At 35.8% G+C, this 72,089-nt stretch overlaps 2 protein-coding genes across 2 annotated transcripts; one reads left to right on the top strand and one right to left on the bottom strand.

Moving 5' to 3' along the window:
• Positions 1–25,639: 25,639 nt before the first annotated feature.
• LOC120328357 (uncharacterized) lies at positions 25,640–27,545 on the bottom strand. The gene has a single exon (XM_039394820.2). The coding sequence runs from the start codon at positions 27,453–27,455 to the stop codon at positions 25,836–25,838; it is 1,620 nt and encodes a 539-aa protein (XP_039250754.2). The 5' UTR covers positions 27,456–27,545; the 3' UTR covers positions 25,640–25,835.
• A 10,069-nt stretch (positions 27,546–37,614) lies between these two features.
• On the top strand, positions 37,615–55,186 carry LOC120327550 (serine/threonine-protein kinase pim-3-like). Its single transcript, XM_039393868.2, has 7 exons — positions 37,615–37,951; positions 38,047–38,147; positions 38,234–38,281; positions 38,594–38,800; positions 38,894–39,050; positions 50,785–50,961; positions 52,966–55,186. Exons 1-7 carry the CDS (start codon positions 37,858–37,860, stop codon positions 53,160–53,162), a joined length of 981 nt encoding a protein of 326 aa, XP_039249802.2. The 5' UTR covers positions 37,615–37,857; the 3' UTR covers positions 53,163–55,186.
• The last annotated feature ends 16,903 nt before the right edge of the window (positions 55,187–72,089 follow it).

Raw genomic sequence — 72,089 nt, 5'->3', positions numbered from 1 at the left:
AGAATGCCTGCAACACGGAGTTGAACCAACAATTGTTCCAATTATTAGCCATGTTGGTGTATTTATGTTGTTTCGAAATATCACAGGATGGAAGTATTATGTTGAATTTCTCACAGTCAACAGAATCAAGCAATCGGTATGTTAGCCAATGTCTATAGTGATAAATTACTGCCGGATCGAAAGTGGGCGGAATTTGAAAAGAGCACAATATATCAGCAGCGATACAAACACATACTCCACAGCTACTGCTATCTTTTTGAAGAATTAGGCATTTTTTGTTGCATTCGAGTTTTGCCTTGTTACAAATATTTTGTTCTAAAAATGGTAAAAAGCGATTATGTATAATTGTTTCTAAGCCTTTGTTTATGACACCCAAAGAATCAATGATAGTGAGGTGATTCAGTTTTAATTCTAAACTCATGAGAACAAAATGATTACCCCAGCGCATAGGAAAGAGTATAATTTCAATTGAATCAATATTTTCGATAAAATTCATTGCTTTTCTAGGGTCTTTAAATTGTTGACCATTTATGATCTGCCTTACGAAAATAGTGTCTGTGCATCCAATCATAGTAATTCCAAACAAATTGTTGTGGTAAGACACAGTGCTAGAAATATATGCACTGACAACATTTTCAGTTAATTGCCCTGGCTCATAATTTAAATGCCTTGCCTTGTTTTTCAAATTTGATATTATAATTTCATTATCAGGTGGGCAAGTCGAACATACATCGGTCCAAGAGAGTGGTCCAAATTTTGTGCCAAAAGCTAGCTCGGACATATCATCCAAGTTCATTATATTTTTCCACACATTTTCAGAGAATGATATAATGTTTTGCATATTCGAAATACTCAAATTCCAAACATAATCATCAGATTCAAACCTATGAATAGTTTTGTGACCTTGGTTTGAAATAGTCATACCTCCAACATCACAGGACACTACTTTAGTAAAGTTGATTAAATTATAGGGTCGACTTGAAAATTTGTCAATTTTGATTTCTCTATCAGATTGTGGCTTATGTTTCAATTTACTTGATGTGAATTTGTCTGAGGAACTATAGCGTTTGCAAATTTTTGCCAGAAGATTGTCATTATAGGCTCCCTTTCCACGACATTTCCCTCGCTTTTTATATTTCGATTCAACCATAGGACTTGTAGTTTTTGAAATGTTTTTTCGTTTTCTTTGATTAAAACCCTTATGTTTCACTAAATCATCAAATTGTTTTTCGATAATTTTTAACTGGTCAACGTATCTATCAACAAAATCATCAAGACCAGAAGCTCTAGTGTTATTGAAAAAGGTTTTTTTCATATAACCGAAATGTTGCTCAATAGGGCCCTGTGTCCGATTGTCCAGAGTAATGTTTTGTACAGGGCACTCATGCAGCTCTGTGTAAAATTTAGCAAATTTACTGAAAGAGGCATTTTGATTACCATCGGAAGATTTTTTTAAATGACGTGAAAGGTCGCCAATCATTAGAGCAGAAGTGGCTGAAATTCGACTCAGCACATATTTAATGACAACTTGGCAAAAATTTTCATTATAAAGGGGATTCATTTTATGAATATCATCACAGTTTTTATGACTCAGGTATGTTGATGAAGAGTAAAAATCATTAAACATATCAAAATATCTGACATAAAATGGTGATCGTTCCTCTTGTTTTACATCAACATCTTTTGTTGCAATAAAAAATTCATCACAAGAGTCAGTAGCCACATTGTCTAAGACTTCATTAATTTCAATATTGTATTCTCCCCCAACAAGAAAGTTTGAAAGAGCATTTTTCACGCACTCAGTATTTTCATAGCAATTGGTTATGACAAAAAAGTTTTCAACTAATTTATCGAGCTCACCCAGTGTTTGACAATTGAAAAATTTTGACATCCAAGCCATGGCAATTGTGGGGTGAACAGGAAAGTGTTTTGAGCACATAATTTGAGCAGCATGCATTGCATGGCTATAACAATTCTGAATAACAGGAAGGTCAAAATCTTGTTTATTTGGGTTGCCAGACACGATGCGGAAGCATCTATTGTAATAATCTACCCTTGTTTCCCCGCAATATGACCTTAAAACTGCATTCCACATTGCCATAGACCCATCTATCATTATTTGGCGGGGCTTTTTACATTGACCGAATTCAGAGGCTTGGAGAGCTTGTACTTGATCTAGAAAAGAACTAATATCTATAGCTCGATGCCGCGATGTCACATACGAAGCCACGGGCAAGGAAATGTTGCCACGGTACGGATTTCTAACAAGTAAAGTGTATATTTGAAAATCTCTGCTTTGAGTATCGCGCTTTATGATGCTGCCGGTAGCATCAAAATAAACAATGTCCTCTTGTGACCTCATTGAATAGTATTTTAATTGAGTTCTGCTTACAATTGTTACACTGGGTGGCTCAGTCCCAATAAATCTGATATACTTGTCTTTTCCCTCCCTTTCCATCATTTTTTTCAAATTTATGGATGTGTATTTAGTTTCCCTAAAATCCCTTTTCTCACTTTTTATTTTTCTCAAAACGTCAGCTGAAGGGGCATTCGTGTGGGAACCATAATCTCTTTCTGCTTGGGAAAGTTTGTTGTAAGATTCATTAAATTGCACAGATGGGGGGATGAAACGCATTTTATCTCTTAAAGTTTTTCTGGCTTCTCCACGGATATAAAGACTTCGCTTGCACCCAAGAAGGTGTTTTCGTTGACCAATTAGTTCAATATGAGCCTCAAAACATTGCAAAGTTTTATAGAAATTTACTAAGAAATTAACACCACAACCACAGCAGGTGCAATGAGCGCACTGAAATTTTATATACCCCAAATGTGATGAAACAACCTCTGTAGATTCAGAACTGAATTCAGTTTTGTATAAATAATGATAACGAGCGGAAGGTATGCAACTCTTATAAATTTTCTGTAAACCATCAAGAATATAATCTCTTATTTGGCGACAACCCCTGGGACTAAAACGATGTTCTGTCCGATCAGCCACAACTTGATTCCAAATTCTGGAAGGTATTTCAAATACACTGTGCAAATTGACCTCTATACATGTGCTAAAAGGTCCTATTTGATTTTCGCCACTGGAGGCATATTTATTATGTTTTTCCTGACTTTTCAATGACATGTCTAGAGCTTCAGTCAAGTTATTAATATGTTCACATTCATTCAAATTAAAGTTTTGGGGCAAACAATCTGTTGCTTCATTATTGCCTGTTTCAAATAAAATTTCGAATGGCGGAGCCCTATTCAATGTTTTAGCACTAATGGATGTTTCACAACATATTGTCTGGGTGTGCTTAGTTTCAACTATTTGGTCATTTTTCCTACAATTTGGAAATTTATGTTCAGGTTTAGTGTGCCCGTCCTTTCTTTCGGTAATATAACCCTTGGATCCCTTATGATGAAAAGCCACCTTCGTTTCACCACAAACAAGTAAAATATTTTTCCAATCTTTCTCACTAATGTATTTTAAATGGTCTTTTTGAATTACGCATTTGGGGTGATACCAATTTTTACATTTTTCACATTCAACCATCATGTCATACCCAGTCCATTCACTCTTACATTCACAGAATTTTTGACCCTCATAGTCCGAAACATTAAATGACTCTGTCTTATCATGAATGAGACTATTACAAAGTTTCGCAGGCGTAGACTGTTTCTTATCTTTTGATTCAAAATTAATACCTCCGCTGGGAGACAGTACATTTTTTACCATTCGAGCAATATTATATTCAGTTAGAGATCTATGCGAAGATTTGAGTTTTTGTATCGCTATTTCACGTTTCACATTGTAGGCCAAATCGGTTATCTCAGAATCATTTCCAGAAAGACGTAGTATCGCAGCATGAATAAGAGAGTAATTTTGTTTCAAAAAATTTGACAATTTCAATTTTCTATCACTCAACTTGCTTTTACCCCAAAATGAACTTGAGATTAAAAAATCAGTCTGATGTTTTATACTGTCCAAATTATAAATGCCATGATTGACAAGATATTGTGCAAACGCATTGGATATTTTTGATAAAAATTTTGCATTGCCTGAATCCGGTTTGATCTTTCGGTTTACACTACTACAATTTGAAGAATTTGAAAAATACTTAGCTTTATTTTTTGAATTTTTAGTTGTCTTGTTACTTTTGCCTCCTGATGCTTTTTCTGTTTGAGTAAAAATAATGTACCACAAATCGGATAAACAGACATTCTTACCATGTGTAAATATAAAACAACAAAATAGTGAGATGAAATTTCACTTTTACTTTGCTTATACTGTCATGATTAATGAACAATAAGACATTGACGATTTAGAATCCCGACAACTGTCAAATCACTGTAAAACTGAACAAGATACTCTACAAATGCCTATTGTGTGGTATATACAACACTTACATAATTCAGATTCAGCAACGATACATAATTCAGATTAAAATCTTACCCGCGGCCATCAGTTTCTTTGTTCCTCCACAAACATTTTGTTTCCATGATAAAATATCTGTTAACAAAAATATATCTATCATTCACAACCAGAAATTACCGTATAGTATAGGACAGGGATGGCGAACCTTTTTCAATGAATGGGTCAAAATTTTATTTTCATCGCGGAACTGAAGTGAGTGGGTCACAGATATTTAATCAATGTTTGTATCTATGAAAAAATTCTGAAATTTTATAAGCTTCTGTAAATGGTGGTGTAGTTTTGTGCTTTACTTATGTAGGACTTCTATCAGAGACTTTTTATGGCACTGGATTTTATAAAATTAGAGTACGAAAACACGCATATGAATAAACAAAAACGTTTAGGATGATGCGGCAAATTATTTTACGGTTACAAAGAGTTTCGAGGTAATTCAACTCTGATAGTTTTATATTTTTTAATCAGCTTTCAAGCACATTAAGGCACTTTTACACTGCCCGATTGTTATTTCAGATTTCTAGGTTTTTATATCAAGTTTGGAAGATTTTGCTTTCTCAACGCCATTGTAGGCGAGAAACTAATAAAATGCAAAGTAACATCTAGTTCTCTTATAACCCCTAAAACAGTCTGCAGATGTACTTCCGAAAGAGACAACACGTTGCGAGAAATGAACAGATCAATTGCATTGTTGTGTCATAAACGATGTCAGAGCCAATAGCTGAATAACGATACACAGCGATGCAAACATGCGTCCAACATTAGGCGTTTTGAAAACTACCATAACGGCACCGAAATTAACAATTTAAATGAGCGATCGCAGCCCTGACTGCCCAACTGACGTTACATTATAATAGTTTAGGTATTGTTAGATTACTTTAAGGCCGGTTTTATCAATTTTTATCACTGATATATTAGCAGTTTATTTTTAAATTTTATTCGTGCCTTGGCGGGTCACGAATAAAACGACATGGGTCACTTTGTGACCCGCGGGTCAATGGTTCGCCATCCCTGGTATAGGACATGGCGCGGCGGTGTGGCTCATCATGTTAAGTTTTAAAAAATACGCTCGCCACTCCGCCTCTGATTACTAAACGTGTGTTATCCCATGCGGGGTTGGGTAAGTGCGAGATGAGGACTCCTCGCCGCCGTAGGGGGATTCACGACGGTTTCCTGCACCAGCAATTCCATGCTTCCGAAAACAAGTAACTAACCAATCCCATGCCCGGCATGGAATGGTAACCGAACCAAAGGTCATGTTTAGCCATATGGATAAACTGTCATATCAGCGTTCCTCTCCTCAAAGGTAAGTACGTATGTAAATCATACCCTATCCTAATATGAAGGGGAATGGTATTCAAATTTCATTTTTCAGAAATGGAATTGTAATACTCATTATAAATAAAAAAGAAAAACTTTGATCAATTTTGATATATATATATTTTCATTGCTGTTTCATTATTCTTATTTGATAAGTCAGAAAGATTTATTTCTGATGTATCGCTACTACATTAATGAGGAAATGATTGGAAATCATACTACACATGGGATTGGTTTAAACACAATATAGATTTAATATTATAAAAAGACTCATAAACTAGATGTAAATTATAAATCATTTATAATTAATTACTCATTTATGAGAACTATCCTTGGATCAACAAATTAAGGTCTCCCCTTACTTTCTAGACAACTACTATACAACATAAGTATTACTTATTAAAACAATAATGTGAACATTTTCTACAACAAACCATTTTAGCACTCTTCAGGTGTAGCGGGACCTTTTTTACTGTTTGTTTGGATATATATTGGAAGCTCCGATCAGGAATAACAACGTTATAGAGGCATAATGCCAATGAATTAAAATTAAATGCAATAAAACCTAGATCTTTAACGAGAAGTCAAATATATTTCCAATATTCCAAAAAATATGGCAAATTTTTGGAAACCACATTAATATTTAGAGCAATTAGTAAATGAATCAATCCTCCTATTTCAAACTCCAATTATAGCATGCCTCGATAAGTAACAGATAAGATACATACCACTTTTTCGTCTTGGTCCATGTTTTCCGCAGTTTGTACCTTGTTGCTTGTCAAGTGGAGACGTGATCACCGAGGAAAAAGTTTTACGGAAGCTTGAAATCGGTTCCACATGCAGTGACGGTAGACGTTTTTGCAGTGTTGGGAAGTCTATGTGAAATTATTAATTAAATAGGTAACTATAAGGCTTTATTACACTTAAATTATAATCAAAATGCAAAATAAAGACAAGTAATAATTTACTAAAGATAAAACCAACCCTTAGTATCATTGATCTTCAGAATATTTGGAGAATAGTTAGTATGTTTCATATCGCCCTGGTGTTTCGTAAGTGACGCGGTGATAGATGCAAACGTGGTATGCAGGTTTTTGGGATAGGTGGCAATTTCTGAAAAGAAATCTTAGTGTTTTATGGATAAATTAAAATACATTATACAAGCTTGGCAAAAACATGTTACCATATTGTACTTGTCGCAGTGTAAAAATGGTAGCATTGTTTTGGGCCACACTGTATATAAGATAGACACTAACGGGCAACGGTGAATAAAATTACAAATGGTTGTCAAAAGTAACTACTATCTAACTATCGATATTCAAATCGAAAGCAATATAATATACTCAAATATGGCAAACAAACCTTTGTTCTCATTGGATCCATTTTTGTCGTTCGAGTCTGAAACAGGGTTTATTCTGTGATCAGCAACAGGAGTAAATGACAATTCCGCCGGTTTATTGTTTTCTAGAAAACAGGTTGCAACTATAGATATATATATTCAATATATGATACAATTTACTTTTCATCATGAATCATTAATGACATGCAACCTGTTGATATCTGTTTATCGACAAGACAAGCAAATGCACATACCAACCTTTATATTTAAAATAACAGGACAAGGTATAGAGAGATGAAGTCCATAAATCTTCAACAAAAATTCAATACAATACCACCCAGTTTATTAAAGAGAAGTCGAAAATATTTCCAACATTGCGAAAAAGATAGCTAATTTTTGGAAACCACAATAACATTTAGAGCAATTAGTAAATAAATCAACACTCCTATTTTACACTCTAATTATTGCATGCCTCGATTAGAAACAGATAAGATACATACCACTTTTTCGTCTTGGTCCATGTTTGCCGCAGTGTGCACCTTGATTCTTGTCAAGTGGAGACGTGATCTCCGAGGAAAATGTTTTACGGAAGCTTGAAATCGGTTTCACATGCAGTGACGGTAGACGTTTTTGCAGTGTTGGGAAGTCTATGTGAAATTATTTTTTAAATAGGTAATTATAATGCTTTAAACTACACTAAATCATAATCAAAATGCAGAATGAATACAACTAATAATTTACTAAAGATAAAACCTACCCTTAGTATCATTAATCGTCAGAATATTTGAGGCATTGTTAGTATGTTCCACTTCGTTCTGGTTTTTAGTAAGTGACGCGGTGACCGATGCGAACGTGTTATGTAGCATTTCGGCATAGGTGGCAATTTCTGAAAAGAAATCTTAGTGTTCTATGGATAAATTAAAATACATTATACAAGCTTGGCAAAATTACCATATTTTACTTGTCGCAGTGTAAAAAATGGTAGCATTGTTTTGGGCCACACTGTATATCAGATAGACACTAACGGGCAACGGTGAATAAAATTACAAATGATTGTCAAAAGTAACTACTAACTAACTATTGATAAATATACTCGAAGGTGACGAACAAACCTTTGTTCTCATTGGATCCATTTTTGTCGTTCGAGTCTGAAACAGGGTTTATTCTGTGATCAGCAACAGGAGTAAATGACAATTCCGCCGGTTTATTATTTTCTAAATAAAAACAGGTTGCTACTGTTTATGTATCTTGAACCGAATAGGAAAATATAGATAGATATACAATTTACTTTTCATCGTGAATCATTAATGACATGCAACCTGTTGGGACCTGTTTATCGACAAGTCATGCAAACGCACATACCAACCTTTATATTTAAAAAAACGTGACAAGGTATAGGGAGATGAAGTCCATAAAACTTCAACTAACATTCAACACAATACCACCCAGTTTATCAACGAGAAGTCAAAAATAATTCCAATATTTCCAAAAATATAGCTAATTTTTGGAAACCACATCAACATTTAGACTTTAGAGCAGGAGTGGTCATGTTTTTTGAATTAGGGCCAATATTTTTGCCGTCCAGGATGGCGGTCAATGTAAGTATGATGTAAAGAGTTACATTTTATGAACAATGTTTACAGTGTTACAAAAGCAACAGTGGAAAACAATAAACCTCGTGCCAAAATAAAATTTTATCGCAATTTCAACAAATTCTTTGAGCTATATTTTAGTAAAACATCAAAATTTGGTTTCAGTTTGGTTGTGGCAGCATCAGGCGGGCCAGATTGGGCCCGCGGGTAGTTTTTTGGCCATGTCTGCTTTAGAGCAAATAGTAAATGAATCAATCCTCCTATTTCAAACTCCAATTATAGCATGCCTCGATAAGTAACAGATAAGATACATACCACTTTTTCGTCTTGGTCCACGTTTTCCGCAGTGTGTACCTTGTTGCTTGTTAAGTGGATACGAGATCACTGAGGAAAATGTTTTACGGAAGCTTGAAAACTGTTTCACAGGCAGTGACGGTAGACGTCTTCGCAGTGTTGGGAAGTCTATGTGAAATTAGTATTTGAATAGGTAACTATAATGCTTTAATACACTTAAATTATAATCAAAATGCAAAATACAGACAACTAATAATTTACTAAAGATAAAACCAACCCTTAGTATCATTAATCTTCAGCATATTTGGAGAATAGTTAGTATGTTCCATATCGCCCTGGTGTTTCGTAAGTGACGCGGTGACGGATGCAAATGTGGTATGCAGCTTTTTGGGATAGGTGGCAATTTCTGAAAAGAAATCTTAGTGTCCTGATGATAAATTAAAATACCTTATAATAGCATTGTTTTGGGCCACTCTGTATATCCGATAGACGCTAAAGGTCAAAGGTGAATAAAATTACAAAGGGTTGTCAAAAGTAACTACTATCTAACTATCGATATTCAAATCGAAAGCAATATAATATACTCAAATATGGCAAACAAACCTTTGTTCTCATTGGATCCATTTTTGTCGTTCGAGTCTGAAACAGGGTTTATTCTGTGATCAGCAACAGGAGTAAATGACAATTCCGCCGGTTTATTGTTTTCTAGAAAACAGGTTGCAACTATAGATATATATATTCAATATATGATACAATTTACTTTTCATCATGAATCATTAATGACATGCAACCTGTTGATATCTGTTTATCGACAAGTCAAGCAAATGCACATACCAACCTTTATATTTAAAATAACAGGACAAGGTATAGAGAGATGAAGTCCATAAATCTTCAACAAAAATTCAATACAATACCACCCAGTTTATTAAAGAGAAGTCGAAAATATTTCCAACATTGCGAAAAAGATAGCTAATTTTTGGAAACCACAATAACATTTAGAGCAATTAGTAAATAAATCAACACTCCTATTTTACACTCTAATTATTGCATGCCTCGATTAGAAACAGATAAGATACATACCACTTTTTCGTCTTGGTCCATGTTTGCCGCAGTGTGCACCTTGATTCTTGTCAAGTGGAGACGTGATCACCGAGGAAAATGTTTTACGGAAGCTTGAAATCGGTTTCACATGCAGTGACGGTAGACGTTTTTGCAGTGTTGGGAAGTCTATGTGAAATTATTAATTAAATAGGTAACTATAATGTTTTAAACTACACTAAATCATGTTCAAAATGCAAAATAAAGACAACTACTAATTTACTGAAGATAAAACCAACCCTTAGTATCATTGATCTTCAGCATATTTGGAGAATAGTTAGTATGTTTCATATCGCCCTGGTGTTTCGTAAGTGACGCGGTGACAGATGCAAATGTGGTATGCAGCTTTTTGGGATAGGTGGCAATTTCTGAAAAGAAATCTTAGTGTTCTGATGATAAATTAAAATACATTATACTAGCATTGTTTTGGGCCACTCTGTATATCCGATAGACGCTAAAGGGCATAGGTGAATAAATTACAAATGATTGTCAAAAGTAACTACTAACTAACTATCGATATTCAAATCGAAAGCAATATGATATACAAACCTCTGTTCTCATTGGATCCATTTTTGTCCATTGAGTTTGAAACAGGATTTGTTCTGTGCTCAGTAACAGGAGTAAATGAGAGTTCCACCGGTTTATTATTTTCTAAAAAACAGGTTGTTACTATAGATATATATAAATAACTAATATAAGATACAATATACTGTAATATAGTATATATTATAAATACATCATGAATTGACATTGACAAGCCAACTGTTGAGATCGTTTTGACATCATTTATCAATTATGTAAGTTGAACTAAACAGTTGTATAACATCATTTAAATACCAAAAGAACAACAGGGTATACGAAATTTAAGTCCATAGTAGTTTTACACCATAGTTGACAATAGAATAGTATGACTATGAACTATAAAAAATTATTCGTACCCAATTAGTAAAAATTTCTCTCTTTAGCACCAGATTCTAATTAATTCGATGAAAAGGAAAGTATACACATATTTATTACTACAGTATCAATTATCCGTGAATAAAAAGTTGTCTATCACGAACCTCTATTCAAAATGGCCTCCACCTGGCATCCCAACATCGTCAAATATTTTGTTAGGCCCAGGTCAGACAGATGGACATCGTCATTAGTCCAATTGTCCCAATTGGCATCTAATAGTTTAAAACAGACTGTGTCCAGCTTGTTGGATTTTGCAATTCGACCGATTGTTTTGTTGACACGTGCAACGCAGCCAGAATGTGTGCCTGTTTGCGGCAGTATCATGGATAAAACAACCTGTGAAGAATTTTCTTTTAAATTGACATCGTAAACTCGCAACTCAGGCTGGCTAAGATGATCTCTGTCGCAAGCGACGTTCGAATTCTATCGAATTTTAACATTTTTATTTCTTAAACAAACATTACATCAATTAAACTACCAAATATAGTTGGCATTGGCGAATAGGATTTATTGGACACGAAATGGACCTATGGATTGTTTTGTAATTATGTTTCTGTTAGCATTGTTGTTGTTATTCTTGTCGTGAAAAAAACTGCGGACCGATTTCTTTGAAATATTTAGTGGCAAAAGATTGTTTTGGCGATAGAAAGACTTTATTTTTGTTCATTTCCGTAATTTATGTAGTTTCAACGACATTCGTTTTTAGTAAGAAGTTTTGTGCAAATACGTCATCGAAATTAAAAATTCTGCACTTTGTGCGGTTTCGCGTTCTGGTGTTCAGTCGAAGCTGGGAAGACTACGGTACCGGTACTGTAATATATTGCATACTCGTACTACTTCGTTATGGCCTTGGTGTCCATATATTTAAAAATTGCTCCTTTGTTTTTTCGTAATGTGATATTCTGAATGCAAGTTACTATTAACCAGAATATCAAATTGTTTCGCACAGGCCACTATTTATATGCACACTGTGCATTGAACTAAAGTAACCTTGTTCTCTTCACAGTGTTGATCAAGTTTTTCGATAACTTTTAATATTTTTCGACGTCGAAGAGTCGGGACTTGAGTTAGGATTCACAATAAAGAATGAAAGGAGCTTGCAACTATTACATATTTCGACATCGTTGACATCGACACCGCAAATTTTGCTACAAATGTTAATAACAAAAAAATTATCACCTTCGCTTTGGTGTATACTTGGCCCACGACATTTATAAGTGAAAGGAGGTCATCTTCTATAATTCTTTCATGTGAGACGCACGATCCCCTCAGATCGTTGGTACCCAGGGCCAAAATAATTAGATTGACATTTTTAAACTTTGTACCACTTGAAATTTCAGATATTCCGTGAGAAATTTTTCCTCCCGGGATTGTACATGCCGAAAAATTGAATTCAGATTTATTTGAAATACTAACTTTCTGAAAAAAAAAATAATAATTAAGGATAATAATGTGGAACAGCAATATAACTGAGATGCAAATATTCACCTTCAATGGTATTATCACATATGACATTTTACCCAATTATTATATTTGTAGTTTTCAGTATTTGGTAAATACAGGGTGATCAGACCATGTGGTCTGAAACCACATAAGTGTCAATGCCTCGTGCAGTCAATAGAAAATAGCAACGAATTCTTTTTTATTTTATATATATAATGTTATTTTCTACAAAATATTTTTTTTCTTATTTAGATTTATATTGTGGATATTTTAATAAACTTTCGTTCACACATGGGTCTGATCATCCTGTATATATATACAAAAATATTGAAAGAGATCATTGCTTTTTGTGACTGACAAAGTGACTAATTAATAGATTAGAATGCCAGTGCTAGTTTATATTCATAGGCCTACCGGGGACAACGTTTCGAACCGCAATGACCATCAACGATCACATCCGGCTAAATAATATATTTTTCTGATTTCACAATTGAGGAAATTGCATTGATAAGTGAATATTCACATCTTCCAAGCCAATATAATACCAACGAATCTGAGTTTTCGGAAGGAATCAGAAAATGAATATTTCGGGATAAATCTGAAATCTATTACTTGCTGGTTAAATTTTCCGAAATTCTTGACAGTTTTCTGACAAAATTATGTTTCAGGGAGGGGGTATTTCCGTCGCTTTATGATATGCACAATCCAGTTATATTATAATATGGTATCGATAGAAACGATTCTTTCCAGTTAGTGGTCGGTAGTGAAAAATTTTCTCATTGCATAATAATGAGATATATAACATCATAAACTGCTGTGCCTACTATTATTAAAACAAATAAACAACCAATGATTTCTTACCTTGGGTTTCACCAAATTACGACCATTGCTATCGGTTAGAAGTAACACATGCGGAAGTTGGTTAGAACACGGAGCACGGAGATATGCTGTTGGCTTCCCGCTAATGCCATTGGGATAGAAGACAGGCCTGGTTCGGTACCCCGGTCGCATATTCTGTAATATGTGTTGTAATGCGTGATGTGAAATTCAAAATAAAACTCCAAACGCATAAATTGCTTACCTTCAAACTCTTTTCGTTCAAATTTCTCAACTTTGTAAATACTCGCAAAATCCGACAATGATTAAGCAAACAGCTTTAATTATTAGATATTCGAGCAGATAAAAAGCGTTTGGGTTTTGAATGAATGCTAGTCGCTAAACGGATAAGAACGTAATCTCTAGAAGATTCTAAACTTAAATGATCATGCCGTTAATATTTCTTCTCGCCGTGTCAATTTCAAATTTGAATTTGTTTTTTCGATTGTTACGTCAGACGCCAACATTAATTATTGGCCATGAGTCATACGCGTGATTAAAAATTCTTCCAACGACTGCATGTCATCTGGCAATAAATGTGCAGATGACATCAAATTAAATACATATTATTGAATATCAATGACTGCTTTAGCTGACCAGTCTGAACTTGGGAATAAAGTCGTAATTCGAGTATTCTCGAAATAGTTATGAACTACTTACGCGACGACATACAACTTCAATTGACATCTTCATACATATCTTCAGGGTTCTAAATGGACCCCAAAAGATGGATCTTGCGCCATCGCAACGGTAATTCTCGCTTACTTCCGCAAGTGAAAACGGGGAAGAATTACCCGAAACAGAAAATTTTCAAAAGCCGCCGTACCGGCATGATTCACGTAAGTCCAGCATCCCACTTCTCCAGCATCCCAGTTCCTGTAAGTTTGGATTACCTGGTCAGCTATTATAATATATAACCTATATTAGGAATCGGATATGAGGCTGTAATTTGCCGTAGGAGAAAGCTTCCATATCGGCTTTCCGGTGACCGTACATTTGAACCCACGTACATTTGAACCCATGCGTATATCCACGGGTTCAATCTATATGCGGGTGCTAAAACCCATGGGTTAGGGTTAGTATGAGTTCAACTATTCGAAATACAAAAAAATTCCATAGGTGCAATAGCATACAGGTGCAATTGTCATGGGTTCAAATGTACGTGGGTTCAAATGTAATGGAACCCGGCTTTCCTTGCCCGTGGAATATATATATCATATATATACTCATACTGTCACATTTATATTTAACTGACGTTTGTATAGCATATTACAGTATAAATAGCTTATCTACCAACACACGATGTGTATTACTCGATAAAATTAAGACTCTCTGTGACATTCTACGAAGACAACCCGTGTCATTGAATATGATATACTAATGTATCGGTAATGAATATAGAAATGAATGTTACACAATATAATTCCTGCATTTGCAAATACCTAAATCTAACACATCTTTTACCACGTTTTGGATCAGATGAATCAAATACCAAATACCGGGCTACATTTAGCCGATATTGATACGAATGCCGCCGATATTGCCGGTGCCGACATATCGATAAATCTAAATAAAGTTCAAAATTACCTTTTTCTGCTATACGTATTTTTCCAATTAGGGCCATTTTCGCTATGAGAATACCCCAGATTCTAAAATAAAAAAGGCTTAGGTTCTAGTTGTAGGAAAAACTTCAGGTAAACCTCTTTAACATGAAATAATCAAATCGAATGCCTCTTGTGCGGAAAGGTGTGCTGCTAGGCTTTCAAAATTGACTAAATTACCTTTTTTCGCTATGCGTAATTTTTCCAAATAAGGCCATTTTCGCTATGAGAATACCCCAGATTCTAAAATAAAAAAGGCTTAGGTTTTATTTTTGTGGCAAACTTCAGGTAAACCACTTTAACATGAAATAATCAAATCGAATGCCTCTTGTGCGGAAGGGTGTGCTGCTAGGCTTTCAAAATTGACTAAATGAGCTTATTTCGCTATACGTAATTTTTCAAAATAAGGCCATTTTCGCCATAAGAATAACATAGATTCTAAAATAAAAAAGGCTTAGGTTCTAGTTGTAGGAAAAACTTCAGGTAAACTTCTTTAACGTGAAATAATCAAATCGAATGCCTCTTGTGCGGAAGGGTGTGCTGCTAGGCTTTGAAAATTGACTAAATAAGCTTATTTCGCTATATGTAATTTTTCCAACTAAGGCCATTTTCGCTATGAGAATACCCCAGATTTTAAAATAAAAAAGGCTTAGCTTCTAGTTGTGTGGCAAACATCAGGTAAACCTCTTTAACATGAAATAATCAAATCGAATGCCTCTTGTGCGGAAGGGTGTGCTGCTAGGCTTTCAAAATTGACTAAATTACCTTTTTTCGCTATGCGTAATTTTTCTAATTAGGGCCATTTTCGCCATGAGAAAAACGTAGATTCTAAAATGAAAAAGGCTTAGGTTCTAGTTGTGTGGAAAACTTCAGGTAAACCTCTTTAACATGAAATAATCAAATCGAATGCCTCTTGTGCGGAAGGGTGTGCTGCTAGGCTTTGAAAATTGACTAAATAAGCTTATTTCGCTATGTGTTATTTTTCCAAATAAGGCCATTTTCGCTATGAGAATACCCCAGATTCTAAAATAAAAAAGGCTTAGCTTCTAGTTGTGTGGCAAACTTCAGGTAAACCTCTTTAACATGAAATAATCAAATCGAATGCCTCTTGTGCGGAAGGGTGTGCTGCGAGGCTTTGAAAATTGACTAAATTAGCTTTTTTCGCTATACGTAATTTTTCAAAATAAGGCCATTTTCGCCATAAGAATAACGTAGATTCTAAAATAAAAAAGGCTTAGGTTTTATTTGTGTGGCAAACTTCAGGTAAACCTTTTAAACATGAAATAATCAAATCGAATGCCTCTTGTGCGGAAGGGTGTGCTGCTAGGCTTTGAAAATTGACTAAATAAGCTTATTTCGCTATATGTTATTTTTCCAAATAAGGCCATTTTCGCTATGAGAATACCACAGATTCTAAAATAAAAAAGGCTTAGTTTCTAATTGTGTGGCAAACTTCAGGTAAACCTCTTTAACATGAAATAATCAAATCGAATGCCTCTTGTGCGGAAGGGTGTGCTGCTAGGCTTTCAAAATTGACTAAATTACCTTTTTTCGCTATGCGTAATTTTTCTAATTAGGGCCATTTTCGCCATGAGAAAAACGTAGATTCTAAAATGAAAAAGGCTTAGCTTCTAGTTGTGTGGAAAACTTCAGGTAAACCTCTTTAACATGAAATAATCAAATCGAATGCCTCTTGTGCGGAAGGGTGTGCTGCTAGGCTTTGAAAATTGACTAAATGAGCTTATTTCGCTATATGTTATTTTTCCAAATAAGGCCATTTTCGCTATGAGAATACCCCAGATTCTAAAATAAAAAAGGCTTAGCTTCTAGTTGTGTGGCAAACTTCAGGTAAACCTTTTTAACATCAAATAATCAAATCGAATGCCTCTTGTGCGGAAGGGTGTGCTGCTAGGCTTTGAAAATTGACTAAATTAGCTTTTTTCGCTATACGTAATTTTTCAAAATAAGGCCATTTTCGCCATAAGAATAACGTAGATTCTAAAATAAAAAAGGCTTAGGTTCTAGTTGTGTGGCAAACTTCAGGTAAACCTCTTTAACATGAATTAATCAAATCGAATGCCTCTTGTGCGGAAGGGTGTGCTGCTAGGCTTTCAAAATTGACTAAATTACCTTTTTTCGCTATGCGTAATTTTTCTAATTAGGGCCATTTTCGCCATGAGAAAAACGTAGATTCTAAAATGAAAAAAGCTTAGGTTCTAGTTGTGTGGAAAACTTCAGGTAAACCTCTTTAACATGAAATAATCAAATCGAATGCCTCTTGTGCGGAAGGGTGTGCTGCTAGGCTTTGAAAATTGACTAAATAAGCTTATTTCGCTATATGTTATTTTTCCAAATAAGGCCATTTTCGCTATGAGAATACCCCAGATTCTAAAATAAAAAAAGGCTTAGCTTCTAGTTGTGTGGCAAACTTCAGGTAAACCTCTTTAACATGAAATAATCAAATCGTATGCCTCTTGTGCGGAAGGGTGTGCTGCTAGGCTTTCAAAATTGACTAAATTACCTTTTTTCGCTATGTGTAATTTTTCTAATTAGGGCCATTTTCGCCATGAGAAAAACGTAGATTCTAAAATAAAAAAGGCTTAGGTTCTAGTTGTGTGGAAAACTTCAGGTGAACCTCTTTAACATGAAATAATCAAATCGAATGCCTCTTGTGCGGAAGGGTGTGCTGCTAGGCTTTGAAAATTGACTAAATAAGCTTATTTCGCTATATGTTATTTTTCCAATTAGTGCCATTTTTGCCATGAGAAAAACGTAGATTCTAAAATAAAAAAGGCTTAGCTTCTAGTTGTGTGGCAAACCTCAGGTAAACCTCTTTAACATGAAATAATCAAATCGAATGCCTCTTGTGCGGAAGGGTGTGCTGCTAGGCTTTGAAAATTGACTAAATTAGCTTTTTTCGCTATACGTAATTTTTCAAAATAAGGCCATTTTCGCCATAAGAATAACGTAGATTCTAAAATAAAAAAGGCTTAGGTTTTATTTGTGTGGCAAACTTCAGGTAAACTTTTTTAACATGAAATAATCAAATCGAACGCCTCTTGTGCGGAAGGGTGTGCTGCTAGGCTTTGAAAATTGACTAAATAAGCTTATTTCGCTATAGGTTATTTTTCCAAATAAGGCCATTTTCGCTATGAGAATACCCCAGATTCTAAAATAAAAAAGGCTTAGGTTCTAGTTGTGTGGCAAACTTCAGGTAAACCTCTTTAACATGAAATAATCAAATCGAATGCCTCTCGTGCGGAAGGGTGTGCTGCTAGGCTTTGAAAATTGACTAAATTAGCTTTTTTTGCTATACGTAATTTTTCAAAATACGGCCATTTTCGCCATAAGAATAACGTAGATTCTAAAATAAAAAAGGCTTAGGTTCTAGTTGTGTGAAAAACTTCAGATAAACCTCTTTAACGTGAAATAATCGAATCGAATGCCTCTTGTGCGGAAGAGTGTGCTGCTAGGCTTTGAAAATGGACTACATTAGCTTTTTTCGCTATACCTAATTTTTCCAAATAAGGCCATTTTCGCTATGAGAATACCCCAGATTCTAAAATAAAAAAGGCTTAGGTTCTAGTTGTGTGAAAAACTTCTGGTAATCTTCTTTAATGGGAAATAATCAAACCGAATGCCTCTTGTGGGGAAGGGTGTGCAGCTGGGCTTTGAAAATTGACTAAATTATCTTTTGTCGATATACGTATTTTTTTCAAACAAGGCCATATTCGCTATGAGAATACCCTTGATTTTAAAATGAAAAAGGCTTAGGTTCTAGTTGAGTGAAAAACTTCAGGTAAACCTCTTTAATAACAAATATTGAAATCGAATGTCTTTTGTGCAGAAGGGTGTGTTGCTGGAATTTAACTTTTTTCGTTATACGTAATTTTCCCAAATAAGGTCATTTTCGCTATGAGAAAAACGTAGATTCTAAAATAAAAAAAAAGACTTAGGTTCTAGTTGTGGGAAAAAATTAACATAAACCTCTTTATTAATAAATAATGAAATCGAATGCCTCTCCCGCGGAAGGGATTTTTGCTTGGATTTGAAATTATCTGGCTTATCTGCTTTTTCGAAGGAAGTTAAATAAAATTCGTTTCCCCTTTTTTTGTTTTTTCATTCCTTTTCAAGCTTTTATTATTTATTTTTTTGCTATATAATTGTTATTTTTCCTAAATTATAAACATATTTCCCATAATAGTATGCTAATTTCGTTTATCTTTATTTTTTCGGGTGTAGATTCTGACACGCCTCCATTTCTGCCATAAATATTAACCTTTCCGCTTCGCCGCACACAAAGGTCAAATTGCTACTAGCTTCACAGTGGTTGTGATTTCAGAATCGGATCTAATAATTTTTTCGAATCGAATCTCGAATACTTGAAAATATATAATTGTAAGCGACTTTATTATAGTAATTGGTCCTCTCAACAAATGAATTACTGAAGACATAGAATAAATCACTCAGATAGATTACTGAGCGTTCACACAGAATAACAAACACGTTTTATAAATAACTCACTGCAGAAAATAGTCACAAGTTAGAATTTCATTGAAAAACTATGACTTCAATGAAAAATAAATTGGGGAATTCACCTCGACCATTAGCGGAAAGATAAAAACAAGATGGCGGCGATTCGAAATTTAGCTCTGAACCGATTCGAATTATTTACTATTCGATTCGAAATGCCCAGCCCTAGTAATAACTGCGCCTCTAATTTGGGGCTGGTATGAAAAAAAAGGCTAACATATTTCAGTACTTTTATATTGTTCCAGATTATCTGGAGTGCTTTCCTTGCGGTCTTCTCTTGTTCAGTTGTCTGTCACTGTCGGTCTGTAACGCTCTTAATACTTCTACCATATCGTTTCCAAATTTTACACAAATATCCATCTATTTTAGGTAAAACGCAAGCTCACGTTCAAAAGATACGCCCTTTGACCCCGAGAAAACTATTTATTGGTGTAAAATATCTAGCAGAGAAAAAGAGAGGGTTTATTTATATGCATACATCCAGTGGCGTGCCTAGAGGAGGCGAAGGGGGCAGTCACCCCGGACAGCACGGTATAGGGGGCAGCAGAACCTTGCCTAGTTTTTCACAGCTATTTTCAGTCCAATTTTTGATTAGCAGCAATTACACTATAAGTAGACAGAACAATCATTGAATTATTGGATCCGCACTGAAATTTCCGAACATAACCAAAAACTGACAAATATCACCCAAAAAGGTGAAAAGGTAATGTTTACAATCATGCGAGAAAATCTGTCTGTGTGGTTGGTAAAATGTCTACTGATGCGTCGCTTTTTTGACATGGAAACAGATATTTTCCAAAAAATGTTGCTTCGTTTATTGGGCTCGACTGGAATGTTTTTCATACATTGTGCTTTGCATATTCTTTATTACTCATAATTGGCTATTCAATTGCTAGTTGCGAACGATCTTTCTCAAAGTTGAAACAGATAAAAAAAAATTTAATGTCTTCGATGTCAAATCAGGGTCTGTTAGGTTTATCTTTGATCAGCATCGACATTTGTAGCGAACTAGCGATTAGACATGTTTTTGCTAATAAATGTGTTCGATCTTGTAAATATGAGTTTGTTGCTTAGGTTGATGATTTATTTAATAAAACAAACGTTTTCATTTATTTTCATGCATAACAACATCTATAATTTGTTCATTCCACGAAATATTTTTGAAGTTATCCGAAACTCGCCCCGGGCAGCATGAGAGTTCGGCACGCCCCCGACCATGGCCAAAGCGTTGAAATCAAATGACAACCTTGCTGCCCCGCAGTACGTCTTCTGACAATCTGACAAGCGAGTACGAAATTTATTGTGAGTGTAATAGACCTACATTTAAAGCTGCTCAAAGCAATATGAGACGTGCACATTACACGCTTTGCACTGTCGCACAGAGCAGTGAGCCACCTGGGGTCTCGGAGTCAAATTTCGTATTTGCAGTGACACGTTCTGTAATGACGTTTAACATTAGCATGACTTGGCATATCAAGCAAACCGGTTTTGAAATGCGCAAGAAAGAAAAATTATTCCGTCCAAGCACTTCGGAATATTCGACCTTCTACGCGAACTTCCTTTCGTTCCCGGGCATTTTTATATTTTGAAAATCACAATAAATTTATTTTAAAATTACAACCAACATCAAATAAAGACATACAACTGAAAACTGCAAAAAAGCGCCGTACAACTGCAATTGTTACAGCGCAAATCCATGTGGAGACAACGATAAATTTATGATCAATTTTTGTATCATGAATTTATACTTGGGACGTTCGATGGCCGCGGTTTGCTGACCCCTAATATGTACCTACAAACAATGAGGGAATGTAGAACAACTTGCCATTGAACATTTATGATCCATGCTTATTTTGCAATTCTGCGATTTAGCACTTGAGAAATGGATTGCATGTGGATTGCTCTTTTTTTGAATAAATTCACTCATTTGGTTTTGTAAACTACCTGTAGCTAGCTTTAGTGACCCATATATTTGATGCCATGTCCTGAAAATGTATTGGTATCTATTTACGGTAACAGCCATAGTCGGGAATATAGTGTCACTTAGCGGCATTTTCCACAATTCAAATTCATCAATATTGTCAAGCTGGTATATCACTGTGCGGTATCTATAAAGGATAGAATTTACATCTTTATCCCGGGAGAGGGAACCCGATAAGACGGCTTAACCATATGGCGAACCACGGTCTCTCGTCCGGTTACCATTCCATGTCTGGTATTAGTTAGGTATTTGTTTTCGGAAGCATGGACTAGGCCGCGAGCCGAGGCCCTGAAAAACGCCTAGAAAGTGAGTTTCGTAGCGCACATCAGGTAACTACCTAAAAATGATTTTAAAATGTTCCTTAAAAATGTAGTAACAAATATTGCCTTGTTCCCACTTCCAAAAGTTACACGTTTTACGGAAAAGACGCTTTTACTACAAGAAATATGTGCTACGATCTGTCCTATATTCTCTACCTTTCCGGCAATGAACAATGACTTCTGCATGACGTAACAATTGAATCGAATCAGCTGTTAGCGAGCGGATGAATCTTAGTTATTACTGCTCGATCTTGCGTTGAGTTGGGCAGCCTTCCCATAGCCCTGTTTAGTTATTATTAATTAGTTAAGTTATGCTAAGACGTTGTTAAAAAGTATAAGTAAGTTATTAAACACTTGTAGATCCTTACCACGGATATGGGCCGTAAGACGAAGCCTTGCAAACGCCCAGAAAATGAGTTTCGTAGCGCAGATCTGGTAACTAAATAAATTCTTCAGTTTTGTGTGAAAATGAACATACTGAACGCATTACAGCTTGTTCCACAATCCTGATGCGAAATTGAATATAAGAGGTTCCCGGAAATTCAATAACCATAAGTTTACAACACATACATAAGAACTATGCAATTCGAGAGCCCTACACCACACTAACACAAATGTATTCTTGTAACGTTTTGCCTGTCCAAAATCAAACTTCCTCAGTCAATCATAATTTATTAGGTAGATTACGAAAAATATGTCATACATGTAACCAACAACAAAAATACTTTAATTGCGTGACAGGAGTCGCGAGTGACCTCGAAAGGTCGAATGAATTTTATGTAATAACCACAAGCAGTTTACAACAAGAACAGCATAAAAATCTACATTCATTTTATAGAAGCTATCAAACGTATTTATTTTCAAGCAATGAAGTCACAATTTAACATCGTGAGCACGAAAACACAAATAAATCAGTTATTTCTCACTTAGAAATTTACCGGAGAAGTCAAGAAAATTAAATGAATGTACAGTACGTACATAACATAGTGAACAGAAATATTACAATTAGTCTTTTTTTAGTTTATGTGGTTATGTATTTGAACAAGGGCAATATTATTGCTAGAAACAGGACCACGACACTAACAAATGTCCGAAAAAACAAACAAATAAATGATACTTATTAAATCAACTGCAATTTAAGTTGATTTTGGCACACTTGCATAAATTATTTTGACTAATTTTCTCACACTTGCAGTTTGCCAACTCAAGAACTGATTTGAGGGCCACATGCTTCTTCAGTGAATCATTGTTGGGTGGGGAAGTATAATCCGTATGTTTGCCAGTGTTAAATAGACGTGTCCTGGTATCATTTACATTCTTCATATCCTCTTCATACAGTGAACAAACAAATTCCTCAGCTTTATATATTAATGCCTCGTTAACCTCAAAAGATCTTCATAGTTGAGAAAAAAATGAATTGAAAACCCCAATGAAGTCTCCAACATGAGTTTGATGGGCAGTTCCAATTGCAGAAAAGTGCTAAAAGTATTTCAATATGAAAACCCCTGTAAGCTGTTTGCAACTATTATGATTTTCATATACCTTTACGCTTCAGGACTTCTTGTTTAATCCATTTTATAGCACTTATAGCAGCAGGGATTAGAGCCTGCGTTAGGTCGGATTGGTGGAACATTGCCGTTTTATTTTGTAGTACAGTATCTAAAATGAGGAAGAAAATCATATTTTTAACATCATGAGTGTAAAAATACCACTAAATACTAACTAATACCTTGAATACATAATGCATTTTATCTGATGTACTCAATGAATGTATATATGCTCATTGCATGTACTACAGTCCAGCAGTGTTTGCATACCAGTACTAGACTATATGTACACTAAATTTTGATATATCACAGTCTGAAATGCCCTATGAGTTTGGACTATAGACTATATTTTAAAACATCAACTGTTTGTCTACAACTTGATTTCTCACCTTTCAATCGCTTCCAATGCTACTTTCTTTCCACGGCATAACTTATCATTGCTTCCCAGGTTCTTGTCGACCTAATGAATTCAGATTTAGACCAACGACATTAGTAAAATTGTTTGTTATCTTCTCCTCCACACAACCGTGCATTACAGAAACAGCCACTAATTTCTATTTCCAAATATGCTGTGGCCTATATAGTAGTATAAGTCTGCTGAATAGTCAAGAAGAGTCATTAAATTAATCATAAACATTTCATGCAAGCCAGAAAATATCGTTGTTTGTGACATATTATTCTAGGTCTAGCCTTCCTTGGAGTTACTGCACCGTACCTATTTAACAACGTCTTATGAGCTAGTGTTCAACTAAAAATGCTATTTATGGTAAGGATATACAAGTGTTTAATATCTTACTTATACTTTTCAACACCTCCTTAGAATAACTGAACTAATAATAACTGAAAAAAAAACTATGGAAGAGCTACCCAACTCAACGCAAAAGCGAGCAGTAGTACATCTGATATTCATCCGACCACGGGGGATCCACCTACAGCTGACTAATTTGATTGTTACGTCATGCAGAAGTCTGCGTTCATTGGCCCATGATACCGGAAAAGCAGAGAAAATAGGACAGATAGTAACACATATTTATTGTAGTAAAAGCGTCTTTTCTGTAAAACGTGCAACTTTTGGAAGTGGGAACAAGGCAATATTTGTCACTAAATTTCTAAGGAACATTTTAAAATCATTTTCAGGTAGTTACCTTATGTGCGCTACGAAACTGAAAGATAAATGGCCTCGGCTCGCGGCCTAGACTTTATGGTGGAGGAAGCCGTGACCGACCACCGGTTACGTGAACCACCCTAGGGCGCCAAGGAGTCCAGCGATCCTCTCGCACATAACTATCCCCGCATGGGATGCGAACCTACGCAGAGTAATCAGCGGTGCGGTGGCGAGCATATTTCTAATGCTTTTATCACGATGAGCCAGAGATATAAGCCATCAATTGTATTTCGTGCTGAAATCATGATACATCAATATGCGTTTTGTAATGTACTCTTTTCTATTGCATTTACGAATCGAATAAAAATATACATACATGTACCATGAGGTGACCGTACATTTGAACCCATGCGTATATCCACGGGTTCAATCTATATGCGGGTGCTAAAACCCATGGGTTAGGGTTAGTATGGGCTTAACTATCCGTGAAACAAAAAAAAATCCATAGGTGCAATTGTCATGGGTTCAAATGTAATGGAACCGTACCATGATAAAACCAGAAAGAAGGCCGAGTTTACCACTACTGAAACCCTTTACCAGGCATAAATAGTTTAGCATGACAGACAGGAACTCGCACACGTAATCCAATCATAGCGAGTTATCGCCGGTGGGTTCACTTCCCCTGCGGCGCAAAAATGCTTTCCTACCAAACCAGCACAGAGGAGATGACCCAGAAAATTCTTTTGAGCGTCCGAACAATTGAACTGTTATGAACTTCTCATCTATCGCGGCTGCTTTGCAAATAAACCAGAATCACCTCAGTGATATAACACCTTCTACCAATGCTGGCGAATCAGAAACATATTCATGTGTGCACCGTACAAGTTTAGAGCATTTGTAATGCTTAGAGCTTATTGTACTGCATAAATATTTTGTTTACAGAAAACCAGGGCTTAACTGCCTGTCATCCTGATGAAAAAGAAAAAGGGGAATTCTGTGTTACGCGAATTGTGACTGTTTTATGTGTATTTGAAGATTCATTCCTCATTTATCCTCGTGCACAAAGAACACAAGATTTCAAAATTTCAATCATCAAAAACGAGGAGGAACTTTCAACCGAAACAAAGTTTAACGACAGCAGGAATGGCCAACTGCGGGACTGACCATGTTTTTCAGTGGCCTCCAGCACCACAAATTAATACAAGGGACAAACTAATTTTGACATATCGGTTTATTAAACAGTGACCCTAAATATGATACATATTAAAACATATAAAAATTCAGAAGACCACACATCCAGAAAAATTGATTTGTGATCACTCGATCAGCCAATCACACTGGAGTGCAGGTAGCTATCAGATGGAAAGAGAATAAATACCATGCAGTGCAGTTAAAAATAGGTGAATAATCTAAAGGAAACCCTGCATTTCTTTCATAAAAGAGTCATATGCAACATCAGCATTCAACTTTCCTTTTTTGTTTTTCTCTTGTCTATTTCTGTCAGAAGATGATGGAGCAGAAACATTGGTAGGCCTGTTTGGTCCAATTTTCGTTGTAGTTTGTCTTTTTACACGAATAGACGTTGGCATAAATCTTGTGACATCTGCCTTGGGGTTGTTGATGATCTTTGGTTTAGCAACAATCATAGCAGGCATTCCTTCTTTTTCCTTATCTTGTCGATGCTGAATCAAACTTGGAGGTGCACTCAAAACATTAGCGTTATTGATTGGATTTTCAGCTTGTATACTTCTATTAAATCTTTCTGGTATTTGCTGACGAATTGAAGGCATCATGCCCATGCGGATTGGCATTGTTGGTGGCAAACCTGGTGGTGGGCCAGGTGGCAGTGTTGGTGGATGGCCTGGTGGTGGGCCAGGTGGTAACATTCTTCCCTGTATTCTGCCTGTAGCAACATCTGGTGGTAATCTGGGAGGTCCAGGAGGCAAACCAGGTGGAGGGCCAGGAGGTGGTTTTTGTTGAGGTTCAGAGAATCTTGTATTTTTCACATCTTTGCTCGGTATATCACTATCAGCCGAATCAACTTTTTCATTTGAGTCCTTTGTTGGCACACTTTGACCAGCCAATTTTAGCATCATAGCTTGAAGTGGAGTAATACCAGAAGCGTCTTCTAGTCTTGCATGTTTTGACGCATCTCTGCCATCTTCATTGTCTGATGTTCCATCACGTGACTGCACTCTTTTTCTTCCTCCGGAGGTAGAATCATCCAGATCATCGTCGCGGTGATAAAATTCATCATCAGATTTTTCTGCATCCTCATGATCAGCAGCAATTTTTTCTTCATCGCTGTCACTGCCACCATCACCCAATATTGGACCTTCCTCTGGATCATAGGCATCTTTATCATTATCAATTGACTTTTCTATCGAAGGAGTTCCAGGTGGTGGCCTTGGATAAAGAAAACGAGCATTACCTTTGAATCTTTTTTTCAGTGGTGGAGGACCCGGGGGTGGTCCTGGTGGATCTTTTTTTCTTTCAGTCTTAGAAAAAAATCCTACAGAAGTAGGATTCTTTTTCAAAATTCCTTGTGGCTGGATTCCAGGTAATGGTATGTCACTGAGTTGCGGAGTTTGAAATGGAGCATCAGGAAGGGGAATACTATCAATTGTAACTTTTTGAGCATTTCGCACAGATTCATAATATACTTCTTTCTTCAAACGATCCTTTCTATAATTATCAACAAGAAGTTTTAATTCAGCTCCTTGCTCAGGATCCTCACGAAGATAGTATTGTGTGATTCTTTGAATATTTTCCAGCAACTTGATTCGCTTTTCTTTCACGACTTTGTCGTTATAGGGAAGATTTTCAGATGGATTAAGTTCCATTTCATCGAGAGTGTCCAACTCAGCAAGCATTTGTCTTGGATCTTTCGTTTTTATTACAGCTTGCCTCACTGCCAGCCTTTGTTTTTTATTTTTGCGTAACTCACGCCTTCTCGCTTCCTTTCGGGCCTGATCAGTGGGGTTCATAAATTTCCCACCCTTGGTGGTAGAAGTTACTCTTCTCCCCATTTTGAAAAGTTATCTATGTATTTAGGCCAACAAATAATTATTTTCAAAATCCACACATAGAAGAAGTCTATTAAAGAGAGTGTAAATTAAATTAATCATTGACTGAAATTTTTAGTGAAAATTTGAATTCATATGAATACCCATTATAGGTATTATCTTGCTTAACAAAAATCGAATAAATAAAATATGCAATCACTAGTCAAATCGCACCCTTTGCTTTCCCAGAATGAATGAATTTTGTCCCATCAATAGTTTGTTGTCTACATTGCTTGGTCCTAATAATACTGTAATAGATACAAGAATTCTAGACTCTGAACATTTGGCAAAATACCAAGAAGACCGTTTTTTGAATAACATACTTTGACGGTACATGTACAGTGATACTATTCTAAATAAAAAAATAAGGATTGTAATTTTTCAACTTGGTTTGAAATTTCAAAGTAAAAGAATGGCAACTTTGGACTTCCACCAATGCAGTTTTGTTTCTTTATGGTTAAAAATGTATCCAAATACGATCTAACGCCAGTATTGATTTTATGGTCTTTTACTACAATAAATCGGGCAATCACAAATCTCAGCATGCAATCAGCGAATGCGACACGACAAACATTTGAGCACAAGTGCTAACCTTCCGGGACCTTCTAGATCCTCAGCGTGCAACTGACAGAACAGCCCCATTTAAATAAAAACTTGAATAAACAAGTGTTCGATTACTTAAACAGAACATTCCAACTGGCGCTTCGAAGCAGAGTCCAGTCTAGCAAAATTGACGACGACCATGCATATTTTGCATAGGGTAAAGGTCAATATTTTGGTGCAGACAGACACGGAATGCAATTAGCCTACGTTTCAAGAGATACCCGTTTAGTTGTAAATCGACATGGGTTTTTGTGTGTTCGTGAAAGCCGAATGGTGCTTGTTCTCTGTAATCCAGTAATCAGTCAGTTTATAATGTTAGAACGTTTCAGCACTGTCTATTGGTGGTTGTTTCATTCCACTACTGTACCCTTCAGACTGTCAGATATAATTGTGAGCAATCATGAATTTTACGGCATGCAAAATGGATTTTGCTTGTGTGTATTTTTGGGGAGCACCAGTGTACCCGGGAGTGCACCTACCATGGAATCCAGACTGGGGTACAATCATCTATGATAATATCAACTCTGATCCAAATCTACAAAACTCAATGATTGTACGGACATATAGAATAAAAACAGTCATAACAATAACCAAGAAAAATGACAATGGAGCATACAATTCATCGCAGTCAGCTCCCACCATATTTCTGCAAGCACACAAAATTCACCTACTACTGATGATCAACATAAAATTGTTGTATGTCAGTGTGTTGTAAAATTCAGGTCTCCTGAAATACATACCGTACTTCTAATTGGCCTGGCTGTGTGACTCGACAATTTTCGCATACAGGCATATGTCGGTGACGTAGTCAGGTGGGGGTTAGGATTGGCATATGCAAAAATTGTTGAGCCAGGCCAACTAGAAGTACATGTGGTACTAAACTATACCAGGCCTGTACTTCTAGTTGGCGTAGCAACGATATTCCTAACCCCCCCCTGACCTGAGTACGTCACCCAAAAATTACATCACTGCGTCGTCACAATCGCCTCATAGAGCTTGCTGAAGTATAGTTACGATCGTCCGAAATGGCATTTGTGCCGACTATAATAAACTCACTAACGTCAGCGATCTCTCTGTTATCGGTATCGTTTCGACAAGAAAAATAGCTTGCTCGATTTTGGATGATTGTCTCCTCGACCATCCGTATACTTTGGAGTTCAGTAATATGTCACTGCCACTTTGCAGTGATGTTATTTTCGTATGACGAAGTCAGGCGGGGGTTAGGAATAACATATCATGCAAAATTTGTTATGCTACGCCCACTGGAAGATACTTGTGGTACTAAACTATACTAGACGTGTCAATTCCAACATCCTGAGTCCTGACAACTGTACAATGCTATTTTTCTTGTTTCTATAATGCTAGACAGAGGTCGCACTTACAAGATCAACTAGATCAGGGGTGCACAACTCAAATGAGGATACGTGCCAAATTTTTCAAAATGATTTTGTGACGTGCCACGCACAGTTGTGGTATTGTAAATTAACTCATGCAAAACAAACAAATTTCAATAATAATACATAATAACGGATATCTATTTATTGAAACAATTTAATGTCCTGAAAAACTGCTGATTTTGATATAAACGTGATATTTTAATGTATATCATAAATATTTTTTTTTACAAAACCGTTCGCGTGCCACGTTTGAGCGTTTGGCGTGCCAAATTTGGCACGCGTGCCCCGTGTTGTGCACCCCTGAACTAGATCACCGAACACTATTAGGCCCAAGAGCAAAGTGACTTTGTAGTCAATTTCCCCAGACTGGATTCCATGGCAGGTGCACGCCCGAGGGCGCTAGCGCTCTGCAAAAATGCACGCGATCGAATTCATGGCGTTTCAAATTAAATTTTTTTATAAAGCTATAGTTCTGAATAATGTTTTATATGGATTCGGACTAGTGGAAACAAACCTCTGTGAATTCTGTGAATTATATATTGAAACCTTTTTGCATTTATTTTATTATTGTCCAATCACCAGTGAATTTTGGTCTGACATAGACCAATGGATTGTCTTTAAGACCGATAACTTGGATTTTAATCTTGGAATGAAAGAATGTTTTATTGGCTTCGATGACATTTCTGATATGCAATTCATCAACTGTGTGCTGTTAGCTGCACGTTTCTTTATATATAGATGTCGGATTCAAAAGCGTAAACCAGTTTTTGATGTTTTTTATAAATTCATTTCTGATATTCGAAACAATGAGAAATATATCGCAATGAAAAATGGTAAAATCATGATACATAATACAAATGGCGTTTATTTATATAATCATTGATTACTTAGCTTAAACCTGACAACTGTGTTTTTGTTCTAATTTGTTTATAGTCTTTATATAGCCTAATATCTATTTAAAAGCGTGAGATTTAGAAAAAAAATAAAAAATAATTCTCTCATGTTTATTCTGTAAGATAATTTGATTAAAACTGTTATGTTCATGTTATGAAAAAATACTCTTATGTCTGTGTTATTGAGTAATATTACTATTTATTTATTTCTATGTTTTTATGTATAAAATCCAAAATTATCTGTGGAATGATTTAAGGAATTTATTAATATTGTTTGCTGCTATATAATGTTTTATAATTTATGAAAATCCAAAAAATGCATGTCCTATAGAGTGATCTGAAATGATACTGTTATTTATTGTTTTTTTTTGATTTCAGGCGATATTGTTTATTGCAATATTGTTTTTATTTAATAAAAATCCAATGAAAAAAGAAAAAAAAAAAAATTCATGGCGTTTTTTTATCATTGATTACTTAGCTTAAACCTGACAACTGTGTTTTTGTTCCAGTTTGTTTATAGTCTTTATGTAGCCTAATATATATTTCAAAGTGTGAGATTTAGAAAAAAAATAATTCTCTCATGTTTATTCTGTAAGATAATTTGAGGTTTAAGGAATTTATTAAAATTGTTTGCTGCTATATCTTGCTGCTATCCGAAAAATCCATGTCCTATAGAGTGAAATGATATTGTTATTTATTGTTTTTTGATTTTGAACGATATTGTTTATTGCAATACTGTTTTTATTTAATAAAAATCATATAAAAAAAAAAAAATCAATTTTGCACGCCGAAAATTTGCAATTGCTCACTCATGAAAATCGGTATAAATAGGTTTTAAATCAACAATCCAGTGATATAATGATGTCAACAAATTGCAGCTCCACAGTTGTTGACTACATACTAGCTTGCAAGATTTAGCCTGATCAAAAAATGCGAAGCAAAAAATACAACATTTCATGATTGCTTGGCGGTATGGGGTATCGGGTAGAATGATAGGAATCCTGTGAGAATAGTTATGGGCAAAAAGATTGACTCCTTGCCGACGCTGGTCGTTTACGGCTCTGATTCAGCGTGTTGTTTATCCAATAATTTCACGCAAAAACACTCTCAAAATTAATGTCAAAGTATGGAAATAATGTTTGGGGGTCAAATGTCCATTTTTGCTTTGATTCAATTAATTTTTTTATCCAATAATTTTACGCGGATGTATTGAACAGTACCGGTATCTAAAGTCGCACAAACACTTCCAAAATAAATGACGTTCTTCCTATATTCTACAATTTCAAGAATTTTGATGCTTATTTTGAACATATTTCTGCTGGTTGTCACTTGCAAACTGGTTTAGATGTTTGAAACCACCATTTATAATGAAAATATATATCCACGTGCCACTTCAGGTACTGATAGCTATTTTAGCATAGATTATCGCAGCGTTTAGGGGGCAATTTGTGATTATCGCAACTGAACTGAAGCTACTCAGAAGACTTAATGACAATCAATCAATTTAATTTACAACTAATTTATATAAACACAACTAAAAACTGCCAAATAACGCGCAAAACGTTGAAAACGGGGCAATGTTTACAACCATGCTGAGCTATATGTCTGAGCGAAATAATTTTCTGAACTATCCCACAAATAACTATTGTTATGTTAATGTTGACTTATTGCTGGTCGTTGTTACGGAAATAAACGAGAAAATCATTGATCGGGAAACATCGAGAGAAACGAGGTCGTTATTGACTCCAGCAATGTCAGAAATTCATGGTTTATAATAAATGATGGCCTAAATTGCATTAATTTTTTCTGAATATTTTTATACGCAAATGGTGCAAAAAGAGACGCAGTCATTAAAAGTAAAGACTCGGTTTTCAAAAACGTGAATTAAACGTGACATATTTGGGTCAATGTCCAGAAATGCAGCCTCATCATGTTCACAGTATTGAATAAAAATTCTGTTTCTTTCCTGCAAATAAAATTATCAAATTTTACTCTGTTAACAATCCTGACAACAATTTGTCAGATAAATAATGAATATAAAAATTTAGTTACAAAACTCTTTGCGGAACGTCATATTATTAGGGTATAACGGCTGCTCTGGCCCACTAGAACGATTTCAACTTTGCGATCAAAATGAAATACTGAAGAAAATAATTTGAATGGAACTTTTGAAACATCCAAAGCAATCAAATCGCATTCAAATATTGAGAATCAAACTTCTCTTTAGTTTAATTTGGTTACATTTAATTCGGTAAAGAACTCATCACTTCCCAGCAAATTAAACAAAAGAGAATTCCGACAAAATTTCGATGTTAACCAATTTTAGCTTGCACGGACCAAACAGGACATTCCTAACTTTTTTACAAGGAATTTTTATATTTTCAATTATTAATTGGAACAGGATTTCAAGTGTAAGTGCAATTTATTGTGAGTCAATTTTTGATTTCAATGCATCCCAACATGTTACATATAGCATAAAACAACAAATTTGAAAAATTCATTTCGCCTTTTGAAATTATTATTAAATTATTTTATTCAAAATGTGGTCAATACATTATGCACATTGCATCCATTGATTTCCTTTCATATTGAAAAAAATTTGCTAAGAAAGTGACAATGAATCACATCTGGCTGATTTAAAAGTAGATGGCCGTTAGGATTTGGCACCCCGGTCGGAAATGGTAACACCTGCATTCCCACAATACCAGTGAGTAGTGAGCATAGGATTCAATAAGTGATCGTTTTATGCATAGTAATTTCTTGTGATTAAAAAAAACTGGCACATAGTTTAGCAGGGTATATATGGGAACGGCATACGCGGTGCTTTGTAATATTTGTAATATAAACTTGGTGATGAAATTTTTTTTTTCAAAAATATTTTAATTTAAATAAAAACAGTTATTTGCCTCAGTTGCCAGTTATTACATGGAAAATACCGGTTAGGAGCTAGCTAAAACTCAAAGTTATATAAGAAACTATACACATAATAAGGTAGATGTTGATATTTTAAAAATTTTGGGAATTTTTTGAAAAAATACAAAAAACAAAATTTTTAGAATTTTGCATAATATGCGAAAACCATTTTCGGTCCGGCCGTTCGTAAAAGCTTTGTCATAGTGATTTCTACCCAGAATAAACATAAATAGAAAGTTGAATATATTTACATATATATATACATTATCAAACAAACGTTATGTGTATATATCCTCAAATTATGTAATTGTTTTACATCTATATTTATACAACATCTAAAATAAAATAATATGTTTACTGGGAAGCGTGAATAGGCCCCCTCATCTGATCTCGCAGCAACGTTTATTGTATCACGTCGGGATGTATCTCATTTAAGTTTCGATTCGTAAGCAGAATAAAAGCGTTGTTCATACAACTCCGCGAAGATAATGTAAAATTTCACACTCGAGTATTTGTTTAATTTTTATTTTACCTAACATTTTTAAATATTGAAAACACTATAATTTTTGACATCCTTGAATTTAGCCTGAGAGAAAGGAGAAATTAATATTATGGCACCCAATAAAACATAAACTCACTTGATCGATGTCTCTGTTTTACATAGATGTAAAAAAACTGATGATTGACCATAACAGAAGCAATTCTCTTGAACGCAATTGATGGTTTATTCTTTATTCTGTACAGTCATATATGATTGACTAAATTATATATGATATTTTTACAAAATTTCTTCGTATGAAAATAAAGCAAAAATATATGCAACCATCTAGTCTAGACTCTCTTAGAGTGAATGATCGGTATACGAAAACCCACGAAATCTCAATAAACGCGACATCTTGAACTGATAGCCCAACTCATAAATATTTTTATACTGTCTTCGCAGAGTAGGATAAACATTGTTTGGATGCCAGGGAAATAGAAACCTGAATGTGATGCAACCCGATGTATGTGAACCAAATCTGTGAGATCAGAGAAGAAAACCCTTCCACGCTGCCAGTAAAGGATATAAATATATATATATATGTCATTTTATTCTAGATGTTTTGTAAATATGGAGCGTTTGTATCATGACTACACATTTTGGTAATGTATACTCATAGCGTGCGTTTAATGTTGCTTGTAGAAACAATTTACACTCTATTTATGTTAATTCAGATTCAGATCAAGACGGAGGAATATTTTCGAACGATTATAGGACAGAACTATTTCTGTACATTCAGGATTTTTATTAAGGATTATTCATACATCGGGGTCTCCGAAAAATTCTCAAATAAAAAAAAATGCAATTCTTTTAAAATAGGAGTAAGCAAAAAAATATAGATATTGAGAAAGATACGGAAACTGACCAAAGTGAAACGCCTACAATGTTTATAAAGATCGTTTTCGGCCTACCAAAAATAAAACAGTTTGTAATATTGATGAGTGATGGATGAAAGCAACTTTATTATTTCCCTACCTTTGTTATATTATCAACATTATTCTAGTTCTTTATATAATTTATTTTATCATGAATAACTAGAAATGAGCTTGTTCCATGCATGTTTACGATATTCGGCAGATTTTGAAGACAAATAACTGTTTTTAAAGCTATTTTGTCTGAGCGGTCCTTACAGATTTAGTGGCCTGAATAGGGTTTATCAAATAAAAATTGCTGATTAGTTTTATTAAAAAGTATGCGATTCTGTAAAAAGTAAAATGAAACTTATTGATGGTACCATTGTCGCACATCTCTGGGATAATTCTTGTCAACTTCGTTGTTTCTTTTTAAATTCCACACGTTGGCGCGCATAAGATGTTTCATTGTGCAACAAACCAGTCCTTCAATTTAAGATGCTCTATATAAGATCAGAAACACGTAAGCAGTACTTTGGAAAATCTGCGTATTTCATTCACGAATAAAGAAGAATTACTATTTTGTTGGGTTAGACACTTACACTGTAAACAAAAATATAATGGGATATATTCTCAGTATTTAATGCAAATAAAATTCAATAATAATATCAGGCAAATGTAAAACCATCGAGGACACGGCTAAACAAACATATAAAATTGTTTCCTAATGTGCAAAAACTATTCTCGACCCAGTCGTTTGTCGCCGTGATTTCTACCCAGAATAAACATCAACAGAGATTAATTAATCATATCTACATACAAAATCAAACGAAGACTGTGAGAATATATTCCCAAAATATGTAGTCGTGATACAAATGGTTTATATTTATTTAAACAACATCCAAAATAAAATAATATGTTGACTGGAAGGTGTGAAAAGGCTTTTTCTCTTCTGATTTCCCAGGGTTGTTGATTATATTACATTGGTTATAACACATTTAAATTTCGATTGGTTAGCAAAATTCAAACGTTGTTTATCCTGCGCCGCGAAAATAGTGTAAAAATTCACACCAGGGTGGTAATTTTTTTAAATCGATCCACATTACATTGAAACTTACGTAAGTAATGACGTTTATCTCACGTTGATGACGTAAGTTCCATTTTTTTAGCAACTCAGGTTATATTGAGTCCAGTTGTGTTCAGAAATACGAGAGTTTGATGGCCTATTAGTCCAGCAGTGGGAAAATTGAGTTTTTTATTTGCATTTTTCGCCCCCTTAAATTTACAAGAAAATATTCAAAATGACTAAAATGGCCGTTAATCAAAAATAAAATAAAAACAGTACTGTTAGCTACAAACGTCATTTGCAACATCCGTGACAATTATTTTAAAGGTAGCTTGGTTAACTTCTATAAGACCCTATTTGCTGGGAAACTCCTTGTATATATATATGAAAAATTTCGTAGAAATTTTTTTTTTTCATTCGTTTATGAAGATCAACAAAATAAATATAGATTCTCCTTGAAATATGTTAGTTTTCAGGCTTTCTTGTATGTGGATCACAATATTGCAAGCAAAACACAAGCAAAATTGCATTTTTCTCGATTATAGAATATAAAGGGTAATTGGGATGGCATTCTAGATTGAAAAAAACTAAGCTGATTTATTTAAGTGATACAGTTGATTTTCAAATTTATAACGAATTTTAGATACAGTGCGATCAATAAAAAGTACGGCCCTCAGCTAACTTCTGTGGCCACGACATGGCCCGCAAACTAAAACAATTGCCCAATCACGTATTAGTGTGCTGTCAAGGCTGTTTAAGACAACATAAATGAATTCCTTATCAGCCCTTTCCTGACTAATCATGTTTTTCAAGTACTTAAGATTCGCTCAGCAATATATTCAAATTTTCATCTTTACTGATGTTTCTATATTTCACAGGAAATGTAAATGATTATGATTCTCTCTTTTTCAAAGTAAAATATTTCGTCGTCTCCTTTTTCGCACATATTACGAAGGTTTCCAACTCAATAATGTTATATTTTATATCTCGCTTCGATTTCGGGAAGTAATAAAAAAATTATGTTTGCACTGTAGTATGATTAAATTACCGAATTTTCTCAAAACCTTTGACGTAAATATGACGTAAATAAAGGTTGGAACTGGAAGTTTGTCTTGTCATTTATCATATGTGCGATTTAAATAAACCTATATATCGTGTTGCTAATCATTTCTTCTTCATTTCTTTATTTCTCAGCAATATTTTTATGCACAGAGTCCATATCAAATTCAATTTAATTGCTTGAGATTTCTAGAATAAAATTACCTTCAGATTGTAGGCGAATAAAAGATTAAATAACAAAAAATACAGCTGCTTATCAACGTTGCTGAGTATTTCGTTTGATATTAGGTATCTCCCGCCAACACGATCTGTCGGTATATAGGAGAGACAGTACGCATTCGACAGCCGAGAGAAGTAGCAAAAAAGGCAGCGCTCGCTTTGTATGATGATCAGAATCGATTGAGTAAGCGTCAGTCTAGTTTTGAGTTTGACGTCCTTTGGTCCGCCGTCGGCGATGTCTCGGTGTAGTTGGTGGTGATGGGTACTGCCTTGTGTTGTTATGCTCCTTGCAGATAGTTAGACTTATTATATGGGATACAAATAGAATCTGATCTGTCTTTGGTTAAATTGTGAACAGAAAAATGTAGTTTTGCGTTTAAATCCAGAGTTTTTTATGATCGTAACAGACGAACTTATATCGAGCAACTTTGCGTTTCTCAGTTCGGTTTTTTCAATCATGTGAAAAACACAATTGATATGCTTACTAGGAAGGCTTTGCGCGGATTGATTGCTTTGATTAGCTGGTTAATATTGTTATGGATATGATTGTAGGGCATGTCCTTCCGGTATTATAAAATTACATTTTCTCATACCAGGAACTACTAGATTTTCAGCCGTAGAAATTTACTTTTATCCCTGTAACCGAAGCGAATCACTCTTGGTGTACGATTGCTTGAACGGAGAAAGGCGACGCACCGACGAAACCAATCAAAACAATATCAATTAATTAATACCAAGCCGCGTTTTACGTTTTGGATATCATCTTGTCAACACTCAATTATAAACTGGATATCGAACAGCACGAACTGGATAGTCAAGGAAACATGTTGCAGTTTCCTAAGAAAATTAACATTGGAAATATATGTTCTTCAGATACGCATCATTTGCCTACCCAACAACCAACGAAAAGCATTCCTGGTAAGTAGTATAACTAACTATACGTTCATTTATGAATCCGATTCCAATCTGAGAATGGATTGTGATATTAATATATTATTTATTTAATATTCCAGTTGTTGAACCATTCGAAAAATGTTACCTGGTCGGAAAACAGCTCGGATATGGTGGCTTTGGCGTTGTTCATGACGGAAGAAGAATATGCGACAACATGCCTGTCAGTACCTTTCTTGATATTACCTTAATATGTTGTTATCGCTTATTAGTTGCCGATATTAACTTCATATTTGTTTACATTTATAGGTGGCGATCAAACACATTGCAAAATCCAAAGTCAAAGTTTGGGGACAGGTTAGTTATTTCTTGTTTAATACTGATATATTGAATATCGCATCGTTTATTAATCAACAAAACATTTTCTAACACAAGTGGCCCAACTTGGCGTGGTGTATGCAAAATCCAGCTGACGTTATTAATAAGAATCGAGGATGAATGCATCTCCCACAGGAAATCAAGTATCCTGTATGCATTACAAAGCTTATTTCATAGTTCTCGATATGTGAATCAAACATATTGAATTTATGAATGAACTAATTTAATTTAGTATCCAATATTTGTAAATAAATACCTTACATATCTTATGTATATATTTTTTATTTTCAGTTGAACGGTCGTCCAGTACCAATGGAAATCGTTCTTATGGAAAGGATAGTCCCCAACAAACAAATTATAAAGCTTCTTGACTGGTATGAACGACCCGATGGCTACATTATTGTCATGGAAAAGCCTGACCCTTGTCAAGATTTATTTGATTTTATATCAGAGAAAAAATATCTCGATGAAGATCTGGCACGAACATTTTTTTGGCAGGTCAGCATGATTGTAGACTAAAAGATTTGATCTTGATAAATCACATTGATGTCTATTTGAAACATACTGATCGAACTGATTGCTTTATTGCAGGTTTTACAAGCTATTGACCACTGTCACAAATGCGGAATAGTTCACAGAGACATCAAAGATGAAAATTTAATCGTCGATTTAAGCACATATACATTAAAATTGATAGATTTCGGATCTGGTGCTTTCCTCAAGGACACAGTCTACACCGAATTTGATGGTAGGATTTTTTGTTTCGTTTTGTATACTTTATAAAGCGCAATTTTTTGAAAATGCTGAATTCAATATTATAGGTTTGGTATATTTTACTTTACATTAAAAATAGTGATATAAGACCTAATAAATATGTTGTTATATGGGTAAATAGTGTAGATGATTCATTTCCGATATGTCAGTGATGTATAAGCTAAACATTTTGTGAGATGACTGTATTACATTTTATATTTGAGTGGGATTGTTTATCACACATGTAGAATATCTGTACTGATCGGAGCTATAGTGTATTGTGCGTTGTCTATGTACATTTGGAAACGCGAAAATTACACGAAAATATAAGCGATTGTCGCGATTTATTACTTCTTCATTCCGCGCAAACTTTATTTCAACGACCTTACCGTTTGTAGACTTTACTTACTGACATCCGCTAAATGTAGGTTGCTAGGAGATATATACTACCTCAATTGAGAAGAAAATGCTTCGTCATTCTTATGCCATACTGCTAGTCACGACGCTGTTATTTACTTTTTCCGCAAATGTACCATTATATCGATATCACTCGTCGTAAGAATTTGTAATTCAGCCAAGTTTAGAACTTTAGGGTCATTGAATATGACTTAGCCTACAAGGCACATTAAAATTAGCTTAAACTGGGGCGTTTTCTGCTTTAACATCTGCCTTTGGAAGGCGCCATAGCAATCGTTCATAGCGACGGGCGTCAACCGATATCGAGTAACCGAAATTACGCGACCCGCGTACAACGAACCTTACATTCCTTTTGTGAACGAGCGTACGCCCATTCCAGGAATAGCCCACTTTGGTGAATATTGATCTAGTTCGTTCTGTTTTGACGGCTGACTTTACTACGGTTGCTACGACAACTAAGCGTCACATGACCCTTCAGCGCCACGTACCTCACCATTAGCGAACGAGTTCGATCGGAAAGCGACGCCATATTGGGCGCTGGTGTACACTCGGTTCTGTGTGACTGGTGCGGCCTGTAACATCGAATTCCATAATATGATTGATTTCTCTTGCGTGATATGAGACTATTGTTTCAACTGAGATAAGGGTTACCTATGCACGGTATGAAGTAGAGCAGCCGTTGTTGTGGACAACATCGTTCCAGCGATGACAAATTATGTAAGCGACGTGTGGGGTGTATATGCCTATTGTGTCGATGGTTTCAGTTCTTTACTATATCGCTTTGTGATTTCTTATTTTTGGATTCCGTTACGAAATTTCCAATTGTTATTTGGGTTATTTTCGCCTGGCAAGGTTACACGAGTCCATCTTTGTTGTTGCGATTGCCGCAATGGGTACTTACTTTTTTAATCTAATACCAAAAGTCGTGTCTATACTTTTATTTCAGTTTCCACGTATTTGTGATGCTATATTAGTTTTCGATAAGGGCGACAGTTGCGTACCAGCTGCTTGCTTACATAGTATAATGACGTTATGAGATATTAATATGCAAAGCCAAGCTTATATTGAAATGCCACATTTGAATACCAAATGACCTTATGTCTAGTCTCGGTTCATAGTCACAACACATCGTTTCCGGTTTTCTAATGGACAGTCATTCATGTTAGGGTACCATCTCCGTCTTATATATATATTTCTTAGCTGTAGCCACTATCAAGTTCCGGACTACGGTCATAAATATTAAATGAATGGTGTTTTCCAGATCCATAGAATAGTTGTTTTTGCATTGGAAAGAAATGAGGTATTTTCCGTTTCTTGACTTGTTATCTTCGGTATTAATCACGAGTGCGTGAGTCACTCGGAATGTCAACCGCCATTCCATGAAGTACCCATATCGTAGTGCTTTAGACGTTACTGGAACAGTCGTGATCGTGAATCACTAGATATGTAAAATTTATTTTATCGCTGTTGATTTCCACCATCCGAATATTTATTTAGAAAAGTAGTAATTACGCATATTCATCATATGACGAACAAAAGACTGGCAATAACGTTTTTTTTCTGTCATTGGACGTCTTGTAAGTGACTTTTATTAACGTTCGTTTGCGCTAAAAAATTAGTACCACAGTTTCGGAAGACTTATCTTTCAACCGATATCAAGAATTTAAAATACTCTTGTTCCGGGAATCGCAAATAATGCCCTTTCAGTACTGGGTACATGAGTCACGTGGAATGTGTTTATTTAGGCGGGAATACCTGGGCGACGATTTCCGTTGTTGCTGTTCTTTGCCGAGCAACGGAGCAGATACTCTGAAATTAACGGGTGTGCCCGGGACAAAGACGAATGACCTCGTGTAGTAAAAATTCTTGAAATGTTCGTTTAACGCTTTCTAAACTATCTCTTCTCTTTGTCCTACGGCTATTTGATACTGCGGGGTATTGTCTTGAAATGCTATACGTGCGTTGTTCTATGAAAGGTGGATAAAACCGAAGAATAACAAAGAATCTGTAGTATTGGAATATGAAAAGCACGTGATTGGCCTTTTCCCGCGTGACAACAACGAGAAATCAGTTGAAAAGATCAGCCTCACTTTTTCTTGCGCATTTTTAACATTCACATAACTTCGAATAATTTGTTGAGCTCGGTACAGACTTACTCGTTTGTTTGGGTTTGAATGCGCTGCTACATCAGAAATGTTCTATTTCATATTTGATGCCCATGCCCGAGAGAGAAAGTAAACCAGCAATCCCGCTTACCATATGTTACGAGCCCACGGAGGTCACGATAAGAGCTTATGGTCGAGGGTAGAACGTTTTTTTGTTTTGTTTTCATCATGACGCTGTATTGATTAACCGCGCCCTCATTTTAATACGCCTGCAAAATCGCTCTCAAATGACTATTTTGACCCGCACCACTGCGTTCAGGAAAAGGTCATAGACGCGTTTTAATTTATAAATTATTCAGAATGGTTTACTGTGTCCTGCGGCTTCCTTTTATGCACATATTGTACGATGGCCTGTTTGTTCTACTTATCGAGAAATTGGTTTATAATTTACGTTATTGGATTAACTGTCTGTCAAAAGAATCAATCTAATAGAGTACAGTATGCTGCTGTCATGTTTCTAAAAATTGCTTCACAAAATATCACTCGACACAGTTGTTATTTTTGTGAATGGCCGTCTTGTTTTGTTTTGATGCGTTAAAACAAATGCGCAAGAGGTGATCAATACACACACGCTTGATGCAGTCATACCGAGTTCACTCTGGTACAACCGGATAAAACGCTTCCTCTTGGCCTCAATGAGCAAATTGATAACTTTCAGCAAACTGCCGGTGCCTTTTATATAAATGCATTCATAGGATTTGCTCTATGTGTGAGGATGTTTTAACGTACACTCTTCAAATAAACACCTCATGGTATCCCTCAACGCAAATAGTTCAAACGGAATAAGTGAACTCCTGATATGCAAAATGAGCGTGTTTTTTTATTTTAAAGCGGCCAAGTTTCGAATTGCCTACCAACGCCTTATACTGTACTTTCTACTGAAATAAAGGTATCATATTTCATATAAATCCGTGGTTTGTTCAGTAAAGTTTCTTTTATTAAAATCCGCGTTAAAAAATGTCATTCGCTATGTGCCATCGGCATTTTTGTTGAAAATTATTGTTTTGTTCTGGTGCGGCGACGATTTGCAAAAAGTAATTGAGCCACCATGCTAGCAGGAACCCAGACAGATGAGCCTCGTCGGTTTCGCCGAAATGGGTTTGCATGTCGTGGGAATACTGCCTCAAAAATTTCGGTGATCTCGATAGAACGATGGTAGTTTCGTCTCAGAAATGGGTTCCGAATTGTTTGCCAGCAATTCAAAAGCAAAAAATATGCATTCACTATTTCGACCCTATTTAAACTATGAAAGCATTTTTTTTTCAACGGTTCAAAAGTCCAAATATTAAATAATTTTTGTGGTTGCCAGGTTCCTTATATCCGAATACTTGTTTCAATTCATTCCCTTTTCTAATATCTAAACTGATTATGTAATAACTGGTGACCATTTCCGAATAACGAACAAATATGACAGTGTAATTAATTCATTTCGCATAATAACCGGTTGAAAAGTATAATAAAATTATGACTTGTACTTATCCCAAGATCATAATACAAGTAATAATCAATTTCCGACGGCTCTTATAGTGCGGAAAGTTTTCGAATTTTATTATTACTGAATAGTCATCACGGAACGACCGTCGTTTGCGAGTTTCAGAGGTGACATCATTGACGTATTTCATATCGATTGCTTTGAAGTTCTTTTATCGCACAATGCTCAGTGTTAAATTACCGCGCAATCTTTTACTTCTTTTGTATGAAATTTCGCGCGCTTATCCACGGCATCGGGGACAAAACTTTCCAAAATATTTGTTACGTTAATCATAGCTTCTAATCTCCATGACACGATCAGTAGGAATTTCTAAGCGACGGCTCGACAAGGTACCCGACCGCGTGGTTGGTTCACATTTCGGAATGAAGTGTAAACGAGTTTGCAGACAGTACGAAAGTGCAAATCGGGTACAAACGACCTGCAGCAATTACCGCAACGTTGTTGTCAATGCGATGCGGTTGTTCAAAGTTGGAATTCGAGAGACCGCTCTACCGAATAAATCCGTTTTCATGTTCTTATGACACTACTTTCAGAAATTTTAATTTCCAATATTCATAGCTGAAAATGTCACCATAGTTATGATGTGCCGCCAACGCTACGCTATCATTTCAGCATTTTTCGCATTCCTTCGGAATTACATCACCAGTAAAAATATGATTTTATCTCGTGCTCATATATTTGAAATTTTCAATTTTGAACACTGCTCATGGGAAGTTCCTTTAGCAATCGCAAGCGTAATATAGGTTTCGTGCTATAAGATACGGGTTGTTTTTTTGAGAGCGCAGTATCGACTTGCCGTCTCTGCAAACAAATTCCCCAGTGCTAACAATATGCAAATTAACACTGTTGTTAAATCTTTATCACTACATTGTGATATGCACGGGCGGCAGCCTAAATATTTGAACAATATTTGTAACGTGAATACGAAGAAATCGAGCATGGCGGGTGACCACTTTTTTATTGCTTTTACTAACATTTCTTGTAATCCCAGATTGAATTAACGTCTGCGATAACTTGCGTTACCTTGGATTTGCGCGCCAAACGGAAAAATTCTTAAGATTCTTGGTCTAATACCGATTGTGTATTTAACCTCCGAAGCATACTCGAGTCGTGCTGTCGTCGCGGACGACCCATTCATTTCGCCGCTCTCAAGCCTTTAATGTACCCTCGGTCGAATCGCGCGTTGACTTTTCTCCCACTTCGGGGTATTTTCCGCGGGTTAATGGTTTAGCACTGGGTGGCCGATGGGCGTTTCGTATTAATACCGTGCAAAATTCAAATGTGTCTACAAAGCGAAAGCGCTTTTATAGATGGTAAATATAACCAAGGAATTGGAACTGTCGATCATTTTGGGCCCAGTATGTATACAATGGAAAATATTTCTTCCCAACAAGTAGCATATGATAGCTTATGGGATTTGTTAATACCCTACGGTAAACAGTAACGGCATCGTTTCACATTTCGCCTTTGCTGTATCTCGTTTTAATTACACGAAAGGAATAATCTTGCTTTGCAAAGCCATGTCAACTAGATTAAATACTCTTATCTATTCGTTGCATAATCGTCATCTGTATTATTCTTAATTCCTTGAATTACGGAATTGAATTTCTTCGATTGGAATATGAAAATCCGGGAAATTAAGGTCACGTAACAAAGTCATTATCTCAATTTGCGGTTATATAAATTTTACGCAGATGTTCCATAATGTTAATTCCTCGTATATTAATTTCATTGCCATTTCGAAGAAAGCGTTGTTAATAACACGGTTGAACTGATTTAACATCAGTAGCAATTCAATAATACTATCGCTTTGAACGTCCAATGTCAAGTTCTAAATTGGTAACGTATTTTAGGTTATTCGTGTCCTCGCGTATTGAATTTTAAATCAGGTTCAAAATTCGGTAAATAAAAATAAAAATATACGCATGATTTTGCATATTTGTATATCTCAAAATCCCGGAACTATTCCAGTCACAAGTATCCTCTGGGGTTTTGATCCAGCTGTGCCATCTGCGACGAACGGATATTTCCACCGTTCTTTTTTCAAGTGTTTGCGATTCCTGCCCGCGGCATCCACAAAGCATGTACTTCAACGAAGCGTTCATTTCTTTTTCCGGTTTAAGGCAAATATGAACATACCAAAAATAGACAACGATGAGCATGGGAGTATTTTAGTTGCATGATTTGTTCCGAGCACTCATCCTCGTGGCGCGTTTTATACTTGAAATCGTTAGTATTGCGGAAAAGGCGGATGTGAACTCCCACATTTCGTGTGTCAGCCACGTTTTCCGGAGGCGCAATTACCATTTTTGTATTTCATGGTTTTTCAGGTAATTTACCAAATTCGGCTAATTCACGTGGCAATGAATGTATAATTGTATATACTCAATCCCGGCGCACTTCTTGATGTTACATGATCCCTATTTAACTGCTAATTGCTGAGTAGAACTCTAAAAGCAAAGTGGAAACCGACGCCGCAATTCTTCGACTTATCGCGTGTCGTTGGCTTTGCGGTCATCAATTTCCGTGGAGACATGGCGTTAGCAGCAAGCGCCATATTTTCTGCTGCTCGTTGTCATCGATCGATACGGGTACAAAGTCCGTTCGTTTTCTTTTTATCAAATCGTGCTTGTTTGATGTTTGTAAATTGTCTAATGGTGTTTTAAAGTACATACGCCTCGTGGGCATACTGAAATATTGTATCTTTGAACTCTGGTTTGATTGATTTGCTTTCATGAGATACAGTCACTCAATTTCATTGTAGACTAGCGGAAACATCTAGTGTATTGATGTTGCCCATTTTACATTGTTGATTAATCTTTAGAAACTCATTTATTTTAAGGATTTTATGATGCATACTAAGAAACGCTTATGATATATATTGTGCTGTAAAACTTATACATTCGTCTACAGCCAAATGTTATGAAAACTATTCATTTGTAATTTGGACGAGAGCGCGGGATACCACGCATTTCCACACACAGTCTAATATATACGTTCCTGTTTTTGCATCGTGAAGTCATAGTTTCGGTGTTCACTTTTTGGTTTCACCAGATGCATTGTTTTCCCGCTTGAATTTGGGCACAGGTGCGACGGAAATTTTTGAGTTTATTCATCGCTTTCTCGTGCTCACGCTATAGGGACGTGTCCTGCCAACCGCGTCTGGCGAGGTCGTCAAAAGTTTTCGCGGTATTTTCATTTCTCGTGTTTTTTCTCCCTTTTTTTAATATCTTTTTATCGTATTTACTTGCGTCGGTTTTTCGCGAGAGAATAGTAATTATATACCATTCGTGAATTCTCAGGAATGTCACCTCTTTTACTTGCTAACGTTGCCAATATTCGAATGACGTATTCTCGTACTAGTTTCCCACATCCCGAGCGAATTCCGTAGCATGGCGACGCGCAGCCCTTTGTTAGGCGAGTAAATATGTCACACTATTCATTATCTCTCATTTTGGTCGTAGTAGTCGTTCAACAACGCGACAAGACCTTCAAAACAAGGACACAGTTGTATAATGGCGCGAAACAAATGATCTTCACGCGAGACATTTTGGGCGAAAGCCTTGGCTGCATCGCCCACGCAGAGACGGCCCTTATTAGGGATAACGCGAGCCGGCGTCGAACGGTCTGTAATGGTTTGTGCATTACAGTAAGCATCATCAGTCAAATAGTTGCGATTCCAAAGGGACTTCATTTTCATTTTGTGAATCGTAGGAAATGCAATATTTTAAAACATGCCAGAAGGACTTTCACCCTGTGACATATTGCGTCTAATTTAAAAAATTAAATAACCATTTTGCGTGCTATAAATAGATTTCGCGCAGTGATATTTGAATATAAATATATTAAATTTAGTAAACGTACGACCATGCGTAAAGCCTTGTTTGTTACGCAGCTCACGAAATGTTGCCATCAGCGCATGTTAAAAAATAATAACGTCCCTACACTATTTCTTGATGCTAGTTTCCAGCGCATATTGTTTAGTGATATTCTTGCTCGCAAGAAACACTTTGCATGCCATCGAAACTAGTCCATCTGTATCGCTTCCTATTTATTAGTTTGTTTTCTTGAACAATATGGCGCAAACATTGTTTGTCTTCCAGCTATCGTGCCTTGAAAAGCCTGGTTGTTTCCCAGGATTAGCCCATTCGAAACTGCAGAGTCGAAATGGGAAACTGACAGCGAGGCGTTAGAATGACGTAAGGTGATACCGTTTGAAAACAAACAGTCGGCTTGGTTACCACCAAAAAATTGAAATGAAACCCGCGAGCATCGTTTTGGGATGTCTCATAGTCATTGTATATATATCTAGGAAGTTCAATTAATTTGGTATAATATTATATCTCAATGAATAGATGCAACACGACCAGTCAATGCAACAATTTGGGAATATTTTATGCGTGTAGGAAGCGTTCTAAAGGCCCTAATTTATATACCTCGAATATAAGCAAATTTCACTGAACAATTTTCTTAGGTGCTTGATAAGGAAACGCAAGTGGAAGTTCCCCGCGGATGGCGCCAGCTATTGATTACTAATTTCATGGGAGTTTTTTTTTCAATTACCTTTTCTGTTGCTGTTAACTTGAACTATACACTTTCGTCATTGGCAGATGCCACAAGCAGTCGAGACAGACTGAAATAGTCAAAACCTTCCCACCGCATTACCTAATTTCTTTCGATCGATATCACGACCCGAGAGACGAAATTTATTCAATTTTTGCATATTTTTAGGCGTTGGGCGGGAATGTGTAACATCTATTTATAGTCACAATACCATGTTAGTGCCATCTCTCCATGTGCATACTTTGAATTCCTTGTAGTTGCATTTTAGTATCGATATGATATATTGTACGGCTTGTTTTTAACCTGGCCGTCTCGAGTCGGATGGAATTTTTTAAGTTTATTTACATTGGTCAGGGAAAACCTCATCGCTTATTCTCTCGTTTGTTGTCCGTAGTCATTACGTCATTGCAAAAGTCCCATTTCTGATCTTAGCGACAAATTTCCATAATCGCTTTCGATCCAGCACGGAGGGGGTTAAGAAACTCGTTTTCGAAATTTCACCAAGTACGCTCGCTCCCATTACATTTTCGTAATTTTTTTCGAGTAGACAATTCTGAATTTCCATCAAAATTTTCTCGCCGCGGGAAACGTGCCGAATGAGTTTTTTCTGTATACTGTAGGTAAATTCGAAAATGTGCCGCTCTTCCAAAACCCTCTTCGTTGTTACATTTGAATCATGCATAATCAACAGTGTCATGTTTGCAATTTTTTCGCAAATAAAAATATTTACCAATGTAATAAATAAAGCAGTATTTTTCGTGACAGCGAAACTGAGTTACCACGAGCAGAGGAAAACATTAACCGTTATTTGAGTTTACAACCTCGTTTGCGTTTTGCAGTCACCAGCCATATTTTTTGTTACATAATCGACACAATAACGACTTACAAACTAGAAGTTCAAGTTATTTGATGGTACAAGTTTATACGAAGGTAACAATGTCATGGCAGTGCATCCACGCTACCAGACAGTGACGCGCGAGACCTCACCGCGTTCAACATTCCTGCACGTTTTGCCCTCGCCATAGTTTCTGAATACCAGTAGGTAAACGGTCAAATCAAGTTTTTCAAAATGTGCAATTGAGATCACGCGTCGTACCATACGTGCTAATGATCTACCATTTCCAAGTTCAAGATTGGAATTTCTCGCTTAAATCGCGCTCGGCAAATTAGTTATACTTATGCTTATTGAAACGTATTCAACACACATTTTAATTATATTGTTTATTCTTGTTAGAAAACCGCAAAAATTGTTTAGATATTTCAAGTTATCCGTCTAGTCAGTGTAGATAAGTTCGTAGCAAACGTAACACGTATTCGGAAACGTGATGGAAACGTGATGTTCTGAGTTTTCCAATCGCCGTGACATCCTGTTCATTGTGATCTTTTCAACACAAAAGGCGTTTTATTTCTCGGGCAATTACCGATACTAGGAAAAGCCGTCGTTATTTTAGTCGTGACCGTTATGTCTAAATAATCATTTGAGTTATATGAGGTTATATAATACCGAAACGCTCGTTAAATCTTGTTTCAATATGCTAATTGCGGTAGCTGATATTTTAAGTGCCATTTAGACAATAAATCTATAATGAAGCAGCGTTTTATCAAGCTCTACCGCCTTGATTTTCGATGGAGAAATTGTTCATTGAAATTAATCGCGTTCTTTAAATTCCGTTTCTCTTATGGTCCATTTGATCTAAATAGCTCGCACGTTGACGCAAATACGCCCAACCTTTCACACATTTTTTATTGCTTTTATTATTAAGCGAATGCGTAAGTGCGTTGTTAACGGAACCTTCCACGCTACATTCTCAAGCTTTTGTTCAAAGGCGTAGTAAATGTATAGTGCGTCTATTACCAAGCCCATTTGCCTAATGTAGTTAATCAACCTTGTCTGCCAGAATAAACCAAACCTAAATTATCACGCCCTTCTGCTCGATTTAGTACCGAATTATCACAGATGTTTTATTTTTATTTTTTTTGTTATATAATTTCAAGTTGTACCGAATAGTATGAGTGGTGGTATTTCACCTGGCGTCGTTTGTCGCTAGTCACGTGTTTAGTGAGACGCGGATGGAGTGGAAATCGATAACTGTATCCGGGTGTGGATCGTTGGTGTGTTACATTTGTCCTACTGCGTGATATAAGTACCATTTGATGATTGCGATCGACACTCGATTTGAATTTCGCAATTCAACTGAAATGTGTTCACAATTCGCGGTAATGCCGGATGTTTCGTCCGTGGGACGTTTTTCTGATGTGAGAAATACGGCGAAATTGCAAACTAATACTCAACAATATGATTTTGAATCATTTGTGCGTTTATAGCAACTATTAAGTAGGTTAGCATCTACTTTGTTTAATTACTCTGACGGCGTTAGCAGTGATAATTAACGGTAACAATTAAAATTCATTTCACCAATGTTGAAAATTATGAATATGTTGAACAACAAAGATCAATTTACCACAGCAATTCTTGAAAAAAGACATTGTTGATCAAGCTAAAATTCAATTTTCGTATGCGCGGGCGGGCTATTTCGCGCGGTACAAAAAAGTCGGTCGGGGTCACGTCAACTTGAGCAGAACTGAGCGCTGAACAGCTCTTTCATCTAGCAGCCACTTTTAAATGAGTGTTCTATTTTGGTATGAACAAAACGCGTCTTTATTATAATCATTATGATTCAAATTCTATAATGGCTTTAGCGACGACAATTGTTTATGTAGTCGAACGATACGCAATTGCGATTTCAAGTGGTCGCAGATACTCACTTAAATTAACTTGAACGCAGTTAACCAGTTAGTTGGTTTAGCTGCTAAACTTATTACAAAGTGAAAGAATGTTGCAACATATCTATTGAAATTATAAACAGCTTCGTCACTATAGCAATGCTTGCATTGTAATAGCAACTTCCCCTGCAGGCGAGATTCCTAGCTATTGAGTGGGTGCTTATAACTTTGCGTTAAGCAAACTGCAACACCTGTAACAGCGCTTAGTGTGTTACTAATTTCATAATATTATGATTCCATGCTTTTTATCGAATGTGTCTTCACATACCTACCCACCTCTAATGCAAACTTTGTGTTATATTTTATAGGTACAAGGGTATACAGCCCGCCGGAGTGGGTCAGATGTCACCGTTACCACGGACGATCCGCCACAGTTTGGTCGCTAGGCGTACTACTCTACGATATGGTCTGCGGAGATATTCCATTCGACAAAGACGAAGAAATTATCAGAGCAGATGTCCAATTCACGAGGCCGATTTCACCAGGTAATTTACATCATGAACGCCTTTTTTGTCTCTTTGACTCAGTATTATAATTAACAGCTTTTGTTCATGGTATTTCGATTATGTAGATTAGTCTAATTGTAATGTCATTGTCACTACGTCCAGATTTATTGTTATTGTATTATTCAAAAGCATGCGTCGTCTATTCGTACTATATTTTGCGCAACACATGGTAGGAGAGAGCATATGACGCACAGTCACACGACGTCGGGTCGCTTGCCCTCTTCTATTTTAAGCACATCCCCTCAATTAGCATCTGTTTTTCGTACGTCACAACTGACGTCACAAAGCGACTGATCCAAGGTCGCACGGTACTATTTTATTATAAAGTAGTTATTGTAAAATAGTACCGTTAATCACATTTTAATAAGCCAACAAGACGAAAAGTATTTCTTTGTTACTTTTTTATATATTTTGGTGGGAAAACATTTCGCTATAATCGTTATATCTTATCACGGATATGTCTGTATTCAAGTTAGCTTTGGCAAACGTTTTGGAATTTGGCTTATGTCGTTATGGCAATGTATGTACACGTCCCCATTTCTATAAATAATTCAGAAACGCGACTCGTCTTGTCCTGAGTCGAGACGAGGTTCTCTTTTTGCTATAAACAGCTTACAACTGGCGATTTCGTACTATATTTAACCAAATTATTAAAATTTGCGTTCAATTAAAGTAATATCGTCATCATTGCTACCGTAATTGTGGCGTAACCAAAATAGGCAGACGCTGTGTAAACTTGATAAGACCGATATTCCCGATTAAACGGGCTATTGTTAGCCAAAAGTTTCGTATTATGGTAACTTAAGATATCTTATGTAAACCCGAGAATGACGGTGCATGTTTTCAATTGTAATCGGAAATGAAAGAAATGTGAAATGTTATCGACGCGTCACTATCCAAATTTACTTTTACATAATGCCCAAAAGGATAGAAAATTGGCCGTGAGTATGCGTCACGTCGTGGAATGACGCACTGCGCAGCTTGACTTTTTAATCGTCACGAAATTAACCTTGCTTTTATTTAATTACTTTTCCTTTTTTGACTGCGGCCGTATATTTTGTGGGCATGTGTGAAACTTCTCAATTCGCGGATGACACCACACATTTTAGTCTGGGTATTTTTTTAACCAAGGCACACCTCCCGCCGTATTCCACACACAGCTTTTTAATAAAATTACATGACTAATTTTGGACCTGCCACAACGCGGTCAGCTTTCGTAACTCGATGCGTTCAGCCCTTTGAACTTAACGCCATTATTAAATTTTCTCATCGTAGTAAATTGTGGGTTCCTGGTGACCATATCCGATATCTGATTTTATGTAATTCAGAATGTAAATTATAGTGTAGCCACCGGAAATCGTCGTTGACTTAGTAAAATTAAGTTTGCTTCCAGGAAAAATTTAACTGTGAAACAATGACATCCTAAAAATTTGTTTCAAAATAATTATTTCGTTGACATATGAGGTGGCGGAAATACGCGCGAATACAATGTGTTGACGTATTTTGCCCTTTATGTTATTTATTAATAAAGTATATATATTTAAAAATCTCCACAAATATCAAAACGCGGAATTTGCGAACGTAAATTTAATCAACTGAGCGTTTTTATGTGCTGTACTGCCAGATGTGAGTTCAGACGCCCAACTTATTCGGCGAATCCGTAATTGCGATAACGCGGCAGCTGTCGCGACTCGCTTAACGTTATAGCAAGCGCTTCTCTCTTTAAATAAGTTTTTCGTGAAACCTATAAGAGTCAATTCTAGGAAACGACCGACGCTAAATAACGGTAAACTACGATATTTGTTTTCCGTTTAGTTTGATGGCGAGCGGTGGAAACCTTTTTCGTTTCTTAAAATAGATTAATTTATTATTTTCTAAACTACTGAAATACTCCTTCCTGTTTATTATTTCTAACCAATTTAATCTTGTTTATTTCTTAATTTCGTTTGTACATGTATTAATTCATTTTCATTTTTATTTCAGAATGTCAAAATCTTATCAAAATGTGCCTGTCATTGAGACCATCAGATCGACCCACAGTTGAAAAGATCATGATTCATCCCTGGGTTCTCAAAGGGGATTTCATTTCGAGGCATTGTGAAATCAGTGGTAACCACATCAGAACGACGTCCGAAAGCTCAGACGGCAATAGCGCCACCGAGAGCAATGAAAGCTTATGATAAAGACATAGTCGGATTTATTTTGAACCTTTTGCCCACACTGCTATTTATTACCTGTTTTACCAGTTCTTCTTTTATTTTATTTATTTATGATATCAACTATTTATTGCCATGATGGAGAAGTCATCTGAATTCAGAGTGAAATAACTCTTACGTCGACCTCACGATGGCCGAAAGAACCAGAATTGGCCTGTTCGCAAAGCCGAACGAAAACGAAAGCTATAAACTTTGTTATTACAAAAGTCTGAGTACGGATACATATACACACCCGAATCCAGGAAACGCATATTCAACAGGACGGTATCATCAACTTTCAGGGAGTTAGAACTGCATTGACCAACAACAATGCAATATGTACAGAAATCGGCTATGACGCAGATATTGTTTTATTCATTAAATATTTGTTTTGAAGCACTTCCGTAGTAGTACTGCCTACTGCGGATGCCACCAAAGTCGAGAATGCGTATTCGTTACCACCGGTCGTTATGCAACAAACCGATCCCGTTACATCTGATTTAAATGTCATCGCCGGATTACATCAATCCATGCGTTATTAGTAAGTTATTGCTTTATTCTAATTTTGCGCCGACAAACTACACCGTTGTCTGAAATTAATTAATTGTGAGCAACGGCGGTTTGATATTGATCCTCGACAGATAGCGAATTAGGATTTTAATTTCAAATGGCCGAACTCTATTCGCCGTATTTCACCTTTAAAAAATTAATACCCAGATTCCCCCCATGAAATGTGCTATATCGTGCTATATGTTTTCTGCTTTTAATATTATCTTTGTTGTTATTTTTATGTTTTAAACAAGCTTGTATTTATTTATTTTTTGGTCTATTATGTGCTGTACGCTTCCTTACTATTTTACAACTGTAATTTTTCTCTTTGTCTTATTACTTGTGTTTTTTTTTTGGTATTTATTTATTCTTTATTTATTCAAGTCCTGTCCCGTCAATGCGTGTTTGCATGTAAATCATTGTTATCTTTATTTATTTAAATGTCGAATATGGCCACAGATTTAGCATCACCTGTAGTTCTATTATTTCGAGATCCAAATTGGTTAAAATCCCTTACAGTAACCAAAATATAAATATATATAGTCGTAATATCAAGATCCAACAATGCATTTTGAATATATTAAACCATACTTATCTTCTTTGTTGTGAAATGAAAATACATATCATTTAATTGTCCCTGGTTGGTCCATTGTCTATTTTGCTTCATCTCTTTCCTTCATTATTATCTATTTATTTTTGTCTCTATTAACTTATGATTTTTAGTGTTATTGTATTATTGTATTGTTAATATTACCATCTGATGTTGTTGGTAATACTCACTCGATGGTTGGTAATCAACGGGTTAAATTCAGTCGATTTTTTGAGCTATTTTATCCCATATCGACTTTATTTCTTAACCTGTTGATTACTAACATCGAATGCTTTTTGTTGCCGGCCAACGTTACTAGAGCATAATATTATGTAAAATATGTCGTGTTTGGTTGATTATTTATTTACTATTTATTATTTGTTAGTCTCGTGTTTGGTCATAAATAACACCAAATTATGGTACTTTGTTCGGCTTTGACCCCATTCCAATAATAATGTGCCCTTACTTTACAACGTTATGGTTTGTGAAAATTTTCAAAAATAACACAAGTTTTATGGTGCTTTAAAAGAATATCAAAATTTGCCAGTATCCTTGCCTCTATCGCCCAATCGAATCTGATACAACGTTTTGTTTGGCTTCCAACAGGCGGGAATTTTTTTGTTGATTTTGGAACAAATTTTGAGCGGTGCTACCTCGTGTGTATATTTTGGGTTTTGTATTTTCCATTCCCGAGCATTAAATTGTTTTACCATCAGATTTTACTCCGTTAAGTAAATTGTTTTTGGCTCGAATTGAAACCAAATAACAATTTCAGTTTTTAGGAATTACAAAAACATGCCTTTCTCTTTTTTTGCATGTCGTGCGAAATTAATAAAAGCATACGCAATAAAAAGAACTTTCGATAAGTAAACTTGTACTTCTCTGAATAATGATAAACTGGCAGTACTATAACACAGTCGTATGATATTACGATGGAAGATGGAGTAAAGGAGGTGTTTAAGTTAGTGGGAGCAAGTTTTTTTTTTCATACGACAATTTCAAACATGCAGTTTGAGCGTATCATCTCATATCCAATAAACATATTAGCTGTCATTGGCGACAAGTTGTAGTTTTTCAGGCCGTATCAGACATTTAGTTGCCCCTTTTCTATAAAGACTATGCGCATAGAAGGAGTGAGTCAGAGCTTAGTACACTGTTGTCTCTTAATCAGTAATTCAGTTCTTGGGTGATGTCGTGATATTTCCCTTTATTGTATATCCCAATCTGAAGAGGAAAAAATATATTCGTAGAGTCGCAGGCGACCGCCCACGTTTGGCATTTTCGGAGGTAGATCAAAAGAGCATAGAACCTGATCGAACTATTACAAATTTTACAGAAATACCGTTCAAAAGATCTGCAGCTAGGACCTATCATATCAAATATTTCCCGTGTTTTTTAGGCTTTTCAGATGTGGTAGCGCTATAACTTATCATTTTACCACAGCAAAATAGAGATTGAGATTGGCAATGGCACCTTTTCTGATCTTCTGACGGGCTGGTCTGAAATTTCTTTTTAACTGGTTGTGGAGAGAAGGATGCAGTTGTGTACTTTTAAAATATTCAGCAGTATTTATCCGGGAACCAAAGATGGGTAAGATAATTTAGTTATTATGTTGTTGTTTTTAGTATTTCAATTCTTCTTATTTTTGTTGTTGTTATTGTTCCGAAAATATCGCTTTTCTCTTCTTCTCAGTGGTTTAAGATTGTCGTTGTCGCTAGAAGAACATTATTGTACTTACTTTAAAAAATTACTGTAGTCTCAATCGGATTTGTGTTTCGCTTCGAAGTTTTGTGTGGTGACCCCATTGAAAATAAAATACCTGTAGCGGTTCCCGCGACCACATGTCACCGATTTCTTGCTTAGGGAATACGAGGGTTTTTGATGAGCTAGAAGTTGGCCCCGGTAGTGCATTTGGTATTTCGATTGACATTAAGTCTGGACGTATGATCATCATCGTCACAGAACCTGGGAAAACGGCGAGACAGTCCCGGGTACCGTAAGGTACGGTACCTGTTCAACGTCCAGCTTCAGCTTCATTCAGGTTATGATTTTGGGGAAATTTGCGGGTAGAAAATTCAGTTTGGGCTTTCGTGTCCATTATTTGAGCAATGCTCTCTTAATATTAAAACGCTTATAACTAAAATATTGTCATAAAATTTATGGACGTCAAACGTATCATTTGAAGGCCCCAAACGTGGATACAAACGTAAAAACTAGCGATTTCAAATTTGGTGTATATTCTTTTCAAAGAGAAATAGACGTGAAAAGTGGAAAGCGTTGAGTCAAGCTTTTTAAGAGTAAACAGTCCCACCTAACGGGAGTAGAATTTGACATTAACAAAAATTTACAAATATCAAATCAACATTGTTCCATATACATATATGATCGGATATTATGATTCGATATGTAAACGTCCAAGTGGGTCATTCCGTACTTAATCTAATTATATGAATAAGATCTGATATTTTCTGATTTCTTTGAAGAAAGAGCGGAATTTTTTTTCGAACAAAATTGGTCTGATATTTGAAAACGGAAGCGAATTTTTGTTTCTACAACCTAGCCCAACTTTAAGCTCTATTGTCACAATATAGCTACTGTAGTATGTATGACGGTAACTAGAATTCGTTGGACTCGCATTTTTTGGACCTGGATTGTTTTGCTGAATCATTGCTATTGGGGTGATTGTTGTTAGAAAAAATATCGCTTTTCCTTGCAAGTATAGACTTATCGATTTCCAGTACTTCGAAATCTATTACTTTGTCCGAAACTTTACAGTTAGTGGTAAGTCACAAAAACACTTTTCCGTCTATTTTTTCGAAAAATTCGGTACTCAGCTAAGAAAGTAACAGTATCATTTACCGTTATAGATGCAACTGCGAACCTCCGCATTCTTCGAAGTTAAGGCATATTTGGAAATACAGAGCAATTTCGCTTCATAATGTTGTCGAATCGTATAACTTACGATGCTCTACCAACCTCGAATGGATATTCTAATCTGGTATTTACTGAATGAACGGCGGCACCTTTCACCTATTCAAGTATTTTTAGCACAAAAATGGTATGTATCAAATGAATGACTTACTGGGTAAATTTAACGTTGTATGAACAAGATAAATTTCTTATCGACTAACTTTGGCGTCACGTGAACAATAATTAATGCAGTAAATTAAGATGTAGTTAATGTGTGTTAAATATGGAGCCTAACTGGACACGGAATGGACACACATATGGTATTATTATTATCTTGTCGTTGTTAGTTTTTCTGTTGTGAAAATCACATACTAGACCAATTGCTTTGAAATTGTCGATGGTTAAAAATTGTATTTTTTTTTTGCTGGGAGGCTATTACTTTTACTTTCTTTATTTTTAAAAATTGCTGTGGCTACTGTCGAATTCCTTTTTGTGTGTGATGACGCCATTAAATTGCGTACCTCGTAGCGGATCAGCGTTCGCTTTGGTTGCTATCTGGTAGTCGAGCGAAGACTGCTGTACCGATAGTATACTCTACTGTTACAGATCGCATGCCAATGGACCTTTCCCCGACCTTTGACTCCCGAAAAATTCTTCCTATACTTTACCATTGCAAAATTCCGAGTGCCTTTGCGAGTTGGCGCCTGTAAAATGGGGTATGTGTTTCAAACAATCATTATGATTCAACGCAAACAACAATCTGTTTTTCAAAAGTACCGGTAAAGAATTTTAGCCTAGTCTATCACAGCTATTTCTACACTAATTTTCATTACTGCAATTGAATTAAAACTCCTAAGAAGACAAAGTGAATATTGAATTATCTGATTTTCATTTTAAGTTTCCGAAACACAGCTGAAAACTAACCAATGGAGTTTATAAACGCGTAAACGAGGTGATGTTTACGCTCGAAAATCTGTCTGAGTGAAAAAGTGTCTGAGCGGATGCGAAAAGGGGCATTGTTACGTCACTTTTTGCATCATGCTGATTGGCCAATATCACGAAGTAAACAAGAAAGTCGATGCTCGGGGAAAGATCCATACCTCTCCGTTTTGGCTTTCGTGTACATATATTTGAGCATTGCTCTCTTGTTGGACACGAAGTGGACATAACGATCGTTTCAATATTATGTTGTTGTTGTTGTTGTTGTTCTTTGACACGTTTTTAAAAAGTCGCTTTTCTCTTCGAATACTGGACCAATTGCTTTGAAATTTTCAGTGGTTGAAGATAAAATTTTTCCCCAGAAGGCTATTACTTTTATTTATTTTAAAATTTCCTGTGGACTTCAAGAGATTCGTTTTTTGTGTTCAAAGAAGTGATCAGAATAAAAAATAGTGACACCTTGTGGCGATTGCGCGAAGGCATATCAACTGAGAAGCGATCGTAATTCTTGCTCCGCTAAGAGTTGTTTATGGGGAATCGAGATGTTTGGGGTTACCGGTACCCGCAATGCAGCAATGCAACGGTTTGCGATTTCAATAAACTCGAAAGGTTTTTGAGGTTAAGTTAAACTACCGGTACTGTTTCACTCGGTGTTCAATCAATCAATGTTCACTTTCCATATATTTCAGTATTTGTAGACTGTGGTTCCCGTGTTAAGCGAAAGTGATACCGGTACCGGTACGATAGCTGGGAAAGCTATGACAGTCCCTGTGGCCTGTACGGCACGTACCGGTACCGTTTACAGGTTTACGTACCGTCTTACCGATACCGGTACCGTAGTCCGTTTCGGTACGTACCGGTACAGCTGTACAGGTACGATATCGGTAGACTAGTACAGTATTACTGTACCGTACTAGTCGCATTAATTATATTTGTTTAGAGTGTGTGCCTGCATTGAAATTAAGTTTTTGTAATGAGCCAGCATGTCTGCACAGCTGCTATGCCTTTCTAAATTTTGGCTTAAATACGTATGGTACCGTATGCAGAGGAAGAAACTTCACAAAAATTTCAACATGTGCAGCTGGTTAGTGTACATAAATCAGTAAATACAGAAATATGCAGAGGAAGAGACTTTACAAAAAGGATAAGATTTACATAATTATCCCGATGGAGAGGAAAGCCTATAGAACGGCTTAACCATATTGCGAACCACTGCGTCTTGTCTGGTTACCGGTAAGGTACCATTCCAAGTCTGGTATGGCTGTATGGGAGAAGCATTACAATCTTTCCAATAGTGTTCAACATGTTATGAAATATGGTGGTCGCGGTTTCATCAATGCAAAAAATATTTGCCGGTTTAACAGCGTGATGCAATTATTGCAAATAGTTTTCGTGTCCATATATTTGAGCATTGCTCTCTTGTTTTCTATATTAGCCTACTCTAGGTATTACTATCAAAATTTTGTTCATTGGGGTCATCATTGAAAATTGTATACATAGTAAAATATGCACAGCCGGTAGAAAGCAGAATACCCTTTAATACTTATCAGTTCGGCTGTTTTTAGGCAAAAGCGTAACAGATGTCCTCAACAATCGTTTATCTCACATCATAATGATTTGTGGCATTTTATATGGAAAGACATGGTTATAAAATCTCATTTATATATACAGTAAGAAATAAGCGAATTGAGCCGATTGGATATGCATAAACAATCGGTCAAATATGCTCACACAGCCATTCAAGTCCTGTTCCCCTGACGATTTACATGAGAAACATTTCAATCTTATCTTTCGAATCCATTCAATGAACTTAAAAAGATTCTGATCGTTGTTGAGTTTAAAAAAAACATTGTCAGTTTAGTTAGCAATTCCGAAAATTAGATTATTTCTGATAATGTTGAGGTAATATAACAGTACAATATATAATTTTATCAGCTTATTATTTAGCACACATGCTAAGCCAACAGATACGCGTTGCATATAATTAAAATACAAGAAAAAAACTCGAGAATAAACAAGGAATCGTGGTGAGTCGGTGTGGTTATAGTATCAATATTTTATATAATATGATCTTTGTATGGTGTAGCCTTGATTGACAATAGATTCAGAATGTCATCAATTTCTCCTGGTACGTAGGAACCCATCCTCTTTTCCGAATATAAGGAAACGCATTCGAACATATCACCTACAATATTATGAAATATTTGAACATTTCGTGAAGCATCTCCTATATGTATTTTGATAAAGCTAGTCCCTGTCAAACTTCGATTCATTTGTAACAAATAAGCCGCCAGTCATTAGGATAATTTTGGACGGTCTCAACAACGTCCGATAAGTACTACTTATATATATATGTTTGTAGCTAAGTATAAAACACAAAGTTTTTCACAGAGGCATTAGATCGTAGGCTACAACATATCGTTTCTTTTTCAAACAAGTTTCTTGGAATGTGAACATTGCAAAAACTTGGTAGAGAACCAAAACTGACCTGCTGCTTCTTTAATTGTCTTGATATTGACACTGTAAGGAACACCCTCATGACCACAATTATGATGCATCACCTCCATTAAATAGATGCATTCGATATCGCACAGACTTTTCATCATTTTTAGATACCTTTTGACACACAATAATTAACATAACATGCAACATTTTTTTCTTCGAAAAGGGGCCAAAAGAAAGCAGTTCCGTTGACTGTTGGACACGAAATGTTGTCGCTAAAATGTCATTACTTTTATTTATTTAAAAAATAAGATGCGGGCCGAACGGGATTCTTTTTCTACAATGAATTTTTTTGTGCTGAACGTCATCAAATTAAAAAATTGCGCAACTTGCGGAGGTTCCGGAAAGCTTTAATGCCCGTACTTCTTCGTTTGAGCATAGCTCTTTGTTTCTATTACACGAGCAGTTTTTAGGTTTCGGCCTCTTAGTTTCTCTCAATGTACAATGCAGTGAGACAGAAAAACGATGGAAAACAGGAAGCACGATATAACGACAGCAAAATGGCCTTGTTATGTCCAAGATCTAGCCCAGGGGTGGGCAAGGTTTTTGAACCTGCGGCCAAAAATTTGACCCACATGGTCTGGTGGGCCATGTAAGTGTGACGTGAAAAGCTACTTTTTATGAACAATATTTACAGTGTTACAAAGCAAAGATTGAAAACAATATGCCTCCTGTGGAAATAAATGCAACCGCAATCTCAACAAATTCCTTGAGCTATTTTTAGCTAAACCATCAAAATTTGGTTTAAGTTTGGTTGTGGCAGAATCAGGCGGGCTAGATTGAACTACTCAACGGGCTGGATTTGGCCCGCGGGCCATACTTTGTCCATGTCTGATCTAGCCCGTGCACAAAAAAAACGTGTCTTTAATTTCTCACCCTGGTATTAGGTATTGAGAGTTTCATAGTGTCTGCTATGTTACCAATATTTTTGTCAATATGATGATCGCTACCAACTGCTTGACGCGAAAGTTCATATAGCTCAACAGGTGTGCGATACTGATTATAGATATTTAAAGTATTTTATCAAATATTGTAACGAACAATTAATTAAACAAATAGTAAACTTCCGATGCAGTCCTTTTTCTGTGTAGCGCGACCATCAATACCAAAGTTTATATATAATCATACAGTATAGGGCGCGATCCTTCACAGCCCGTAGGACTATTATAGAACTCATCCTTTTGATGTCTCTGGAAATGTGACTTATATTTAGCGATCTCGGCAATATGAGTTATCCATTTGGGTCCCTACGACAACAACTAATGCATTTAGTAATGCTCTACTATTACAACGAATTTGCAACAAATTGAGCACCCAATCGGCTTCAGTTTTTCAACAAAGTGGTAGCGAGAACTATTGTTCTATGAGGAACTTGAGTTGAAAGATAGGGCTTACTAAGTTTTAGGATTCTTTTAATAGAAAAGAGCCCAATGAAGCGACTTGTGGAAAATTACATGCCTATGGTCAATTGTGGGTGTGACTTTCACTCATCACAATACGGTAAGTTCAATTTTAACCATTGGTTTTGTGTTCGGCTTCCTTAGATATCAGAAACTAAACAATCAATATCATGCCGCGTGATTGGTTTCTTGCTCAATTAGACAATTCCAATTCATACCTTATCGATACCACTTGATTACGATTTAAAAAATGTTGTTACCTAGTTCTATCCTGTGAAGGTATTGATGTAAATGCAGCTCTGTCCCATATGGCATCGAATTTTCCAAGAATGCCTTCGTCGACGTTGAAAATATTGCTTTGATAAATTGTTATATTTAAGTTGTTGGCCTTAAAAATAACATGGAGTGCTGTAACATGTAGGTGGGCTACATGGGAAATACAAATAACGTTTATACTTTGTGCGTTTCAATTGCGACTTTAAAAATGAAAACTAAAAAAAATATTTACTTTATACACTTGAAGATCTGTCTTGTAAATTTGATGTTCAAGTTTGTTAATGTTGAAAAGCTTTCTAATGGCTACTTCTGAGTACTCAATGCCAACAATTTCGTGTCCTTTATTCGCTAACCTGAATAAAAATCCGTATGTTATTGAATTCTTGATTCATTTTCTAATCTAATCCAAATGGGCACAATTGGTTGACGTACATATTTACTTGCCATATTCACAAGCATAATCCATTTGAAACAAGGTTTTGGACTTGGCGGAAGTTGCAGCAGTTTATTCCTAAGTATTGCAAGTCGTGGTCTAAACATTTTGAGCACATATTATTTATGATAAAATCTTTCTCAGGGTGACGGTAGACGTTCTTTTAAAAGGGATGAAGCACGTATTTCCTGTTGTAAAATACTTCTATCATTTGAGCATAGTTGCTATCTTCAACAACTGGGAGTTTGATTAATACTTTGGAAATTTATATTATTGATCCAGAGCTATGTTTTTGATCTCCGTTGCAACAACTTTAAGATAACTAAAATATAACGTAAAAGGCAGTAACAGTGTGACTATTCACTTTTCCTTATATTGCAAACACCATAAGATTTAAAGAAAATATACCAATGTTACCAACCATATCATGTCACCACTTATTCCACACAGCGGGACAAATATTCTACTGTTTCGTTTCAATCCAATCTCGTTGTCATATCTTAGAAGATGGCTGACAAAATATTAATAATAATAACATTCGAGCATACTTTATAGCATTCCCAAAATATCCAAGGCTGCGATGTCCACATACGCACTCCTTTCAGCAATTGCAATAATACTTCAGATTTTCTAACCAAATGATATTTTTAATCAATGATCAACAGTTCTGTATTGAGGACTGTTTATGGCCCCTGTTTTGTGCCCACGAGGCGGACGAACTAAATAATGGCGATATTCATTAAAATATCGTGCGTCGGAGCACATTTCATTTATTCGTTTGCTAATACATAAAATTGCAGATTCTATACACTTATAAAAAGGGTATTTTCAGCATCTATCTTGTTTTTTTGACGCCAAAAACATCTTTCGTTGGTGATATTTTTGACAGTCGGATTGTTATTTATGCTTTTAGAACAACATTTAACATACTGACGCCGCAGTAGATAGGATTACAAGGTTCCATGTCGTTATTTGGAAGGTTTTTGAACTATCATTCCATAACGATTTGCTTGGGAGTACCCGAACGAAAAGTGGCACGTACTTCAGTATTCAAGTGAATCATTGGGATTTAAAAAAAACTTAGGTTTCAAAATCGACAAGGTGATCAGTTAACTTATGTTATGAATGTAATCATTCACGGTCCCTCCCACGAACAAAATTTATATAATCCTCTGATCATCAGTTCCTTTGCACCTCTTCATTAAAAGGTAAAACGCATAGAATGCTGCTTTAAATATCCCAAAATAGCATGAACATTGGTATCAAAATTGTTTCGGCAATTGCAAAACAAAATTTCGGCAAAAAAAATTTGAACACCATACTCGCGAATGCGTGAGGGAGGCAAGTTCTGAAACTAGATAGCGATCGGAGACCACCGACTTATCGATCCCCCGCATGTAAACTCTCCACATCGCAGACAGGGCATTGTTACGCACACAACCGTTCGCAGCGACGAAAGTTAGGGGATCCCCAAAACAGAAACTGCGGTTTTGATTCCCTTCCTCCGACTCAATAGCGACACCGCGTGTCCCATCACTAATTAATTAATAAATCGCTAATTATACGACATAATTCAACCAAAATCAATAGCCGAGATATGATGAATGCACATGCAAAATTTGGAGCAGATTCAACGTCGCTTTCGTGAGATATCGCGTAACATACGAAAGTGTCTAACAGACAAACGGACAGATAAATACCTATCAACATACTTACCGACCGGGATCGATAAGTAATGAGTTATCAGTACTACGTCATCAAAGGTCATTTTCCAACTGCGATCGAATTCGCTGGAGCGGTTTTTAAAAATTCATAAGTATAAAACTAAGTCGACTTCATGTAAATAGTAAGCGTCAAAAATTCTGAAGATATATATGATACTTCAAAATCTTTGGATCGACAGATATAAAGTTGGGTAACTAACCAACAACATACTTTGTTGTGGTCAAAAACAAAATTTCGTGGTCAAAAACAAAATTTCGAGACCTTTGAATGGTATTGAAGACGGTTGATATCGGTTGTTGTAAGTGTAGTTTGCTTTGAAGTGCAAAGTTAAACTTGAGCAGTAGATTATTGTCTGCCATTATGGACAGATTATGAATCGTAGACAACCGTCAAGCAATTTGATGTGTAGCTCATTATAAAGCTAATTGTTTTCAAAGCTACTTATATCTATCACTTGTTAATTTGTCAACAGCAATTAATATCGCCGCATTCTACAAAAAGATAATTCACAAATCTCGTGGAGGCTTAAATGAAATACTAAAGAACCATAAATTCAGTCGTAAAGTGTGCATACTTGGAATCGATCACAATAGGAAGTCGCCAAGAAAGACGACCGCAAGGACTAAATCTAGTCACGAAATTGCAACGCACCCAAACCATGTTTACAAAACAAGACATTCAAAAGATAAATGTATTGACAAACGCAGGGTTCAGATACAACATTAAGATAAACTATTGAGGTACCGATATAACACGAGGCAAATTATGAATCCTGAAGTCGCTCGTTTTTAAACCACATTCACGCTAAATATAAAATGTATTTTCAAGTTGTTGATCCAATACTATTAAGCTAATAGGAAGTACATCACACAGCATTACCGATACTCAATTTTATGTGTACACCATCATGTAATAGAACGCCATCTTGATCTAAGAAACTCACAAATTGCGCAACTCACCGACCTATTATGGTTCAACAATATTTCATATGCAATGACGGCCATATACGACACTATTTTGTATGACATAAAAAACTGAGAACCCGTCAACACACGGTTCATTGTAAATATCCTCATACATAACAAGCCTACAGATCAGTCAGTATACATATATCGAACATTTAGAACTTGGGTAAACTTTTCACAAAACGCTATATATATTTATTTTAAACTTTAAAACTCAACAAAATTGACGCAGCTTCTACATTATTTTACCACATGAAATATCAGAAACCCCCGACTCTTTTACTACAAGTTTATCTGGAATGCAAAAGCATGCAAATATAAAGAATATACTCATAAACTTAGGGGGTCGTGTAATGTTATACCGCAATGTCGACTAATCGCTCAATCGGTATTTTACTCACTTGTGAGGTTTCGGAACAAAATCCCAAGGAATAAAATTTCTCTTCCAGAATATTCTATCCCAATCTTTAATCATGAGAAACATTTCAATCTTATCTTTCGAATCCATTCAATGAACTTAAAAAGATTCTGATCGTTGTTGAGTTTAAAAAAAAACATTGTCAGTTTAGTTAGCAATTCCGAAAATTAGATTATTTCTGATAATGTTGAGGTAATATAACAGTACAATATATAATTTTATCAGCTTATTATTTAGCACACATGCTAAGCCAACAGATACGCGTTGCATATAATTAAAATACAAGAAAAAAACTCGAGAATAAACACGGAATCGTGGTGAGTCGGTGTGGTTATAGTATCAATATTTTATATAATATGATCTTTGTATGGTGTAGCCTTGATTGACAATAGATTCAGAATGTCATCAATTTCTCCTGGTAGGTAGGAACCCATCCTCTTTTCCGAATATAGGGAAACGCATTCGAACATATCACCTACAATATTATGAAATATTTGAACATTTCGTGAAGCATCTCCTATATGTATTTTGATAAAGCTAGTCCCTGTCAAACTTCGATTCATTTGTAACAAATAAGCCGCCAGTCATTAGGATAATTTTGGACGGTCTCAACAACGTCCGATAAGTACTACTTATATATATATTTTTGTAGCTAAGTATAAAACACAAAGTTTTTCACAGAGGCATTAGATCGTAGGCTACAACATATCGTTTCTTTTTCAAACAAGTTTCTTGGAATGTGAACATTGCAAAAACTTGGTAGAGAACCAAAACTGACCTGCTGCTTCTTTAATTGTCTTGATATTGACACTGTAAGGAACACCCTCATGACCACAATTATGATGCATCACCTCCATTAAATAGATGCATTCGATATCGCACAGACTTTTCATCACTTTTAGGTACCTTTTGACACACAATAATTAACATAACATGCAACATTTTTTTCTTCGAAAAGGGGCCAAAAGAAAGCAGTTCCGTTGACTGTTGGACACGAAATGTTGTCGCTAAAATGTCATTACTTTTATTTATTTAAAAAATAAGATGCGGGCCGAACGGGATTCTTTTTCTACAATGAATTTTTTTGTGCTGAACGTCATCAAATTAAAAAATTGCGCAACTTGCGGAGGTTCCGGAAAGCTTTAATGCCCGTACTTCTTCGTTTGAGCATAGCTCTTTGTTTCTATTACACGAGCAGTTTTTAGGTTTCGGCCTCTTAGTTTCTCTCAATGTACAATGCAGTGAGACAGAAAAACGATGGAAAACAGGAAGCACGATATAACGACAGCAAAATGGCCTTGTTATGTCCAAGATCTAGCCCAGGGGTGGGCAAGGTTTTTGAACCTGCGGCCAAAAATTTGGCCCACATGGTCTGGTGGGCCATGTAAGTGTGACGTGAAAAGCTACTTTTTATGAACAATATTTACAGTGTTACAAAGCAAAGATTGAAAACAATATGCCTCCTGTGGAAATAAATGCAACCGCAATCTCAACAAATTCCTTGAGCTATTTTTAGCTAAACCATCAAAATTTGGTTTAAGTTTGGTTGTGGCAGAATCAGGCGGGCTAGATTGAACTACTCAACGGGCTGGATTTGGCCCGCGGGCCATACTTTGTCCATGTCTGATCTAGCCCGTGCACAAAAAAAACGTGTCTTTAATTTCTCACCCTGGTATTAGGTATTGAGAGTTTCATAGTGTCTGCTATGTTACCAATATTTTTGTCAATATGATGATCGCTACCAACTGCTTGACGCGAAAGTTCATATAGCTCAACAGGTGTGCGATACTGATTATAGATATTTAAAGTATTTTATCAAATATTGTAACGAACAATTAATTAAACAAATAGTAAACTTCCGATGCAGTCCTTTTTCTGTGTAGCGCGACCATCAATACCAAAGTTTATATATAATCATACAGTATGGGGCGCGATCCTTCACAGCCCGTAGGACTATTATAGAACTCATCCTTTTGATGTCTCTGGAAATGTGACTTATATTTAGCGATCTCGGCAATATGAGTTATCCATTTGGGTCCCTACGACAACAACTAATGCATTTAGTAATGCTCTATTATTACAACGAATTTGCAACAAATTGAGCACCCAATCGGCTTCAGTTTTTCAACAAAGTGGTAGCGAGAACTATTGTTCTATGAGGAACTTGAGTTGAAAGATAGGGCTTACTAAGTTTTAGGATTCTTTTATTAGAAATAAGCCCAATGAAGCGACTTGTGGAAAATTACATGCCTATGGTCAATTGTGGGTGTGACTTTCACTCATCACGATACGGTAAGTTCAATTTTAACCATTGGTTTTGTGTTCGGCTTCCTTAGATATCAGAAACTAAACAATCAATATCATGCCGCGTGATTGGTTTCTTGCTCAATTAGACAATTCCAATTCATACCTTATCGATACCACTTGATTACGATTTAAAAAATGTTGTTACCTAGTTCTATCCTGTGAAGGTATTGATGTAAATGCAGCTCTGTCCCATATGGCATCGAATTTTCCAAGAATGCCTTCGTCGACGTTGAAAATATTGCTTTGATAAATTGTTATATTTAAGTTGTTGGCCTTAAAAATAACATGGAGTGCTGTAACATGTAGGTGGGCTACATGGGAAATACAAATAACGTTTATACTTTGTGCGTTTCAATTGCGACTTTAAAAATGAAAACTAAAAAAAATATTTACTTTATACACTTGAAGATCTGTCTTGTAAATTTGATGTTCAAGTTTGTTAATGTTGAAAAACTTTCTAATGGCTACTTCTGAGTACTCAATGCCAACAATTTCGTGTCCTTTATTCGCTAACCTGAATAAAAATCCGTATGTTATTGAATTCTTGATTCATTTTCTAATCTAATCCAAATGGGCACAATTGGTTGACGTACATATTTACTTGCCATATTCACAAGCATAATCCATCTGAAACAAGGTTTTGGACTTGGCGGAAGTTGCAGCAGTTTATTCCTAAGTATTGCAAGTCGTGGTCTAAACATTTGGAGCACATATTATTTATGATAAAATCTTTCTCAGGGTGACGGTAGACGTTCTTTTAAAAGTGATGAAGCACGTATTTCCTGTTGTAAAATACTTCTATCATTTGAGCATAGTTGCTATCTTCAACAACTGGGAGTTTGATTAATACTTTGGAAATTTATATTATTGATCCAGAGCTATGTTTTTGATCTCCGTTGCAACAACTTTAAGATAACTAAAATATAACGTAAAAGGCAGTAACAGTGTGACTATTCACTTTTCCTTATATTGCAAACACCATAAGATTTAAAGAAAATATACCAATGTTACCAACCATATCATGTCACCACTTATTCCACACAGCGGGACAAATATTCTACTGTTTCGTTTCAATCCAATCTCGTTGTCATATCTTAGAAGATGGCTGACAAAATATTAATAATAATAACATTCGAGCATACTTTATAGCATTCCCAAAATATCCAAGGCTGCGATGTCCACATACGCACTCCTTTCAGCAATTGCAATAATACTTCAGATTTTCTAACCAAATGATATTTTTAATCAATGATCAACAGTTCTGTATTGAGGACTGTTTATGGCCCCTGTTTTGTGCCCACGAGGCGGACGAACTAAATAATGGCGATATTCATTAAAATATCGTGCGTCGGAGCACATTTCATTTATTCGTTTGCTAATACATAAAATAGCAGATTCTATACACTTATAAAAAGGGTATTTTCAGCATCTATCTTGTTTTTTTGACGCCAAAAACATCTTTCGTTGGTGATATTTTTGACAGTCGGATTGTTATTTATGCTTTTAGAACAACATTTAACATACTGACGCCGCAGTAGATAGGATTACAAGGTTCCATGTCGTTATTTGGAAGGTTTTTGAACTATCATTCCATAACGATTTGCTTGGGAGTACCCGAACGAAAAGTGGCACGTACTTCAGTATTCAAGTGAATCATTGGGATTTAAAAAAAACTTAGGTTTCAAAATCGACAAGGTGATCAGTTAACTTATGTTATGAATGTAATCATTCACGGTCCCTCCCACAAACAAAATTTATATAATCCTCTGATCATCAGTTCCTTTGCACCTCTTCATTAAAAGGTAAAACGCATAGAATGCTGCTTTAAATATCCCAAAATAGCATGAACATTGGTATCAAAATTGTTTCGGCAATTGCAAAACAAAATTTCGGCAAAAAAAATTTGAACACCATACTCGCGAATGCGTGAGGGAGGCAAGTTCTGAAACTAGATAGCGATCGGAGACCACCGACTTATCGATCCCCCGCATGTAAACTCTCCACATCGCAGACAGGGCATTGTTACGCACACAACCGTTCGCAGCGACGAAAGTTAGGGGATCCCCAAAACAGAAACTGCGGTTTTGATTCCCTTCCTCCGACTCAATAGCGACACCGCGTGTCCCATCACTAATTAATTAATAAATCGCTAATTATACGACATAATTCAACCAAAATCAATAGCCGAGATATGATGAATGCACATGCAAAATTTGGAGCAGATTCAACGTCGCTTTCGTGAGATATCGCGTAACATACGAAAGTGTCTAACAGACAAACGGACAGATAAATACCTATCAACATACTTACCGACCGGGATCGATAAGTAATGAGTTATCAGTACTACGTCATCAAAGGTCATTTTCCAACTGCGATCGAATTCGCTGGAGCGGTTTTTAAAAATTCATAAGTATAAAACTAAGTCGACTTCATGTAAATAGTAAGCGTCAAAAATTCTGAAGATATATATGATACTTCAAAATCTTTGGATCGACAGATATAAAGTTGGGTAACTAACCAACAACATACTTTGTTGTGGTCAAAAACAAAATTTCGTGGTCAAAAACAAAATTTCGAGACCTTTGAATGGTATTGAAGACGGTTGATATCGGTTGTTGTAAGTGTAGTTTGCTTTGAAGTGCAAAGTTAAACTTGAGCAGTAGATTATTGTCTGCCATTATGGACAGATTATGAATCGTAGACAACCGTCAAGCAATTTGATGTGTAGCTCATTATAAAGCTAATTGTTTTCAAAGCTACTTATATCTATCACTTGTTAATTTGTCAACAGCAATTAATATCGCCGCATTCTACAAAAAGATAATTCACAAATCTCGTGGAGGCTTAAATGAAATACTAAAGAACCATAAATTCAGTCGTAAAGTGTGCATACTTGGAATCGATCACAATAGGAAGTCGCCAAGAAAGACGACCGCAAGGACTAAATCTAGTCACGAAATTGCAACGCACCCAAACCATGTTTACAAAACAAGACATTCAAAAGATAAATGTATTGACAAACGCAGGGTTCAGATACAACATTAAGATAAACTATTGAGGTACCGATATAACACGAGGCAAATTATGAATCCTGAAGTCGCTCGTTTTTAAACCACATTCACGCTAAATATAAAATGTATTTTCAAGTTGTTGATCCAATACTATTAAGCTAATAGGAAGTACATCACACAGCATTACCGATGCTCAATTTTATGTGTACCATCATGTAATAGAACGCCATCTTGATCTAAGAAACTCACAAATTGCGCAACTCACCGACCTATTATGGTTCAACAATATTTCATATGCAATGACGGCCATATACGACACTATTTTGTATGACATAAAAAACTGAGAACCCGTCAACACACGGTTCATTGTAAATATCCTCATACATAACAAGCCTACAGATCAGTCAGTATACATATATCGAATATTTAGAACTTGGGTAAACTTTTCACAAAACGCTATATATATTTATTTTAAACTTTAAAACTCAACAAAATTGACGCAGCTTCTACATTATTTTACCACATGAAATATCAGAAACCCCCGACTCTTTTACTACAAGTTTATCTGGAATGCAAAAGCATGCAAATATAAAGAATATACTCATAAACTCAGGGGGTCGTGTAATGTTATACCGCAATGTCGACTAATCGCTCAATCGGTATTTTACTCACTTGTGAGGTTTCGGAACAAAATCCCAAGGAATAAAATTTCTCTTCCAGAATAATCTATCCCAATCTTTAATCATGAGAAACATTTCAATCTTATCTTTCGAATCCATTCAATGAACTTAAAAAGATTCTGATCGTTGTTGAGTTTAAAAAAAACATTGTCAGTTTAGTTAGCAATTCCGAAAATTAGATTATTTCTGATAATGTTGAGGTAATATA

This window comes from Styela clava, chromosome 7 (assembly GCF_964204865.1).
Source record: "Styela clava chromosome 7, kaStyClav1.hap1.2, whole genome shotgun sequence".
Taxonomy (NCBI): Eukaryota; Metazoa; Chordata; class Ascidiacea; order Stolidobranchia; family Styelidae; genus Styela; species Styela clava.
Note: the sequence above shows the minus strand (reverse complement) of the source record. Positions and strands in the feature narration are given on the sequence as shown.

What these genes read in the sequence shown, in the direction of transcription:
- LOC120327550 (XM_039393868.2), top strand. Translation starts at nt 37,858, where the DNA reads ATGTTGCAGTTTCCTAAGAAAATTAACATTGGAAATATATGTTCTTCA. An exon ending in GAATATGCGACAACATGCCT is followed by an intron (nt 38,148 to 38,233) that starts GTCAGTACCTTT and finishes TTACATTTATAG; the next exon opens with GTGGCGATCAAACACATTGC. An exon ending in AGTCTACACCGAATTTGATG is followed by an intron (nt 39,051 to 50,784) that starts GTAGGATTTTTT and finishes TATATTTTATAG; the next exon opens with GTACAAGGGTATACAGCCCG.
- LOC120328357 (XM_039394820.2), bottom strand. Translation starts at nt 27,455, where the DNA reads ATGGGGAGAAGAGTAACTTCTACCACCAAGGGTGGGAAATTTATGAAC.